This window comes from Entelurus aequoreus, linkage group LG24 (genome assembly GCF_033978785.1).
Source record: "Entelurus aequoreus isolate RoL-2023_Sb linkage group LG24, RoL_Eaeq_v1.1, whole genome shotgun sequence".
In the NCBI taxonomy this organism is placed as follows: domain Eukaryota; kingdom Metazoa; phylum Chordata; class Actinopteri; order Syngnathiformes; family Syngnathidae; genus Entelurus; species Entelurus aequoreus.
Window position 1 is genome coordinate 26,503,928 of NC_084754.1, and position 58,107 is coordinate 26,562,034.

General features: G+C 38.3%; 1 protein-coding gene across 3 annotated transcripts; it reads left to right on the plus strand.

The window, feature by feature from the left end:
• The first annotated feature begins 4,404 nt into the window (after positions 1-4,404).
• On the plus strand, positions 4,405-55,988 carry cbfb (core-binding factor subunit beta). Of its 3 annotated transcripts, none has more exons than XM_062035831.1 (7): positions 4,405-4,783; positions 6,312-6,398; positions 11,948-12,064; positions 36,557-36,673; positions 41,561-41,656; positions 46,038-46,099; positions 53,507-55,988. In XM_062035831.1, exons 1-6 carry the CDS (start codon positions 4,706-4,708, stop codon positions 46,065-46,067), a joined length of 525 nt encoding a protein of 174 aa, XP_061891815.1. In that variant the 5' UTR covers positions 4,405-4,705; the 3' UTR covers positions 46,068-46,099; positions 53,507-55,988. The 3 variants fall into 3 exon arrangements, with proteins under 3 accessions (XP_061891815.1, XP_061891814.1, XP_061891813.1); XM_062035830.1 differs by having other exon boundaries at positions 46,038-46,095; positions 53,507-55,986; XM_062035829.1 differs by lacking the exon at positions 46,038-46,099 and having other exon boundaries at positions 53,507-55,986.
• Positions 55,989-58,107: the final 2,119 nt, after the last annotated feature.

Here is a 58,107-nt window from a genome sequence, read left to right on the forward strand (position 1 = left end):
AACACCCGTGCTCACCTGCGTTCCAGCGATCGACGGCGCGACGAAGGACTTCACCCGATCATCGATGCGGTCGGCGGCTAGCGTCGGATAGCGCGTCTGCTATCCAAGTCAAAGTCCTCCTGGTTGTGTTGCTGCAGCCAGCCGCTAATACACCGATCCCAACTACAGCTTTCTTCTTTGCAGTCTCCATTGTTCATTAAACAAGTTGCAAAAGATTCACCAACACAGATGTCCAGAATACTGTGGAATTTTGCTATGAAAACAGAGCTGTTTGTATTGGGATACAATGTGTCCCAATACTTCCGCTTCAACCATTGACGTCACGCGTAAACATCATCAAACATAGACGTTTTCAACCGGAAGTTTCCCGGGAAATTAAAAATTGCACTTTATAAGTTAACCCGGCCGTATTGGCATGTGTCGCAATGTTAAGATTTCATCATTGATATATAAACTATCAGACTGCGTGGTCGGTAGTAGTGGGTTTCAGTAGGCCTTTAATGCGCAACTCAAACAAGAGCGTGGGTTCAAAAATAATGCTGAGATTTTTTCCAATTGCTTTATTGTTCAATTTTAAAGTGGTATCCTGAAATGGGCCCTATCTAGCAATTAGCACTCTAGTTGGCAGGTAGCGATTAGCACACTTGTTGTCAGCTCGTGATTAACACACAAATTCCACATAGTTATTAGCAGAATGTTGTTATTATTTGAATAGTTTAGTATTGCACAATATACCTTTATGACTAGTTCAATTCAAATCAGAATTTTATACATGATCTTTAGAGGAGCCATATGTAAAAAATCTGGCCAGAAATGGTACTGCAATCACAGTCAAAATTCTGTAATCCCCTCCACTCCCCTCCACTCCCCTCCACTCCCCTCTCCCTGACCGACTGGGCTACTCCGTGGAACTTCAAACTTCCACTGCCTCTTACTAAGGGTTGAGGTGCTGGGACCATAATAGCTGAATAGACAAGCGTTTTGTCAATAACAAATCTCTAACCAACCCATTTTACACAGAAATTAGGCTATTTTTTAGGAAGAAGTACGTCATGCCTGCGTACAATATCACAACAAATGGCAATGGTTATACTGGTGAAAATAAGTAGAGGATGTTTGGCAGCCTAATGTAACCCCAAAACTAAAGAGAAGACATTTTACCAAGGTATGCCTACTGATCCAAACATTTCAGATTGCCATATAACTTGGTACATGTAGCCCACAATATGCAAACAAGAATGAGGAATTATTTTATTATGGGATTTGGCTGTCTCCATACGTTTCACATTGCCATGACAGCCGTGCCAATGTTGGAACCCATTTCCTCAGCGTATCAGCATATTCAGAACGAAATAGGCACTAACACTACCCATACCCACATTGGTTGTATTTGTCGAAAATATATTTTGCCCTGTCAGTTTGAATACACATCGACATTTAGGCTAACGGGCATATATTTCCCCCGTTAACCTATATGTTGATGTGTCGTCGAAGTGGGCTATACGTATGCTCCAATTGACCGGGCTAGCATGCTAAGCATTCGTTGCACGAACATACTAGCTTTGTTAGGGACGGCGTGGCGAAGTTGGTAGAGTGGCCGTGCCAGCATTCGGAGGGTTGCTAGTTACTGGGGTTCAATCCCCACCTTCTACCATCCTAGTCACGTCCGTTGTGTCCTTGGGCAAGACACTTCACCCTTGCTCCTGATGGCTGCTGGTTAGCGCCTTGCATGGCAGCTCCCGCCATCAGTGTGTGAATGTGTGTGTGAATGATGTGTGTGTGAATGGGTGAATGTGGAAATACTGTCAAAGCGCTTTGAGTACCTTGAAGGTAGAAAAGCGCTACACAAGTATAACCCTTTTATCATTTAGACAATATCATAGTATCGGACAATTAAGTTTACATACGAAATGTCCATTCCCATTTATTACAAGTAATAAGACAACGTAAATGCCTTACTTACTTACCTATTAGGAGGAAATGAGCAAGTTTGGCGTCAGATGAAAAAATCTTCTCCGCCTTCCATCGTCTCCATCTTTCAAAGGCATCCCCGATACAAATCCACGTTTTGTTCCTGGCTTTGTCATGAATAAGTTGAGAATCGTAACGAGGCATTTTAGATTTACTAATGTCTGACATGTTTAGTAACTTTACCAGTGGCAGTAGCTAGACGAAGATGGCGGTGCGTAACTGGCAACCTGGATGTGACACACTCACAGACTTTCTAATTGGTTAAAACGGTGGAGGGCAGGACATCGAAATGAAAACAATAACAAGATTTCGGGGCTGTAAATCTAATTTTGAAATGAGCATATCCCGGCTGAACAACTGTTATCAGTTATAGAGGTATTCCAAAAGAACATGATTCATTAATGCCTTTTGACATATCAGGGCCATTTAATGATGACTTAACATGCAATACTAACATATGGCTCCTTTAAGTACGGTTATTTGCTTTATCTCTCCATCAGTTTGGGGGTCTTTGCCCTTAGACCAGGGGTCGGCAACCCGCAGCTCTAGCATGCGGCTCTTTAGCGCCGCCCTAGTGGCTCTCTGGAGCTTTTTCAGAAATGTATGTAAATGGAAAAAGATGAGGGGAAAAAAATATATTTTTTGTTTTAATATGGTTTCTGTAGGAGGACAAACATGACACAAATCTCCCTAATTGTTATAAAGCACATTGTTTATATTAAACATGCTTCACTGATTCAAGCATTTGGCGAGCGCCGTTTTGTCCTACTGATTTTGGCGGTCTTTGAACTCACCGTAGTTTGTTTACATGTAGAACTTTCTCCGACTTTCTAGGACGTGTTTTACGCCACTTCTTTTTCTGTCTCATTTTGTCCACCAAACTTTTAACGTTGTGCATGAATGCAGAAAGGTGAGTTTTGTTGATGTTATTGACTTGTGTGGAGTGCTAATCAAACATATTTGGTCACTGCATGACTGCAAGCTAATCGATGCTAACATGCTATTTAGGCGAGCTATATGTACATATTGCATCATTATGCCTCATTTGTAGGTATATTTGAGGTCATTTAGTTTCCTTTAAGGCATCTTAATTCAATGTATATCTCATGACACACTATCTGTATGTAATATGGCTTTTAATTTTTTGCGGCTCCAGACAGATTTGTTTTTGTATTTTTGGTCCAACATTTTGGGTTGCCGACCCCTGCCTTAGACTCTAGAGCAAGGGTGTCAAACTCATTTTAAATCGGGGGCCACATGGAGAAAAATCTACTCCCAAGTGGGCCGGACTGGTAAAATAACGGCACGATAACTTAAAAATAAAGACAACTTCAAATTTTCTTTGTTTAAAAATACAACAAGCACATTCTGAAAATGTACAAATCCTAATGTTGTTGTTTTTTTTTACACTTACATGTTGTGGTTAATCATTTATTTGTCGTTATTTATATTTTCCGAATAAAATATCTAATAATGTTCACCAGTCAACTCATTGGTGTTAATTTTCATTCTATCAAGATAAAAAAATGATATCAAAATCAAATTACAGGATGTTATTTATGTAGTTTGATCATTTTCCTCGACTGATGTACTAATATCATGTGATTTATGTTTTACATATGTTGCATCATCTACAAATATACAAAGAATTGCTATTGAGACATCCAGTGGACACATTTAGAACAGCTGTTTCTTTAATTAAAAAATTTCAGGTTAATTTTTATACTAAGCAAACTCATCCCGCGGGCCGGATAAAACCTGTTGGCGGGCCGTGCGTTTGACACCCCTGCCCGAGAGATAATTATCAATTGTTCTTGTTGTATGTTTTGGTTTGAAAAATGTAACAGTGAGCAACTTGCAAACAGCCTCTTTAACCAGTTTTAAGTCGTTACTCTTCAATGTGACTCTTTCTTTTCATCAAACGTGCGAGGTAGCTTTTATTTTAAATAGAGGTTTGAAAAACGTTGCCAGTCTTTCTTTTGGGGACGGCTTCGAATGACGTCCCATCCTCGTTCACCTCTCACATAAGGATCCTATAAAGTTTGTGGTTTCGGGCCCTCAGACATGCGCAGTGACAACCTCCCCCGAGTAGCGTGTGTAGTATTAATATTGTTGTGAATGGGGGAGGTGGGGGGGGGTATGGTAGGGTGTGTGGGCGTTCCGTCACAAGAGCGACGCTCCGGAGCCAGGATGTAGACCGTGAGGGTGCCTTCAAGAGCACGCGGAATTTTCAATTGCCACAGTGATAAAACAAGAATTATACCGTCTTATTTTTTTCATTCATATTTTATTTTTATTTGCATTTATTTTGTATCGTTGAAACAAGCTAAATATGTAAAAAAACACGATATTTTGTGGGTGTCAGCAGTCCATGTAGACACAGGGGGCGGAACACTTGAAAGTTGCAGGTAGAGAGAGAGAGAGGGAGGGGGGGAGAGAGAGGGAGGGAGAGAGAGAGAAACTGAGAATTGAGTTTTCCCCCTCTCTCCGTGGGTCATTTATATAAAAACACACTTGGAGGCAAAGGAAGAAGTCGAAGGAGCAACGGCCATTATAAGGTGGACCAGCAGTGTACACATTTCTCCACAGGGGGACGAAAAGAACCCAGGAAGTGGGAGGAAGAGAAACTGAGAGACTCGAAGGAACGCAGCCCAAGTTCGACCGGCGGGACGATTTTGAGTTGAGGGTGGGGAAAAAAGGTCGAATCAAAGTGAAGAATCCACTGTGGGAAAAGATGCCGAGGGTAGTTCCGGACCAGAGGAGCAAGTTTGAGAATGAGGAGTTTTTCCGCAAGTTGAGCAGGGAGTGTGAGGTGAGCGTGCACGGCGGAAATAAACACACACACACACACACAGCTAACAGCATAAAACAATAATTATTCTCAACACGTAATTTACATTAAAGTATTTTAAAGTCGGCCCCAATTTGTAAAAAATTTAAAAAAAGAAATCACTGTGTGTTTAAACTAATCTAATCTGACACCACCTTTGTCATACCAAAAGTATTCTTAATGTGTGAATTCATATAACAAAAGCACCTTAAATAGGAAAATGTCTGTGACGGGCCTTGAAATGAAAGCTTAGTGTTGCGTTGACGATCAAAAAAGCTTCCTGCAGACTTGGGGCGAGCGATACTGCGATTTTTGTAGCGATCCGATACCACTTAAATGCATGTGTAGTATTGTCGATATCAACACCTTTTAGTTGAAACATTTTTAAGATAATTAAATGATTTTATGATGAATATATTGGAATAAAACAAAGATTCTAAGCAAAAAAAATCCAACTTTTTTGTGAACAATTTAACAAAAAGAAAAAATACGTCATTATAAGGTCTGACTATTGCCTTATTTCCTCTTGTTATGTATACGGTAATTGTTTGAGCAAAATAAAGTCAGTAGTGCATAATCGGTTAATAAATGCAAAAACGACTTTTGGTTCTAATTCAAATCCTTTGGCTTTTAGCCCCAAAGCAATCATCTGTCCATTGACTTATTCCCTGAGTTTGTAAAGAATGTAACTCAGTGGTTCTTAACCTCGTTGGAGGTACCGAACCCCACCAGTTTCATATGCACATTCACCGAATCCTTCTTTAGTGAAAAATAAATAAATACAATTTCAAATTCAAGACAAAGTTATATGTTTTTGGTAACACTTTAGTATGGGGAACATATTCTAAGTAACAAAGACTTAATTTAGAGTGTTTTGGTTAGGGTTAGAGGGTTAGGGCCAGGGTTGGAGGGTTAGGGTTATAATAAGGCCATGCCGAATAAGGCATTAATAAGTACTTAATAATGACTTGTTAAGCGCCAATATGTTACTAATTTGCATGTTAATAAGCAACTAATTAATGGTGAATATGTTCCCCATACTAAAGTGTTACCATGTTTTTTTACTGGTGCAAAAAATGAACTGTGCATGAACATCACCTTGTTCAAAGAACAAAACCAACACAGTGCATAAACTCACAACAAACTACACACATGCAAACCAGTCAGCTGTTGCCGTATCCGTAATACGCCGATAGGGAGAGGTTTTTATTTACACGATGAGTCGGGTGTGTCTTGACCTCCGCCGAACTCCTGAGGCCGACTCACCGAATCCCTAGGGTTCGATCGAACCCAGGTTAAGAACCACTGATGTAACTATACAGACAACCCAACGGAAAACGCAGATAGTTATGGAAATAAACCTAAATCTAAATGTTGTCAGGCCTCGATTGATCGCTTATTGATGCTACCCTTAGTATCAGTACAATCACCATTTGGCTCGATCCAACTGCATACAGTATATCAGTGTTGTTGTAGCTGAGCTTCTCAAGGCTCCTGTGTTTTGTTGTAGATTAAATACACTGGCTTCAGGGACCGACCGCACGAAGAAAGGCAAGCCCGCTTCCAGAACGCCTGTAGGGATGGACGGTCAGAAATAGTAAGTACTAAAGTAAATATACAGTATAATATTCTTTAGATTCATGGAATGCACTGGTCTATGTGGTTTGAAAAAAGATCATATTTGTGATGTACAGTTGATGGATAGACACTGTCTGTTCTAAGTGTTTTGTCACCAGGAAGTAGACGTGCTGTCAGTCATGCAAAGTCATCAGGTTTGAACACATGACCGTTCTTCCTGCTGGCCAGTACGGTTACAAGATCGTTACAACACACTTGAATGTTGGCCATGATTGATAAAGTCATTATTGTCACATCCATGTTGGATATATAGCAAATGTGGGAAAGAAAAAAAAAAGTGTTCAAGTTTTTGCAAAGCTTAAAAGATATTTGACTCATTTTCCAAACCACGGTCATCTCAAATGTAATCGTGTGTTTTATTTTTTTAAATAGCTGATAAACTGCAGCGTTCCAGTATTTTCTTTGGGAGTTCACCATATACTCTTGCTGTGTCTGTCAACAAAGCATACTCTCAAAGCTCAGCCTCTTTTTCCTGGCTGCTTTTGTTATGTTTAGAACTTTATGACACATTATGTCACACTCATACTCTATCATTATTATGTTGTGTCTGCAGACTTATGGTGCTGAGTCAGTTCAAACCATCCCAGGCTAAAAAAGAAAAAACGTAACAGATCGTCGTCTTATATTCACAAAAAATGGTGAACTTTGCATTGGGATACAAGGTGTTAATACTATTATACAGTGCTTGGTCAATGAGCAGATGGTATGACAGTTTTTGCGGTGAATACACATGAATACTGCCTTATAGAAATGTATTTTGACACAACTACTTTAAGATACATTTTGATGTGTTGTTTTCAAACAACAAAAGATACCTCTTTAAACATTTTTAAAAATAGAATTCAAACCACTGGTTTAAAGGGGTAATATTGTGACTTCCTTGTGGTCTACAAAACATGTAATGGTGGTTCTTTGGTCAAACTTTTGCACAGTTTATGTTTTACGGACCATGCGTTTTCAAGCCACTTTCTGACCGTCTCTTCAGGATGCACCGTTTTGTGGGCTGTCTTGTTTATGTGCCTCCACATCGACAACATATTCTCTCCGTCAGCCATGTTGTAGTTTTTAGCACTTCCATATGGAGTCTAATGATAGATTTCGCTTAAACTATATGCTACTTTGCATTGGAAATGGCAAGAGCGGAGGATGCATGTGCCTGTACGAGCGATTCAGCCCCACATCAAAAATAAGGAACTTATTGACTAAAGCGCCGGACTATAATGCAGTCTCGCGCAAAGCTGTTTGAGGAAATCTGTACCGTATATGAAGATATCCACTGACATCACACTTAGGAAAACGTCACAAATGGGGCTAATTCAGAATGGCTAGTTTGGAGGAAGTACGAAGGAAGGCAAGATTGTTTTATAAATATATTTATTTATTTATTATATTTGCCATGCCTCTATGGTTTGATTTAAAATGTTCTGGATTCATTCAAATTTTCTGGGCTACGTTTTGCATAATTGGTCCCCTTCAAAACGTGTACAGAAACTGTCAATACTACAGAATATTGAGGTTGGGACCTCACTGGATTTTTCAAGGCCTGACTTGTGTGTCATGATTAAAAGTCCATCCATCCATCCATTTTCTACCGCTTATTCCCTTCGGGGTCGCGGGGGGCGCTGGAGCCTATCTCAGTGTCAACAATAATCTTTACCGCTGCCAGGAATTTGATTACATTTTTAGGAAATGTCAGAAATGGGATAAGGAACTATTGATTCGAATTTGGGGGTGATCCAAATTACCGTCTGGATTCAAGATTCTTTACTCAACAGAACCTGGCATAAGTCTGCGCTCTCCAAATGCTTTTCTAGTGGATTTTGTTTCATTTGCCCCAAGACATTATTTTATGAATATGTCTGTAATATCATTGCAGTTTCAGTTAAAATGTATTGTAATAGGCCTGTCAAATTTAACAAGTTAATATATGAGATGAATCACAAAAAATGATCGCATTAATCATGTATCAACGCAGATTAGTCACGCAATTTATTTTGGCCGCACTTGTGCCTCTTAACTGCGGATAGTTACCTGAAACGCGCAGTGGGTTATTATACGGACAGTGATCAGGTCAATGCATCAGGGCAAAGATGAGTGGGGAGACTCTGCAAGTGTGCTCACTGGCAAATTTCACTTCAAATTACCCCTCCACCCCCCATCTGAGTTTGGAGTCAATAAATGAGAAGCATTTAAGTAAATGGTAAAAAATAAAAAAATATTTAAATTAAAAAATGTGAATAATCTGATTAAAAATAACCATTGGAAGATTTTTTTATTGATATTTAATTATTATTGTCTTTATATTTGCATTTTTTAAAAAGTTTTAGGTCAATACAATATGTTGTTGCATGTTTTTTCAATACATACAATATAATGAATTTACGTTGTATTGTACTGCCTATGGTAGATGTCGAAACCACAATATTCAAAAGAAAAAAAGTTGTCATCAATATTAGATGTCCATGTGAACAATCAGATTAGTAGTATTACATGTCCTAATGTATTTCGAAATACGGTAATAGAACAGCTGTATTGTATATAAAATGTATATTTCATGTGTGGATGAGGGTCGGGTTTATGAATCTGACCATAAGTCTGAAATTTTTAGGTTTAATGTGATAAATGGGTCAATAATTCAAACTAAATTACCCTAGGCTAAGCTCATTAGTGATGAGTCGCCGTTTAAACAACTATTGATTTTCTTGCAGTGCTGCTCTTTGGTCTTTCTATTTCTTTTCCATTTTTTTCTCCCTTTTTGTTGAACTTCTATTTATTCCCTCTTCCTGCTGTTGCCCTTCTTCTTTCAATTTCTACTTCTCATCTTTCCATGTGTGTTCCTTCTTCCAACCGCTCTTTCTCTCCTTCTCTCCTCCTCCTTTGTCTCGATCTGTTTCCCTCCCTTTCTTTGATCGCACATAGCTTTGCCTCCTTTTCTCTCTGACCGTTTAGACACCAAATTACTGTCAGATGGTCGTAATCCAATACTTCAAGTAGGGCAGAAATTATGACTTGGGTGTTCTTAGACTCTGTGTGTGTGTGTGTGTGTGTCTGTGTCTGTGTGTGTGCGTGTGCGTGTGTGTGTGTGTTCAAGGCACTTATATTTTCTCTCAGTTTACATGAGTTGCAGTCACTTTGTCTCTTCTCTTTCCTGCAGACTTTCTCTTCCCTCCTGCTCTCAAATACGACAGTACATAATTCATACACATCCAGCTAAGATGAAGCCTCAATGCCCTTAGTATTGATCTGTCCCAGACACTGACTGAGACGACAGACATGCGCACGCACCAACTTGCATAAAAATGGACATTTTGTACTTTATGTTCTGCCAGTGTACAATTAATTTCTCATCGAGAGTGATTTTCTGTTTCATTTATGTTCAGTATGTTTACAATAAAGCATGATAAGTGTGTTCTCCATCCATACTGTGACGCCTTTTTGATGGAGATTAGGCTCTTGGAAAAACAGTTTATTTCATTGTATTATCAGAAAAGTAAAAGGAAAGTAGAAAAGTAAAAGTAAAGTAGATGCCTAAGTGAAAGAAAACTTTAGACAGAACAATAACTCTTTGTAGAAATCTGAAACATATACTTTACAGCAGGGGTCACCAACGCGGTGCCCGCGGGCACCAGGTAGCCCGTAAAGACCAGATGAGTAGCCCGCTGGCCTGTTCGAAAAATAGGTCAAATATCAGCTCTTACTAGTGAGCTGCCTCTATTTTTCAAATTTTATTTATTTACTATCAAGCTGGTCTCGATTTGTTCGACATTTTTAATTATGAGAGAGAAAAAACTCAAATAGAATTTGAAAATCCAAGAAAATATTTTAAAAACTTGGTCTTCACTAACTGACAAAGAAACAGATAACAGATTTGGTGTCCAGTTCAAAGTGTGATGATGATTTATTTAAAAATTTGAGTTTGACTTTTGTATTCTACATGAGTTATTATTTGTACAAACATGGTGCAAAGTAATTCATGATTTGTTAAAAAATGTTAGTGGCTAGCTAGTTAAAATGGGATATTGTGATTTCACAAGATCCCAGGTCCCATTAGAAGTGATCATTTGAAAATGTTCAATTTGAAAAATGTGCACTTAGAGAAAATATAAAAATAAAGTGTTGCACATTGATATTTATCTGTTTCTATATATATTTATTGTGAGAAATCATTAAGATGATCAGTGTTTCCACAAAGATACATATCATTAATTATTAATAATAACATAGAGTTAAAAGTAAATTGAGCAAATTGGCTATTTCTAGCAATTTATTTAAGTGTGTATCAAACTGGTAGCCCTTCGCATTAATCAGTACCCAAGAAGTAGCTCTTGGTTTCAAAAAGGTTGGTCCATCCATCCATCCATTTTCTACCGCTTATTCCCTTCGGGGTCACGGGGGGGGCGCTGGAGCCTATCTCAGCTACAATCGGGCGGAAGGCGGGGTACACCCTGGACAAGTCGCCACCTCATCACAGGGCCAAAAAGGTTGGTGACCCCTGCTTTACAGTAAGGCTAGTCAACATGGGACCCAGGAGCCAAATCCAGCCCGGAAATGTTGCCAGAAAGGCCGTCAGGTTCAGTTCAAAACCTGTGGGACAAACATTTTTGCAGGAATTTGCTATAAACTCAAGAGTGTTCCTGTTGTACAGAGTAACTTGGACCACAGTAAACACATTGGCAGATCCTTGCATTTGCATTTTAACCTTGCCTGCAAACATAGATCACTGGGGTCCAAACTTGTGATTTTCCATAACCGGGGCACCCCTTTAAGTCCTCTCTTTTTTGGCAGTTACAAGTTTATTTTGTAATGTTATGTTACTAAGGTGTTGCTGGGGCTAGTTTACTTGAAATGCAGTCAGTATTTTTTTGTTCAACTTCTTCAGTTATCGTAGTAGTGTTCTTCAGTGTCCTGTTTTAGGTCCTCTTTTTTTTTCCGCATTTGGGCTATTCAACAGTTCAAAAACTTGTGAGACTCACATTTTTGCAGGAAGTCCTTAAAACAGCAAAGTGCTTCTGCAACTCTAACAAAATAAATATACCAAAATCAAATGTCTTCTGTAGAGAATGCTGGTTCTTCGGAATATACATAATAAAAATAATAGTGAAGGGGGAAGTCCGGACCCCCCGTTCTTAGCTTTCTGGAAATGCGGCCTCCTAAACAATTCAGTTGAATTTCTCTGCTTTACAGCATTCATGCAGTTTAAAATGATTTGTTCCATTCCATGCATATTTTAAATTGAACCATTTCCAATATTTGATAGTGTTTATATTGCTTCCAAGAGATTTTAATTTGCCTTTAGCTCCGCTCTCCCTAAATAGCTAAACTTGTGCACAGTCAAACACACTGTCATTATAATTAACTGCCGCTATAGTGCTTATATTGCATTATTAAAGTTATCGTTCACATGGAAGCAGTTTCTTTAGCACCTGTTTATACCGTGTATTTAGATAATAATAATAATTAAATAAAATTTCTCTGTACTAAATAAAATGGCTTGTTTGCCCTCCACAGGCTTTTGTAGCCACAGGCACCAACCTCTCCCTCCAGTTCTTTCCAGCCAACCTGCATGGAGATCAGAGGCAGGTTCCTACCAGGGAGTATGTTGACTTTGAGAGAGAGACAGGAAAGGTAGGGTTTACACACACACACACGCACACACACACGCACACACGCACTCACGAGTTTGTCACATGCATGGAAGGTCAAAGCTGACTGCCAGCAGAGAAGGCAAAAACTATTTTTTGCATACAAACAATTATTTTGTTTAAGATTTAATGTACATTAGATTTGACATAACTTAAGTAAACACAATTGATTACAGTGGAGCGGTGGACTAACTTCTTTCCAGAGCAGCAAGGGACTTTGGCAACTTTCCCAATTACTCCTTAGTTATACAGCATAGTTGGAGACTTATGAAGCAAACACACAGACCGAGCTGTGCAGGATGACCACTGTTATATTTGTGTCCTGACCTAGATGAGAGTGAGGTATAGAGGGGTTAATGTAACTGATGCCAGATAGTGTACATATGTACACTTTGCTTCCAGAAGCCGCGCTGCACACCGCTATCGCCAGTTGAATATACCTTGCTCAGCGCTGCTGCACTTAACACTCAATCAGTTGAGATTAGGGATGGTTACAGAAAAAAAATAGTATTAATGCAGTCTCAACCACCTGTAACAAGTGCTTAAAGGTGTGCAAGTAACATCTGGAAAGCACACCAACAGCAGTCCTCAGGTACAACAACACACACAGATACTCCCTTTTCGGACATGCTCTAATGAGAAACTGGAAGCATGTGATAGATCGCATTGTTATTGTGTGCATGTTCGAAATAAAGTAACATCATAACCATAACCACATTTCTATGCAAACAAACACCTCCTCATTCGGCACCAAACACAGTCACAGCGAGCGAAGTATTCACGACTGTCACAATTCTGTATTACAGCTGGTTTTGCTGCGATAATTTGTTGAGGATATTATTTCGTATTGTTCAATTGGTTAACATTTTATTTATGTTATTCGATTATCTAATGACCATTATATTCAACGTGCATGTCACCAAATTATGTAAAAATGAGTGTTGTCAAATGATTATAATTTTGTAATCACATTAATCACACTATTAAATTTGTTCAGTTCAGTGTATTTCGAACATGCATACAATACAATTACAATGTAATGCATCAGATATTTCCAGTTGTTTCATTACAGCATGTACGAAAAGGAGTAGGAAGAAACAGAGCTTATTTAATCCTACCCCCTTTCATATTAAAAAAAAAGTTAAAGTTAAAGTATACCACTGATAGTCACACACACACTAGGTGTGGTGAAATTACTCTCTGCATTTGACCCATCCCCTTGTTCCACCCCCTGGGAGGTGAGGGGAGCAGTGAGCAACAGCGGTGGCCGTGCTTGGGAATCATTTTGGTGATTTAACCTTCAATTCCAACCCTTGATGCTGAGTGCCAAGCAGGGAGGTAATGGGTCCCATTTTTATAGTCTTTGGTATGACTCGGCCGGGGTTTGAACTCACAATCTACCGATTTCAGGGCGGACACTCTTAACCACAAGGCCACTGAGCAGTTTTATCCCCTTTCTTTGTTCTCTGTTTGGAACAGAACAGTGAATAAATAAATAATAAATAAATAAATATACCATAAGTAAGTAAAAAAATGTTAAATACATAAATAATTACTGTCTCTTTTTTTAAAATGGTTCAAGATATTCATGATAATTCTTCTTCTTTGTACTTTTTTTGAACACTTGCAGTTTGAACAGTCTCTTAAACTGAATCACATTGGTGCGTTGTTTGATTTATTTGCTTAATCCATTCCATAATTTAATTCCACATACAGATATATTGAAGGTCTTAATTGTTGTACGTGCATACAAATGTTTTAATTAGATTAGAAGGTTATATTTATCCTCTTTTGTTGAGAAGAATTGTTGTACATTCTTGGGTAGCAGGTTATAGTTTGATTTGTACTTAATTCTTAATTCAAGTCGTTGAATTTCAATATTTCTGATTCAATAAATAAAGGGTTTGTATATTCTCTATATCCAACATTATGTAATATTCTAATTGATCTTTTTTGTGACACCGTTAATGAATGAAGTGCACATTTGTAGTTGTTTCCCCATATTTCTGCACAAACCCTCAGATATGGTAACACTAGCGAGCAGTAGAGAATATAGAGTGATTTTTGATCCAGAACATATTTTGCTTTATTTATTATTTACGTGTGGATTAATCATGATTAATCACATGTATGAATTAACTTAACTTAAAAAAACACCCTAATATTTGTATACAAATGCAAATTTTATAAAGGCATTGTTTGCAAACAAAATTTGTATGTTTTCTATGTTTTAAGTACCTGTTTGGGCACTGTTTCAAAAGTACTAATTTAACAAATATCATTATATATGTGATTATATTTATAAATAACTTATGCTCCATCCTGCAAAAGCAAGTCCACACACACACATCCATCCATCCATCACTGAGTACAGATTGATTTGTGTGTCAGGATGAAAGTTGGACCGCGTAGAAAAAAAAATGTTACTTTGTTTGACTCAGTCTCAGTGTGTGCTGGTTACTAATCACCTGCTGTGGCTTTGAAAGGAAAATCCACTGTGAAATGTTGTGACTTCAATTATTGTGAGTCAAAGTTGTGGAATCACTGCTGAGTGCCTGTACATGAGGGAGATAGTATTCAGTAGAGACCAGAGTCAAATTTAAATAACTTTAAGAGCCCAGATGATGTTGCAGAACTTCCACACTGTACTACCGCTGTGATTGTTAATTGTCTCCCTTGGCACCTCGCCTAAACTCACAGTGTATGTGTGTGTGTGTGTGTGTGTGTCAGGGGGTCCTCCACGGACACTAGCCAGCTGAAATGCATGCTGGCTGGCAGCTCATTAAAAATGCATTCTGTGGAATCGATGGACCTGCATGCCCCAGAGCTGACGGACTAATCTCAATTATTTAACACTAGTGCACTGATGGTTTGGAACTAAGTGTTGTGTTGATGCGGGCTGCGGTGTGTAATGGTGTGTGTGTGTGTGTGTGCGTGTGTGAGAGAGCAAACGAGAGAGGGAAGGTGACTGCAAGCATTGTATTTTAGGAATAGGTATGTATTTATGTGTGAGTGTGTGTGTTTTTGTGAGTAACATGATACCCTCTTCTTTGTTACCTCAACGGTGCTCACAGATGTATGAAGTTTTAATGAGGTCAGGATTCACCACCGGGAAGCAGTTTCACAGCTGTTCAGCATAAGCAAAGTAGTGAAGTGAAGTGAATTATATGTATATGGCGCTTTTCTCTAGAGACTCAAAGTGCTTTACATAGGGAAACCCAATATCTACATCTTTAAGCTACATTTAAACCAGTGTGGGTGGCACTGGGAGCAGGTGGGTAAAGTGTTTTGCCCAAGGACACAACGGCAGTGACTAGGATGGAGGAAGCAGTGACCGCTCTACCAACCGAGCCCTACCGCCCATCACCCAAATGATGAAAAAGATAGAACCTAAAATGGAACCTTGAGGAACAACACTAATATATAACTAAAACAGTTGAACAAAAGCCTACTGACTGTATCTGAAGTAAACAAGCTACAGCAACACCTTAGTTATATAAATCACATTATGAAAAAAAAAATGTAACTACCAAAAAAGAAAGGACTTAAAGGGGTGCTTTGAGGAACGCCTCAGTTATGTAAATCACAAGTTTGGACCACAGTGTTTTATGCTTGCTAGCAAAGTTAAATGTCAAATCAAGGATCTGCCAATGTGTTTACAGTGGTCTAAGTTCCTCTGTACAACAGGAGCACTCGAGTGTTTTTAGGAATATGCTGCAAAAATGTGTGTCCCTCAACTTTTGAACTGAACTCCGGAGCCGTTATAGTGTCATTCCCGACACGGATTTGTTCCCCGAGCCACCAGTTGAATACCACCGCCATAGATTATGCCAACAGCAAACCAGAGCTCTTGAATAAAAGCAAAGGAAGAGGGATTGATACAAATATCGACAGTAACGATCCCAAGTAGTATAGTGTTATTGACTGATATCACATTGGTTAGACGATATTTTTTATTATCAAAAAATATTTTGTAAATTTTTTCATTGTTTACAAACTGAAGAAGTAAGTGCCTGGATAGCAGAGAGCGTTAAGGGTAAAACCAAATGATTTGATTCAGAGCCAATACTAGGAAATTATTTAAATATTGATTAATATTTGTACACGAGCCATCCAGTGATTTTGTCTGATTTATAGTTGTGATCAAAATGTGGTCATTCAATGATGTTGAAAATTGTATTCGTATGACTGAAAAACCTCTGCTCCTATAACTACTTCGTATCGGATCGATTCCCAAATTTGTAGTAACGCACAAAAAATAAGGTTAAGTATCCAAACAACAGAATTATAAATGCTTATACAATTTTAACTGAGGTACTAGTTTTAGGTTACAGTGTTCCCTCGCCACTTTGCAGTTCCCTCACTGCGGTCTTCGTGCATCGCGGATTTTAAAGTACCTTTGAGTATATTGAGATTTTAGTTTTTATGTTAAAATTACATAGGTTTTAGAGTGTATCACATGTTTTAAGAGCATAAGAAGTGTTAATTATTGTGTGTAAAGCTGTGTGGAGGGCTTAAAGATTTTTTAAATACATTTGATATTCATAAAAATCATAAGATAAAGATAAACCCTATTTAGCAAGAATTCACTTACAATGGTCTGGAACATAATCCCCACCATCATTTAGGAAACACTACACGTTCAAACCACATGGACACATTGACAATAAGCAGAGAGCCTGCAAACAAACTTGTTGCAGGTTCAATATTGAAGTGGAGCAAAATGTGTGTGTTGTCCATCCATCTATTTTCTAACGCGGGGGGTTGCTAGAGCATATGTATACATATATATACACTACCGTTCAAAAGTTTGGGGTCACATTAAAATGTCCTTATTTTTTAAGGAAAAGCACTGTACTTTTCAATGAAGATAACTTTAAACTAGTCTTAACTTTCAAGAAATACACTCTATACATTGCTAATGTGGTAAATGACTATTCTAGCTGCAAATGTGTGGTTTTTGGTGCAATATCTACATAGGTGTATAGAGGCCCATTTCCAGCAACTATCACTCCAGTGTTCTAATGGTACAATGTGTTTGCTCATTAGCTCAGAAGGCTAATTGATGATTAGAAAACCCTTGTGCAATCATGTTCACACATCTGAAAACAGTTTAGCTTGTTACAGAAGCTACAAAACTGACCTTCCTTTGAGCAGATTGAGTTTCTGGAGCATCACATTTGTGGGGTCAATTAAATGCTCACAATGGCCAGAAAAAGAGAACTTTCATCTGTAACTCGACAGTCTATTCTTGTTCTTAGAAATGAAGGCTATTCCACAAAATTGTTTGGGTGACCCCAAACTTTTGAACGGTAGTGTACATATATAGATATAGATAGATAGATCTATATATATATATATATATATATATAGATATATACATTTTTCCATTTCCGTGTTATTTTGTTACTTCATAGTTTATATAAAAATCTCACCCTACTACACCCTCTCTCCTCACTCAATACCCAAAAGCTGACCAGATCAAAGGGCCAACACATCCAGGTTATACTGGATAGCATGGCATGTGTGTGTGCGTGTGTATGTGTAACAAGCTAATGGGAGCCAGCTGGGGACAAAGTTAATTTTAGTGTTAGTAGCTGACATACTGACAACTGTCGACTTTGTTGTAGACATGAATTAAAAAAACAGAATTAGTATTTGAATCTTTATTAGACATTTTATTACATGTATTCAGTTTTTCATTGTAATCTGTTCCAAAAGGTCCAACGAAGAGCAAATTGTATAAAAACCCAAGCAATTTTTCCCACAAGAATCAATGCAAATGTATTAATCCAGTTTGTGTGCCCAAAAATATTAACAGAAAGCATATTTCATAGAAGATAATTGTAATTTGACATGCAGAAAACAATGCGAAATACATTTAAATCATACAAAATATAATGAACATTTAATATCACTTTTACCTTTATTGTAGACTCATGGGCCCCCGTTTATGCTGCACACCCAATTTGATTTTTTTGCCCTCAAGTGACACAGATTGGATATATTTTACCATCTGTTGTGGTGAAGAAGGAGCTGAGCTGGAAGGCAAAGCTCTCAATTTACCGGTCGATCTACATTCCTATCCTCACCTATGGTCATGAGTTTTGGGTTATGACCGAAAGGACAAGATTACAGGTACAAGCGGACGAAATGAGTTTACTCCGTCGGGGAGCTGAGGAGACGAAAGGCTTGGCTTCTCTGCTTAGGCTGCTGCCACCGCAATCCAACCTCAGATAAGTGGAAGAAGATGAATGGATAGTCTTGATAATCTTTTGTTGTTTAAAAAAAAAAAAAAAAAGATTTCAATGTGAAATCAAAAATTTAATTTCCAAAAGTACATTGAACAAATGAACAACATTGCTTTTGTTTTGCTGTATATACTTAGGATGAGACGATATTAATATTTCATACCACAGTTATTGTCACCAAAATGATCACCGTTATCATTATGATCACGGTATTAGCACTCATACACACTCAAAACCATTTTTTATAAAAAAAAAAAAAAAGTTAAATACAATAAATAAATACCCACACAATATACTTTCTTAACAGAGTAAATATGTTGTATAACAATATTGTTCTGGCTACTTAAGAACTATTATTACTTGTATTTGAATGTTTTAAATGTGTTCATCTTTTTCTTTTTTAATTTGTAAAAGTTTTAGTGTTTTTAATGATAAAGAAAGAAACGTGTGTTGGGTGCGTCACGTCCAGTTATTGTGCCGTCATGCAAATTTCTAAGAAAGCACAGCCTGTAGTTTTTTTGTGCACAAAAAAAATTAATATTATCCTAGTTGCTCAGACAGTAATGTGTTCATACACATTTAGAGTGGGGAATGTCGTTTTTTTAATGGAGAAATACGTTAATGTCTCTTGTTTTCATGTTAGCATTTAAGTTAGCTAGCGCTAGCTTGCTTCTCCGGTAAATGAGCAGTGTCATGGGTCGTAGAAGACGTTTCACCTCTCATCCGAGTAGGCTTCATCAGTTCTTGCTCATAGACTCAGATTGGCCAGATCTAGTCCAGCGGCTGGTGCCAAAATCCCAAATATTTATACTCCAACACCAGGAGGGTGTGCCAGGGCAAGGAGGGTTCCGCCCTATCGTAGTGAGAAAAACAACTTTTGAGATGCAAAGGAGCAATCCTGCTGTCAACGCCAATGAGAGTCGTTGAATTTCACCTTGTTAGCATTGAGGTACTGTGTGGCAGAATGATCGATGTGGATCTTTTAATTAGGTACAGACGTTAATTAAAATGTTTAATGTTGTATATATTTTGCATTATTGATCACTAAATGATGCATACATATATACATATACTGTATATATCCGTTCTCATAATGGCCTATAGTGTCATATAAGAAATGTGTGTTTTTTTAGTCAATCAGTGATATCATCAAAGTCTCCCCACTAATTGCTTCCCTATGCTACTGCTGCTGTCAGTGCCTCTCTTTGAGCAAACACAAGGGTACCGCTAAACACATCCGCTTCAGATCAATGACCATACCCATTCCCACAATGCACTGCAGCACACAAACAGCCCACATCCTCCTCGCTTGACTGTGTTGGACTGTATTGCGCTACAAGCAGAGGCAGTGATGTGGTGTGTTATTTTGACAGTGATATTCACAAACAACTGACAGTGACACAATGTGCAGTGAGAGGTCCATCTGGTGTGAGATCTAGCATGAGTGTGTCAGCTGCATTCCTTTAGACGAGTCTTTCTCTTCTCGTAAGTGACGGAGGCGTGCTGACACACACATACACACAACTGTCTATGGTCCTTTTTGACCTCAAAATTGAAGCAGAATAAATGAATTCAGACATGAGACAATATACACAGTGTCTCACAAATGTGAATACCCCTCAAATCAACCGTGTTTTTATATCTCCTCAATGGAAAATATTATACAAATGAAACTTGAATATAACTTATAGTAGTCATTGTATAGTTTCTACAACAGTATATATTTATTATCCTGTAGAGCAGTGTTAATATTCGATACATCATATTGTTATCTGGACCCTTTATCGATACACCAACATTAAGTATTAATACAGCTTTGGAGGGTGGGAAACAGTTAGGGCATTTTTGACAAACATAGACATGTGCACACCTGCATGGTCGCAGTGTAGCCAAGTCATGAAATGATTGTCATGTGATTGCTCTTCAACAACTATATAGCGACAAGGGTTGTCAAAATTAACACGATAATAACAATTTATAAGTTTCCTTTAGCAACACAATTATTTTTGATCATTTCTGAAGTTTTAAAGTTTGTCACTGGCGGGTCGTGATTCTTGGGCTTGCTTTTGAACATATGGTTGCTTATTTGGGTTTGATTTCCTGATATTTCCTGTTTATTGCGCCTCCAAACACAAGCACGCAAATGACGCATGTGCGGCTACATCCCAGCCCAGACTGGCAAACAAGTGATGAGACAGTGTGAGGTATAGGGGAGGCAATTTAATAAAATATGAGGTGGCGACTTGTCCAGGGTGTACCCCGCCTTCCGCCCGAAGCAGCTGAGATAGGCTCCAGCACCCCCCGCGACCCCGAACGGGACAAGCGGTAGAAAATGGAAGGATGGACTAGATTAGACTCAAGGTGGAAAAGTTATTGCGTCTGAGTGTTCATGTGTTTGTGTGCACTTTGTGTTCATATGTTAAAGGCCTACTGAAATGAATTTTTTTTATTTAAACGGGGATAGCAGATCCATTCTATGTGTCGTACTTGATCATTTCGCGATATTGCCATATTTTTGCTGAAAGGATTTAGTATAGAACAACGACGATAAAGTTCGCAACTTTTGGTCTCTGATAAAAAAAAGCCTTGCCCCTACCGGAAGTAGCGTGACGTAGTCAGTTGTTCGCCTCCTCATATTTTCCTATTGTTTTCAACGCAGCTAGAGCGATTCGGACAGAGAAAGCGACGATTACCCATTAATTTGAGCGAGGATGAAAGATTCGTGGATGAGGAACGTTAGAGTGACGGACTAGAATGCAGTGCAAAAGATATATTTTTTCGCTCTGACCGTAACTTAGGTACAAGCTGGCTCATTGGATTCCACACTCTCTCCTTTTTCTATTGTGGATCACGGATTTGTATTTTAAACCACCTCGGATACTATATCCTCTTGAAAATGACAGTCGAGAACGCGAAATGGACATTCACAGTGACTTTTATCTCCACGACAATACATCGGCGAAGCTCTTTAGCTACTGAGCTAACGTGATAGCATCTGGCTCAAATGCAAATAGAAACATAATAAATAAATCCCTGACTAGAAGGATGGACAGAAGATCAACAATACTATTAAACCATGTACATGTAACTACACGGTTAATAATTGTCAGCCTGGCAAAGCTTAACAATGCTGTTGCTAACGACGCTGAAGCTAGCTTAGCAACTTAGCAACCGGACCTCACAGAGCTATGATAAAAACATTAGCGCTCCACCTACGCCAGCCAGCCCTCATCTGCTCATCAACACCCGTGCTCACCTGCGTTCCAGCGATCGACGGCGCGACGAAGGACTTCACCCGATCACAGATGCGGTTGGCGGCTAGCGTCGGCTAGCGCGTCTGCTATCCAAGTAAGTCCTCCTTGTTGTGTTGCTACAGCCAGCCGCTAATACACCGATCCCACCTACAACTTTCTTCTTTGCAGTCTCCATTGTTCATTAAACAAATTGCAAAAGATTCACCAACGCAGATGTCCAGAATACTGTGGAATTATGAGATGTAAACAGAGCTATTTTGTATTGTTTTCAATGGGGTACCGATACTTCTGTTTCACTGGCTACGTCACGCGCATACGTCATCATCCAAAGCCGTTTTCAACCGGAAGTTTAGCGGGAAATTTAAAATTGCACTTTATAAGTTAACCCGGCCGTATTAGCATGTGTTGCAATGTTAAGATTTCATCATTGATATATAAACTATCAGACTGCGTGGTCGGTAGTAGTGGGTTTCAGTAGGCCTTTAAAAAACAATCATATAAATAAATAAATATACATAAATACAACCAATTGTCCTGTCCCATCTTGGGTGTACATGTTTTATTAAAGATGAAACATTCTGTTTGATATTAATCACAATTAATTCTAAGTTAATTATGGACAAAATGTGATTAGGTGCGATTAAATGTTTCTATAGCTTGACATTTGTAATACGTACACAATACATTGGAGTACATTATCCAAAATTATACTCAAAGTCAAAACTCAGACACACGCTTTTAAAATATGTGATATATAATCACTGTGGTTACTACGCCACGCCTTAAAAGCAGAAAAAGTATACTGCATGTACTTATTTCAATATATTAAGTATTGAATTACTCTGTGATTCTCTCCCCAAATATCTACGATATGGTCAGGCTTAAGCGCCCTGTAGATATAAAAACAGATAAAGCAATGTCATAGCCTAAGAACCAGTGTCCTCTGCAGTGGACACTTGTGTTTTGTATAACAGGGCAATTTATTTGTAACTCTGAAAAAAGAAATAGACCAAAAAAAATGTCCACTGCAGAGGACACTGGTTCTAAGGAGGATATACTGCATTTACACACCAGCTTTTACTTCACGTCCTAACTTTAATGAGTTCTCCTGTACATTTGCATGACATTTGCATGTCTGTGAAAGCCGAACAATAGTGCACACAAAGAGTGTGTACAGACTCACAGTGGTAATAAAAACTACCAGTGAAACCATTGTACAATTATTTTTCAATGGAAAACATATGAAAATTGCTTTTAGAAAGACAATATAGGGGGGAAAATGTTATGCAAAACAAAAACATCCACTGCACAGGGCACTAGCTGTTAGGAGGAAAGAATATAATAGACCAGAATTAAAAGTATGCTTCCTTAGTCTTTGGCTATTATTGCTCTTTGACTTTGGTAAAAAAGAGAATGCGGATCTCTGAAACTAAATGGGTGATTTTGTTTTGTCTTAAAGTAAAATACAGTACTTTCCATGCACAGTATTTTATAATGGTTGCCAATTGACCAGTCTGTTTTATCATGCAAACATTTGAAATGACATGGTGCCATCAGTACTATGTCGGTATCATGTTCATGTCGCTGGCTGTGAGAGCGTTGCAGTGCGTGTTTGAATAGGGGATGATTAATGTTACAAATACTTGAATCCGTCATTGGAAAGAAAGAAAGAAAGACCATGTGTTGTGTGTCATTCTGACTGCTGATCAGTTGCCGCAAGACTTCCTCATAACATTGTTGCAGCACAACGTTAGCTATAAGTCAGACTCTCACAACACAAAGTAGAAAACCTACGCAAAACATGAAATTTTGTAAGAAAAACAAAGATGCTCATTGAGTTTTCAGAGCTCATGGGCGTTGCTGACTGAATGGTGGGCATGAGATTGAATCAGAAAAACTGTGCCAACACTTCCCTCCACTTATGTGTTACACATTAATGCTCCCAAAACCATTGTTCACACTGCAGGCCAATTCTGATTTGTTTGCCCATATGCAACCTGTATTGGAATTGTTCATGTCCGTGTGAGCAGTGCCATTCATTTTCATATACCCGTCCCAGGCCTCTTTCGTATGTTTATATAAATCGGATATATATGCAATGTGTCCTCAATGTGCTCTTAAAGCAGACATCGAAGCAAAATATCCCGTAAAACTGCAAAGGCCAAAATAATTGTCCTCTTCCTTCTTAATCTTCTACGCGCTATAATTCGGTTCAGAAAATGTTAAGTTTGATTGCACAAAATCCTTGAAATTGCTACAATTTCGCCAATAACGAGGCCGACTCAAGTGAAAGCCATGTTTACTTTTATAAACACTGCAGTGCGTGCAAAGTCATGACATCATGTCCGCATGCGGGTCAGATTGCATTCATGTAGAAATCGCTTTTTTTTTTTTGTAATGTGAACGGCCACTGAAAAAATCGGATTTGACAAAAAAAAAATTAATTGGACATCTGACACTGCAGTGTGAACGTCGCCGAAAAGACTGCTGCTGTGACTGGACAGTAGCTAGTAAAGTATTTAATGTTGTCTAATATTTTAATAAATTAAGAGCAATAACTTTAATCACTGATCTCCTATCAGTTAGACAGATTTTTTGTTTCTTTTTTTTCCCATTTATTTATTTATTTATTTCAGGCAATTACATAAAAAAGTACAAAGTTGACAACACATAATAATATAAATTAATATAGTGCAAAAGGTAATAAATAGTATGTAATGCATAATTGTCCAGTTTTGCCTGAAAGAGAGTGGGAAGAAGATAATTTATTTAATCCCACCCCCAGTTCTCCATTCAGTGATTATTCACATGAGTTTCACTGTTACTTTGTTCAAGGATTATAATACAGATGTTGTATCATAGTGGCATTACCACAGGTAACAATAATTATTACACTGTAACAATAATTTGTACCAACAATGTAGGAATAAGGAATATACCAACAAAGGTAATAGACAAGATAGCAATAATGGTAAGGAAACATTGAGCACATGTTAACACTTTGAGACAGAGTATAGCTGCAGGTCAAATTAAAGACCCTCATCTCTATATTTGAACCAGACCCCATGTTTGTATTCAAATATAGACATGGGGTCTGGTTCACAATTTTATAGGAACATTTTCAAAAATGTTCACCATTTATGAAGAATAGCATTTTTTAAAACATTCGTTTATTGAGTTTTTGATATATGCACTCTTTTACTGCGAAGCCACGCTGTTGTAACACGTGCAGAATGTGGCTTGGCATTGTCTTGCTGAAATAAGCAGGGGCGTCCATGAAAAAGACGTTGCTTGGATGGCAACATATGTTGCTCCAAAACCTGTATGTACCTTTCGGCATTAATTGAGCCTTCACAGATGTGTAAGTTAAGTTACCCATGCCTTGGGCACTGATATACCCCCATACCATCACAGATGCTGGCTTTTGAACTTTGCACCTATAACAGTCCGGATGGTTCTTTTCCTCTTTGGTCCAGAGGACACGACGTCCACAGTTTCTAAAAACAATTTGAAATGTGGACTCATCAGGCCACAGAACACTTTTCCACTTTGCATCAGTCCATCTTAGATGAGCTCGGGTCCAGCAAACCCGGCGGAGTTTCTGGGTGTTGTTGATAAATGGCTTTCGCTTTGCATAGTAGAGTTTTAACTTGGACTTACAGATGTAACGATGACCTGTAGTTACTGACAGTGGTTTTCTGAAGTGTTCCTGAGCCCATGTGGTGATATCCTTTACACACTGATGTCGCTTTTTGATGCAGTGAGGGATCGAAGGTCACGGACATTGACGCTTATGTGCAGGGATTTCTGCAGATTCTCTGAACCTTTTGATGATATTACGGACCGTAGATGGTGAAATCCCTAAATTCCTTGCAATAGCTCGTTGAAAAATGTTGTTCTTAAACTGTTTGACAATTTGCTTACGCATTTGTTCACAAAGTGGTGACCCTCACCCCATCCTGCTTTGTGAATGACTGAGCATTTCATGGAAGCTGCTTTTATACCCAATCATAGCACCCACCTGTTCCCAATTAGCTTGTTCACCTGTGGGATGTTCCAAATAAGTGTTTGATGAGCATTCCTCAACTTTCTCAGTCTTTTTTGCCACTTGTGCCAGCTTTTTTGAAACATGTTGCAGGCATCAAATTCTAAATGAGCTAATATTTGCAAAAAAAATAATTTCTCAGTTCGAACGTTAAGTATCTTGTCTTTGCAGTCTATTCAATTGAATATAGTTTAAAAAGGATTTGCAAATTATTGTATTTTGTTTTTATTTACGATTTACACAATGTGCCAACTTCACTGGTTTTGGGTTTTGTAAGTGCTACCAAGTTATTTTTGGATTTGCTAAAAGAAGATGACAGAGGGGCTACCCCAAATAGTCCGCTTAGAGGATTTGTTTTAATCTTCAATTACCAAAGAAAAAGTATTAAAAATTTCACCGATCACATAATACCAATATTCCGTCATACATCTTAGCCAGCCGGACCTTGGTATTGAAGAAGACAATTTTTAAGGTCAGATGTGACTTGTTTAGTGTTGGACAAGAAGTCCTGTTTCACAATCTGTGTTCTGGTTCACACCAAAGATGTTTGATAGGGTTGAGTACTTGAGTTCAGGACTCTCAGATTCACTGATAATAAACCCATCCAAGCATGAGTTATCCCTTCATGGATCTTGCTTTGTACACTTGAGGCACAGTCATGCTGGAACAGGAAAGAGACTGTTCCTTCAAACTTGCATTAAATCGGATGCACAGAATCGTCCAAAAAGTCTTAGTAAGATGAATAATTCTAGTTTATTTGGAGTTTTTTTTTTGTGGTAGGCCTGGAAAACAACATTTGTAACTTTGGGCCTGTTCTCCTAACACTTACCAGGAATAGAAGATTATATGTACAGTTAATATTATTTTCATTATTCTCTATGTGAAAAGAAAGTGCAAACTTGATAGCGCACACAAAGCTGATGTAAGGTTGTGCGCAGAGGATTGGGTCTCTCAAATGAGCTAATTAGAATCCATTTAGCGTTTTTTTGCCATAGGGCCCATATTGGGCCGCAAAAATATCTGTTTCTCAGCTGTAGTACTCAGTTGTAATACACTTTACCACCAGTAATAACATCTATCCATCCATCCATTTTCTACCACTTCTCCCTTTCGGGGTTGCTGGGGGCTGCTCTTGGGCGGAAGGCAGTGTACACCCTGGACAAGTTGCCACCTCATCGCAGGGCCAACACAGATAGACAGACCACATTCACATACTAGGGACAATTTAGTGTTGCCAATCACCGGTGCATGTGCATGTTTTTGGAGATGGGAGGAAGCCGGAGTACTTGCAGAGAACCCACAAAGTCACGGGGAGAACATGCAAACTCCACACAGAAAGATCCCGATCCCGGGAATCGAACACAGGACCATGACAATCTCAAACAAACAGAAGACGTCTTGAGCTAAAGTCATAGAGAAGGTTCTTTGGCGCAAAAATTATGACTAAAGTGGTGAAGTTGTATTTTCATTTGCACTTTAATTTTATTGACAGTTTAGTTAAGAAATATATTCCATTTGAATTTATTTTAGCACAACATAATTGTATGTAAATGTCTTTTCCGCCAGTTATTTATGAGCCTCTATTTATGCAGTTTATTTGGTTGGTATTTATTTTTCTAATTAGCCTTAAGCCTAAGGTTTATGGGTTAAATGAATAATAATCTTTGTGATTAACATATGGTTTCATATATATTTATTGAATAAGATTAAAATTAAGTGTAGGATTACTAATTCAGTGCTACTATTTGATTGCGCCCCGGGGCCCTCAGTATTGGAAAAGTTGGGCCCCGAGGACAAAGAGGTGAAGAACACCTGTTTTAGCGTGTCTGTCTTCATGTAAATGCAGAATGTATGCTGATTATTAGCATGCTCACAATACTGAGAGGAGGAGATGAAAATATAATCATTTAGAACACAGTGTGTTTTTTGCAAAAAAAATGTATTATAGGAGATATAATACATCTGATACGGTTTACTTGGATGTTGTTGGTCTGGACGGCAGAAAGCAGAGACAGCAGGCGAAGTGAATGTAAAAAACTTTTTACGAGGGAAAACGCAACAAAAAATCTTAAGTAGGGAAGTGCACGAAAAGCAGGCCGTCACAGGAAGCATGGGGAAAGCTATGCAGCACGTTGAAATACGAAACAAAAAAGATTTAACCCTCAATGGCAATCAGCCAAGCTCAAACTTGGTCAAATGTATTTCGAGATTATAATTCATGCATCTCTCACCTGGTAGTAGACACATGTGGTCATGGACTGGGAGGCTGGTGGACTTTGATATCCCCTGAGATGGTGAAAAAGACGCTAGTTGCGGCAACTATTTTTTAACCCTTCGTGAGGATGGCGATTGATTCTCTAAATGTGATTATGTGAGCGTCCCTTCAGTCGGCGTCCCAGCAAGAGTTTAACCCTTGTATTATGTTGAAAAAAAATGACATTGATTATGTTGCGGGTCATTTTGACCCGTACTGTGTAAATGCACTCAAAACAGTCAAGAAAACAGGTTAAACCAATAACAACTTTATTTTAGGTTATATAAACATTTAGAAAAGTGACATACAATACATTTTTAATTCCAACACTATATTTAAGAAATACTTTAACTTCAACTTTAACTTCATCCCAGCGAACTTCAACATTTTCAATGTTCTCCAAATTTTCTTCAACATTTTCAATGCTCCACATGATGGTGTGGTGCACCACACACATCTCCTGATTCTTCTCAGATGTTCCTCCAGGTAGCTTTCCAGTGTATACTTGCATATTCCATGCTTAGCTGGATTTTGCATCACAGGCTGCCCATATTTTGATGCCATACTTGGCGGGCTTGTTGGGCATGTACTGTCGGAAAGGACAGCGCCCCCTGAATGGAACAAGGCGCTCATCTACAGTAACATGTGGACCAGGATTGTACAACAAAGGTACATTTTTAACCCATTTATCCCACACATCTCTGATCGCAGCTAGTTTGTCTCTTTCACGTCGACCAGCTCTGGTGTCGCGGTTGTCAAAGCGGATCACACGAGATATCATGTGGAATGTCTCCAGAGACATTGTTGCACGAAAGATTGGCCTTCCATTCTCTTCATTCTATAGACTTGCAGTGGCTTCTCCCTTTGACCTGTACACTCCAACTAATAACAGAACTCCAATGTAAGCATGCAAGTCAGTCTGATCCAGTGGCTTCCATTTCTCTTGAAACACACGTCTCCCCTCCAAGTTGGTAATTTCCAGTATAATCCTCTATTGGTGGGGATATGAAGAGCTGAAATGCTGATTGAATCTCATCAACTCGTGTGACAGCAAATCTTGTAGGACCGGGAGTCATTTTGATCACATTGGAGGATGATAGTCTGCCTCGGCTTGGGTGTGGTGTTGTTGACCATTTTATATTACCGTCCTTAGATGCCCATGTCCCCTCTGTGGATGATGATTGCTGCATTCCTTGGTTTTCATCTGTTGGAGGAACAACGGCAGACTCGTCCTCTGAATCCTCCTCATCGTAGGAAAATTGACAATCTGGATCAACAATAACATTGTCCTCTGTCTCTGAAAAATCCTCTGTTTCTGGAATCTCTTCCTCTACATCACTATCCCGTTAAAAATCAGTGATAAAGCCTCCTCAGATGTCATCATTCTGGAGCTCATTTTTGGTGAGTTTGTCAAAGAGATGACATGAGAACAGTGACAAGGACAAGTGTGAGAAAGTTCCCTCTCTTCACACACCTGGCTCTGGGACTCAGAGGCAATCAAACTACAAACAATTGTACATCAAAGTAAAAAGTACATAATAGAAACATGTTTATTTTGGATCTGAACAGCTGTTTACCCACATCAAAGCGTCTGGGTCAAAATGACCCGCAACATCATCTTTGTATACAACTCTCGAGACAGACATTCCACTACACATCAAAGTGTCCAGATTTTACACACCTGTTCATGACCCTAGATGAGGAAAAGTCACCAAATGTCAGCAAGAAAAAGAAAGGATAACCAGTACTTTGATCAACACAAAAACTGAAATGGGTCAAATTGACCCTTAACATAATACAAGGGTTAAGTATTACAGTAAGGTTTTTTTTTATTATGGTTAGTTTGTATGTTTAGCACCTAGCAATGCTGCTGATGCTATAGTGTTTCAATAAAGCTACATCCGTTTAGCACTCGGCTTCTAAAACTTATTGCTCATGCCCCTTGCGTTTGGGCTCAAAGATATAAGGTTTTTGAACATGATTTTCCCCAAAGTTATCGATGTTGGCTAACAAAGAGTGCTTGATTAGCATTGTTGTTGATGGGGAAGGGAGCTGTAGTTCCCATCTCTACGTCACGGATCACGTGACTGGCTTGCGCAGTAACTCAAAATGGCTCGGGAATCTCTGTGAGATTGATTCTATTTTGATCGTATCTATTTACTAGCAAATTTTGTAAATCCTTTGGTGTCATAAATCAGACACATGATAACAGCTTCAATGGAGGGGCAAATTGTGTTTCCATTATACTGGTATTTCAACTTTGATTTAATACTTGTTGGCGAAGATGACAATGAGTGGAAAAGGAGAAGGGGAGAGCCAAACTCGTACTTGGTTACTAGTTATTTTTTAAATTGTTACATTTTTTACCTTCTTTATCCAAGTTCTGAAACTTGCATCTTTCTTTGGCCCTATGGTTCCTTTTTTGCAGTCATACTCAATAAAAGTGTGTCAACGCTACTTCCTTCCGGTTTTTCCACTTCCTGTGTACTTCCCACAGCCAGTGTGGGGCGCTATTTGACATACCTGCCTCCGTTTGGTGATTAGGGCACACGCTTGTTGTCTGTCACCATTGGGGTGCTTTATATGCCAGCGCCACGTCTCAGACGGGGCGAGTTCATTGTTTAGTGTGTTGCTGTGTTGTATTTGCTGTTGCTATTGTTTGCATTTTTCATGTTGCTGTTGCTGCCAAGATAATTAAAGTACCATTTTCAACTGCACATTATGTCCTGTCTCTGCATCCTGGGGTCATGCCTACTGCCAACATGCTAGTCCGTGACACAAACGGACTAGTTTGTTACGTGCAAAGTTTGGCTGTATGACAATTGAGACAGTGTTTGAAAACCGGAGTGACATTTTGTCAAAAACCAAATCATACGAAAACTGGAGCACACGAAAACCAAGGTACCAATGTATTTTGGACCTTTAAATACCAAATTTAGTACAATCTGGCCTGTATCCTCTACCTTAGTGTTTTTTAACGCTGATGGACAAGCTAAGATGAACAAGATAAGCTACAAACCCCGTTTCCATATGAGTTGGGAAATTGTGTTAGATGTAAATATAAACGGAATACAATGATTTGCAAATCCTTTTCAACCCATATTCAATTGAATGCACTACAAAGACAAGATATTTTATGTTCAAACTCATAAACTTTGGTTTTTTTTTCGCAAATAATAATTAACTTAGAATTTCATGGCTGCAACACGTGCCAAAGTAGTTGGGAAAGGGCATGTTCACCACTGTGTTACATGGCCTTTCCTTTTGACAACACTCAGTAAACATTTGGGAACTGAGGAGACACATTTTTTTAAGCTTCTCAGGTGGAATTATTTCCCATTCTTGCTTGATGTACAGCTTAAGTTGTTCTCCGTTGTGGTATTTTAGGCTTCATAATGCGCCACACATTTTCATTTGGGGACAGGTCTGGACTACAGGCAGGCCAGTCTAGTACCCACACTCTTCTACTATGAAGCCACGTTGATGTAACACGTGGCTTGGCATTGTCTTGCTGAAATAAGCCAAAACGTGTATGTACCTTTCAGCATTAATGGTGCCTTCACAGATGTGTAAGTTACCCATGTCTTGGGCACTAATACACCCCCATACCATCACAGATGCTGGCTTTTCAACTTTGCGCCTATAACAATCCGGATGGTTCTTTTCCTCTTTGGTCCGGAGGACACAACGTCCACAGTTTCCAAAAACAATTTGAAATGTGGACTCGTCAGACCACAGAAAACTTTTCCACTTTGTATCAGTCCATCTTAGATGAGCTCAGGCCCAGCGAAGCCGACGGTGTTTCTGGGTGTTGTTGATAAACGGTTTTTGCCTTGCATAGGAGAGTTTTAACTTGCACTTACAGATGTAGCGACCAACTGTAGTTACTGACAATGGGTTTCTGAAGTGTTCCTGAGCCCATGTGGTGATATCCTTTACACACTGATGTCGCTTGTTGATTCAGTACAGCCTGAGGGATCGAAGATCACAGGCTTGGCTGCTTACGTGCAGTGATTTCTCCAGATTCTCTGAACCCTTTGATGATATTACGGACCGTAGATGGTGAAATCCCTAAATTCCTTGCAGTAGCTGGTTGAGAAAGGTTTTTCTTAAACTGTTCAACAATTTGCTCACGCATTTGTTGACAAAGTGGTGACCCTCGCCCCATCCTTGTTTGTGAATGACTGAGCATTTCATAGAATCTACTTTTATACCCAATCATGGCACCCACCTGTTCCCAATTTGCCTGTTCACTTGTGGGATGTTCCAAATAAGTGTTTGATGAGCATTCCTCAACTTTATCAGTATTTATTGCCACCTTTCCCAACTTCTTTGTCACGTGTTGCTGGCATCCAATTCTAAAGTTCATGATTATTTGCAACAACAAAAAAAGTTTATCAGTTTGAACATCAAATATGTTGTCTTTGTAGCATATTCAACTGAATATGGGTTGAAAATTATTTGCAAATCATTGTATTCCGTTTATATTTACATCTAACACAATTTCCCAACTCATATGGAAACGGGGTTTGTAGCTTATCTTGTTCATCTTAGCTTGTCCATCAGCGTTAAAAAACACTAAGGTAGAGGATACAGGCCAGATTGTACTAAATTTGGTATTTATTTATATGTATGTACATTTCAGGGATAAGCTTCTTCCTTCGACAATTTAAAGGAGTCAAAATATTATTTTTTTCCTACATTTAAAATACTTCCTTGTGGTCTACACATAACATGTAATGGTGGTGCTTTGGTCTAAATTATGCATAGATTTTGTTTTACAGACAATCTTCAAGTTGCTTTCTAACTGTCTCTTCAGAATGTGTGGGCAGTCTTATTTACTTGCTGAAGCCCTCCTACAGGCCAAGCCTCGTTCGACTGCATCTTCTTCTCATCAGCCATGTCGTAGTTTTTAGCGCTTTCATTTTGAGTCTACTGACAGATATAAGTTCGAACTATCCGCTACTTTGTATGAGAAATGGTAACAGCGGAGGATACATGTGCATGTACGAGCCAGTCTGTCCCACAACAAGAGGGTAGAAAAAATAAGGAACTTATTGACTACAACTGAATTGAAATGGCGGACTCGCGCAAAGCTCTTTGTGTAGACCTCAACCATATATGAAGATATCCGCTGATGTAACTATGGCAAAATACGTCAGTAAAGTCTTGAATTCCAATCGGCTCGTTTGGAGCAAGTTTGAAAAAAGGCAGGATTGTTTTATAAATATCTCCGCCATGCCTCAAATTTTCAGGAATTATGGGGATCCCAAATACAGATACCAACAGGTCAGAAAAGTTGGTTAAAGGTAAAGTACCACTGATAGTCACACACCCAGTTGGTGTGGTGAAATTACTCTCTGTGTTTGACCCATCCCCTTGTTCTACCCTCTGGGAGGTGAGGGGAGCAGTGGGCAGCAGCGGTGGCCGCGCCCGGGAATCATTTTGGTGATTTAACCCCCAATTCCAACCCTTGATTATTCCAACTCTTTGGTATGACTCAGCCGGGGTTTGAACTCACGACCTACCGATCGCAGGGCGGACACCCTAACCACAAGGCCACTGAGCAGGTTTTACATAGGACCCATTTAACAATGTGTTGTGGTGCTGTAAATGTTAATTCATTTATATTCCTATTTTTTTGTTTAACAAATGGAGGATAGCTACTTTTTGAGTCAACAAAGAAGTAGTGGGAAGGAGATAGTCACATTTTCAGTTAAAATATGTTTTATTTCAAAGGTTTTGGTAACAAAAGATTTGCTTGTGTTCCATCAATGTACAAAAAGTGAGGACTATGTTCACAGCCTCATGTAGGATCAGCTTTCTGTCTTGACGTTGTACGCACTCTGGCTGTGGTTTGTTCTGTGCAGCCAACTTTATTGTCACGTTGGACAGAACTTTACCCATAGTTCGCCCTCTAAGCACTCCCGCACTCCCTCGTTCCCTTCTATCTCCCTCCAAACATGCATTATTTCCAGGCTTGATGGGTTAGATCTGCACTGAAGGTCTTAAAGTTGACACGCCTGAGATACACTAACATTCTAGCAACGCAACCTGGCCTCAGCATGTAGAACAATTCAGTTTTTGAGAACGAAGCTGTGTGTGTGTGTGTGTGTGTGTGTGTGTGTGTGTGTGTGTGTGTGTGTGTGTGTGTGTGTGTGTGTGTGTGTGTGTGTGTGTGTGTGTGTGTGTGTGTGTGTGTGTGTGTGTGTGTTTTGGCAAATGGATGTGGGGGTTGACATGGTTCTCAGAGGAAGTCTGTGGTTGGACCGTTTCTGCATATTTTCCCCTCATACATACACACACTCTACACACACATGCATGTATTTTCCCTGTCAAGCAAAATGAAGTTTTCTATTTAAAGTTTCATGCTGCCCCAAAGATGTGGACGCCATGTCTCTCTCTCTCTCACACTAATTGCCTTCCTCCCTCCCTTTTTTATGCGCACACACACACACACATATGCACTGGAATAAACACAAAAACCCACAGCCTCTCGGGGTGCGGTCCCTCTACATCTTCTGTGCAGTGTGAGTAGCTGTGGTAAAAAGAGGTCCCTGTATGGGTTCCTTTAAAAATAACCTGGAGCTGCCTAATGTTTTCAAGAAAAACAGCATATACAGTATGTGTTTGGTTTTGTTTATTCATTCCTAAACTCTGGTTTACCTTGATAAAGACAAAAAAAAAACAGGTTTGTGTTTATGTTGGCCTGTTTGGAGATGTAAGAAAGAACAATGAATCGCCTATGATTGAAAACATGCATATACACACAATTCGTGTCTCCTGTCTACTTCAGTTCATAGATAATATTATGTGTATTTAGCTACTGAACATTCCAGTCATTATTTTGTGTCAAGATATTGAGAAAAAAGTCAGACAAATATCTCTCTGTCAATGTGTTTGAAATATAAGGGCATTTGAGTGTTATGTTTTGAATTTTTGGCACTTTCCTCAACTGTATAACAATGGAAGTAAATGTACTGTCATACATCAAAAATACATGCCCAATTTCAAGGTGTTTGATTGAAAACTAACAACTTCTACACAGTTCTTCTTTTGCATTGAAACTTTGCCAGGAATCTGAAGAGTCTTTTTGTCCTGCTTAAAGCAAGAATTGTGGCAGCGCATGCTGCCGGGGCTGGCGGTCTTGCCGGCTTCGTTCTCGTTTGTTGTCGTGTTGGTTGTTTTATCGGCTGTTGGCCAGGGCCTGCCCTGGCGCTCTGCCGCGCCGTCCTTCACGCCCAATGTAGTGCCGCCGTCTGGAAGCGGGCTTGTCCCTGGGTTTCTGGTGGAAAAAAGGTTGGGGAACCCTGCATTAAACTATATCCAATTGTGTTTACAATCCACAAAGTGTGGGGGGTCCGGGGGTGGGTTGGGCTCGTGGAGCGGGGGTGGTCTTCCCGTCCGGTTGCTGGGAGTCTCTGGGCCCCTCAGGGCGGCGTGTCCCGTCTTTTTGCTCGTGTGCGTTGTGGTCTCTCGCTGGCTTGGGGGCTGGCTGTCCCCTGCTTCTCCCGTGCTTTGTCCTCTGCTGTGCGCGTATGTCTATATTTGCTTTCGTTATCATTACATATATGTATCACTGCATTCGAAACAATTGTATTGTTGATTATAGAGGTAATTATTGTTAATATTCCTTATCAATAGTGCTAGTTCTGGTATTTTGAATGCTCCATTTGTAGTGTAATACTGTTCATTGTCATTTCTATGTTATTAATATTTACTTCACTAACTGCTTCTTTGCTATTACTTTTCATATCTTATTTTTACATATCGTATTTGCTGATGGGGCAGCACGGTGGAAGAGGGGTTAGTGCGTTTGCCTCACAATACAAAGGTCCTGAGTAGTCTTGGGTTCAATCCCGGGCTCTGGATCTTTCTGTGTGGAGTTTGCATGTTCTCCCCGTGACTGCGTGGGTTGCCTCCAGGTACTCAGGCTTCCTCCCACCTCCAAAGACATGCACCTGGGGATAGGTTGATTGGCAACACTAAATTGGCCCTAGTGTGTGAATGTGAGTGTGAATGTTGTCTGTCTATCTGTGTTGGCCCTGCGATGAGGTGGCGACTTGTCCAGGGTGTACCCCGCCTTCCGCCCGATTGTAGCTAAGATAGGCTCCAGCGCCCCCGCGACCCCAAAGGGAATAAGCGGTAGAAAATAGATGGATGGGTATTTGCTGATGTTGTTCTGTTGTTGTTGTTGTCTCTTTGTCTTATCCCCCCTTGTCCCCGCAATTCCCCCCCCCCCCCCCCGTCTTCCTTTTTTTCTCTCTCTATCCCCTCCTGCTCTGGTCAAGCTGCACTAATCATTAATGTAAATCCATTTATTAAAGTCAAATAAAAAAAGGCACCAAGAGAGGTATCCCACACTTTTCTTTTGTAAAGTAAATCTGTACAGCAAATATGGGCATCTACATCAACTATATGATTTGCCTGAGTGGCTGGACAGGACACAAAAAAAGCAAGAATTAGAACACAGTGAATTAATTTTGCTTGTTCAGTATAGTACTAATTCATGACAAAATGACAGCAGGCACTCAGTTGCATTGAAAACACTTTTTAAAACTTTTTCTCCGCAGTCAACTTTAACATTTTGATTTGTAGGAACTAATCAAACCCCTTTGCTATGCTTGATGCTGAATGAAAAACACACTTTTTTCTTTCTGTGTTTTCGCAGGTCCATTTAAAGGCCCCAATGATCTTGAATGGGGTGTGTGTGATTTGGAGAGGATGGATCGATCTACAGAGGCTGGATGGGATGGGATTACTGGAATATGACGATGAGAGGGCACAGGTAGCACAACACATGAAAATGTATATATGAACATACAGTATCTTGCAGGAATGTAACAGTGCATGTGCTGTATTTATAATCTGATTTTTTTACTATGGAACATTTATCTGAGGAACAGGAAGCGTAACTGCCCGTAGTCACTCATCTGTCGTTAAAAGTCCCCTGTTTGGCAACGCTTGGCCCTCGGTAAATTATGTAAACGAACGAAAGCAATTGGATTAGATAAAAGCAGATCTACAATGGGTGATTTTAAGAAGTATTAATGCTGCATGTCAGGCAATAAGGAATTTAATTGACAAAAAATGTAATTCCAGTTCACGCTCTTGAACTGTTATTGTTACACTATCAACAAACGTTTATAATACAAAGTTTTAAACTAATACTGTATATATTATTTAATTGATTAAAAAAAAGTTGTATTATTTTTACATCGTTTTATGTTTAAATAAAAAAAACCATCATAGCTGTTTTCCTCAATCAATCAATCAATCAAAGTTTACTTATGTAGTCCTTCGTCACAAAGGAACGTCTCAAAGGGCTGCACAAGCGACAACAAAGAAAAAACTCAACCCAATGGGAACAACGAAAAACCTTGGAAGGGACCGCAGATGTGCCCGCCGAGTTGGGTCGAAGATATTACCGAGATTTCTTACTGAGTCGCTTTGTGTAATTGTATTACTAACTAGGTGCCGGTGTCTGGCAGGACCAATACTAAGCATTTCTGTTTTCTTAGCGTTAAGATGCAAAAAGTTGCTGGACATCCATTGTTTGATTTCTTTAAGACACGCCTCCAGATGACTACAATATGACATGTTGGTCAGCTTTAGGGGCATGTAGAGTTGGGTGTCATCTAAGGCTGCAGCTAACGATTATTTTTCTGTCGATTAATCTATAGATTATTTTTTCGATTAATCGGTTAATCTATAGATTATTTTTTTCGATTAATCTATAGATTATTTTTCCTTTTACCGATTATTTTTTTATTCAAAATGAAGATGAAAAAATAAATGTAGGCCAGTTTTTTCAAAAGGCATGGCATTTATTTACAAAAAAAAAGAAGTATGGCCACTCAGTCAACATTGACAACAACATGACTAAATATTCTGTAACAATGTAAACATTTAAAACTTTTAACATTTAACAAAATTAAAAGTAGCTTATTTGCTTTTTAATGTGCAAATATAAAAGTCAACATCCAGTGCAAATCTTAATATTCTGCAATAGTATAAGCATTTCAAAAGTAAAAGTATTGCTTATTTTGCTTTAAAATGTGCAAAAATAAAGATAAACATCCAATACAAAAAAGTGCAAAACGAAATATTCTGTAACAGTGTAAACATTTCAACAAAAGTGAAAGTATTGCTTATTTGCTAAAATGTGCAAAAATAAAGATAAACATCCAATACAAAAAAGTGCCAATCTAAATATTCTGGAGCACTGTAAACATTAAGTATTGCTTTTAAAATGTGCAAAATAAACATCCAGTCCAACACAGTACACAATAACCAATTCTACTCATTCCAGTGAGTGTCTAACAGTTGTAATGAAGAAAGGTTAGCATGTAAACATGCTTTGGTTCTTTTCTTGTTTACAATATTCCCAGCAGCTGAAAATAGGCGCTCAGAAGGGGTCGATGTGGCTGGAACTGAGAGGTAATTAGCCTTCACCTCAAGCCAGGATTGCGAGTGAGCTGAGCTGCAGTTTAAGTTTCTAGAAGGTCAACGGGCTCATAGTGATGTTACTAGTAGTTGACTGGGTGGTGTTTATTATCATTTGGGGAGAGTCCGCTGCCTGATGCTCACCTGCTAAACACCTATCTGCTCCACGCTGAAGCGCTGACTACATGCGCTCTGAATACGCACTGCTGATTGGCTGATAATGCTTCGTGTGTACCAATCAGATGGTTGTGTGGGTGGGACAATGCTGCGTGTGTACCAATCAGATGGTTGTGTGGGTGGGACAATGCTGCGTGCTGAGACAGAGGCAGACGGAGCAAAGCAGCTTGTTAAGACTTTAGCTTTAGCTTAGAAAACTCGTTCGGTACACCCCCGTACCGAACCGAAAGCCCCGTACCGAAACGGTTCAATACAAAACACGTACCGTTACACCCCTAGCAGATACAAATGACACATTCATGTTTTTGTGTAATGATGACAACGTATGCTCGCACGGACGATTGACTAGTTGATGGTTTTCTTTTCAAATGTTCGTTCATAGCCGTTGTGCTGCTATGATAGGCCATTTCCGCTCGACACAGTGTGCATACAACAACATTATTAGGCCATTTATTGAAATACTCCCACACTTTTGACCACTTTTGGCATGCTTTTCCCCCCTCGCTCGCACCGCTCGCATCGTCTTCTTTGATCGTCTGCTTTGCGCTTCGCCATGACGGTAGTGTGACGTCATTATGCGACGCGTCGACGCACAAAAACGGCGTCGACGTATTTACGTAACCGATGACGTCGACTACGTCGACGCGTCGTTTCAGCCTTAGTGTCATCAGCATAACAGTGAAAACTAACATCGTATTTGCGTATGATGTCACCTAGCGGAAGCATATAGATGCTGAAGAGTGCAGGGCCAAGAACCGAACCCTGTGGAACTCCGCACATTACCTTAACATACTCTGAGGTCACATTGTTATGGGAGACGCACTGCACCCTGTCAGTAAGATAGGAGTTAAACCAAGAAGAGGCAAAGTCTAACATACCAATACCAATAATTTGATACGTTCTAATAGAATGTCATGATCGGTGGTATCGAAAGCATCATTAAGATCAAGTAGCAGCAACATGAATCACGCATCAGCATCCATAGTTAGCAATAGTGAGGGTTGTTTCCGTAAAGTGATTTGCCCTGAAACCAGACTGAAAGGCTTCATAGAGATTGTTAGACGCTAAGTGTTAATTTAGCTGCTGTGCAACATTTTTTTTTAAGATTTTTGAGATAAAGGGAAAGTGATAGTTTACCATGAGGTCAGGATGGAGGTTAGGTCTTTTGAGCAGAGGATGAATAACCACTATTTTGAATGCTAGGGGAACAGTGCCAGAGGAAAGTGATAAGTTAATAATATGTAGCACTGATGGTCCTCATATTACAAACAGTTCGGATAAGTTTCCCGGGAAGTGGTTCAAGTAAACATGTCCCATTTACAAGTCGCAAGACTTTCTCTAATGTTATATCTTCAAAAAAAGAGAGAGATCATTTTGGAGGGCAATATTAAGTTAAAGTACCAATGATTGTCACACACACACTAGGTGTGGTGAAATGGAGCTACTGGGGGAAGTCCTTTGTTGGGTTAGCGATGCTACTGTACTGAACAAATATTTAGGATCGTTTTTATTGAGGCGGATGAGATTGGAGTGGTAATTAGTTTTAGCTAAAGTAAGCGCCTGATTATAAGTTATTAAGTTATTATTGTTTATAAGTTATTAAGTTATTATCCACGCTTGATGGAAAACCTCAAGTTTTAGTCACACGCCATTTGCGTTCCAGCTTTCTACATGAGCTCTGGTTTCTTCGGCAAACCAGGGGATACGCCTTTTAGGGGCCTTTTTTAGCTTTAGCGGTGCTATACTATCAATGGTGTTGCGCAGGGTGTCGTTAAAGTTGTTAGTGAGGTTATCAATAGAGGCCACATCATTTGGGAATGGTGCTATTACCGAAGGCAGTAGGCTAGCAAGAGTCGTAGTTGTAACAGCATTATTGTTGCGACTGCTAAAGCATTGGTTATTAGTAGCTTGTTAACAATGAGTCAGAACTTCAAATTTTATTAGGTAATGATCGGACATTACTTTAGTGTACGGGAGTACCATAACTTTGGACAAGGACTAGGTCTATTGTATTACCGTTGCGATGTGTGTGTTCATTTATTATTATAAGACCACAGCTATCAATTATAGTATGGAGCGCCACACACGGATGGTCTCACGGGTTATTCATATATTTAAATCCCCCATTATAATTCTATTATCTGCGTGCGTCACTGGATCAGCGACAAACTGAAAATTTACTGATAAAGTCCGAATAGGGCCCATGTGGGCGAAAAATAACAGGTAGATGGAGAGGTAGCGGTGTGACAGACCTCATCGTAACCACCTCAAATTATTGATATTTACTAGGTTAGGGCTAAGGTTAAGGTTTTCATTGGATTTCAAGGTTTTGCATTGTGTTCCCTTACTATACAGAGGAGCCGAAGCGGTATTATGCCATTCCTTACACCAGTTCATCTGTGGGGTGCCCAAACCCCATACTCCCTCCCCCCATTACCTCTCCATGGCTGGCGTGTGCGACCAGGGGAACATGTTTCATCAGTGTCATGCTTTTAAAAGCTTTGCGCTACAAAATTTGCTCATTATAGCCTTTAAACTTGACATGCGAACTTTAATTAAAAAATGTTTATAAAATTGCACAAATTGTTTTATTTATTTTTGTTTTGGAGATTAAAGTTTTTTATATACTCTTCAGATAATGTTGCTCATCAATTTGAATTTGATTATTGTTATTTAAGTTTTGTTTTTTTTCAGTATCAAAAGGTTTATAGTTTAAATTAAGGATTTATTTTTATTTCAGGAAAGTTGATGCATTTTAAATAGTATTCTTTATTGTAGGTTGTGTGTATTTGGTATATTTATTTATTTTTTCTTCTTAGTTTTCTTTAATGTTAATAAGGACACAATGTTAGGCACAGGTGCACTTATAACAATTTTATAGTCAAATAATACTATTTATTAGGGCTGTGAATCTTTGGGCACCAAATGTTTTCTTTTTCCTGGGGGGCGTAACAGCAAATAATTAAGGAGCACTGCTGTACACCCATTATATATTTTCCCCACTATCCTAATCAAGTTTTAATAACCTCATTGTCTTCATATGTGTGGGCAGCATGAAGATGCTCTGGCCCAGGCAGCTTTTGAAGAGGCTCGACGCAGAACCAGAGATTTTGAGGAGCGCGAGCGATCACACAGAGAGGACCTAGAGGTAAGGAGATATTAAAGTATCACTTAAAATAGTACTTGTAGTAGTAGTAGTTTATTAGTAATAAGGATGAGGAATTATAAATCAAACCCAATAGTTTTACACAAGTCAATAACCAAAGGAATATTGAAAACTTTGCTGCATTTTACTGTGCATAAACATGCTACTGTGTATAGGAATGGAAATACAGTACACTGTGGAGTTACCCATGCTTTTATTGGTATGGCAATTTACAGAGTATTTTTAGAATCTGACTGTTTGTATGACTAAACCTGTGTTACAGAATGAAGGCTATTGTTTTAGTGATGCACCACACAATTGGTTGCAGGAAAAGGAAAGCACCCTTATGCTGGAACAGCCACACCAGCAACCATTGCCGTGTTTAGGCCACACCCTGTATAAACACACCCAGAGATTGGCTAGGAAAAAACTAAAATAGTTTGTAAACATAATTAAAAGACTGCACCTTTCAATGCACTTTTCTGTTAATCCAGAGCTTCTGAAACAGGTGGCAAGATGAGGTGTCAGGAGGGGCCTGAGAGGCAAGGGACTTCCAATATTAATGTATTTTTTAATTATTGGACGATAAACACGCCTCCTGCTCAATTTAATTAACAGGCTCAACCAGGAACTATGACCAAGTATACACAAGTATACAATAGGAATTCGGTGTGACGTAAGAAATTAATACAACTTCTGCTAAGTGGCATGTAGGTGGTGGTGCGAGCAACTCAAAGAGTGGTTTGTACAAATAAATAAATATGATCAAGTTCTCAATTGTATTTCAATTTAAGGAAGCGTGAAAAAAAAAAATGTCTCCAATGGAGGTGGCATGACAAAAAAAAATTGAGAAGCACTGTGTTAATCTATGTACAAAATAAAAGTGATTTCTGGGTCTGTGGTCCCACCCAACTTGAAATATATATGCCGTGTATTGTACAGGTCTAATTTACATAATTGGTCATGACGCATGTGCATGTAATTTTTACAAAAGTTTAAAATCAGAATCAGAAACACTTTAATAATCTGTACATCTGTACATGTATCTAAAGATAAATCTCAGTTTTTCCTCAATTTTTCCATTTTTGCTTGGTTTGTCTTTTCTTTATGTCATTCTACAATGTACAAGCCTTTAAAAAAAAAAAAAGGAGTCCTTGCCCTCAAATTTCCCCCAGGCCTCACTCTGAACATTCTTGGTTTACGTATTTTAGGAGAAGTCTTACCAAACAATAGAAGCTTGTCTCCACTCTCTCTCTCTTCTAAGCACAAACGCTAGTCAAAGGCTAGACTGCACGCTTGTGTAGTTGCTCTGCATGCTTCCACATCGCGCTTTTCACAGCGACGGTAATGCACGCTCCTTGTGGAGGTGCCCTGCATGTCTGGATCTCTACACCCACGGCAAATACTTTACCTTTCACATGCGCTTTTATTATATTATAGAGAAAATTATTGATGCAAGAAACACTTCCTGTCTTTCACTTTTACTGCGCACTGCGTGACAATTCGAAGCGGCGTTACAATGCATTGTGCCACAAAACAGGTAGCGCCAAATCTATTTGTTGCAGTCCAAATTTGTTGACAGGCCACAAATAAATGATTATATGGGAAACTATATATAGAACAATATATATATAGATGTTAAATGTATACACATGCAAATCATTATCTATATCAGGGGTGTCCAAACTTTTTCCACTGAGGGCCACACACTGAAAAATTAAAGCATGTGGGGCCCATTTTGATATTTTTCATTTTCAAACCATAACAAAATATATGCATTTTTTATTTATTTTACCCTTAGAGGTCCCGGGGACCATAAAGGGTCTCAGTCATTAAAATGTTAAAAATAAGTCAGATTATTATTTTTTTTTAATTATTTAACGCTTACAGTAAATCTCTATATCAACTTCAAGTTGATATAAAGTAATACAAATTAAAAAAAATGTTTTATGGCTTTTCTATCAAAAACAACTTAGTTTTTTTTATAGTAAAACTGAAATATGCTGTATTTAGTAATTAGAGCCCTAAAAGACCAATAATGCAGGACACCATTGATTTTAATTATTTCATATTTTTGAGTAATCACAGTGAAAAGATAAATAAAAAATCACTAAATATATTTGGGATCCAAAAGGTGCCCCACTCATAAAGTGATACATTTTTATTAGGTTTTTCTTTTAATTTCAACACTTAAGTTACGAGATCAACTTCAGATATATCTGTCGATTTTATGCTGGAACTATTATTTTGTTTGTTTTATGTGCTTTTGTCAAAGAAAACGTTGATGTTTTTATATGGCTACTACACAATATATGCAATATTTACCACATAAAACATTTTAAAGTGAAATATTTGAAGTAATTGGAGCCCTGAAAATAATTCATTATAACATGGATTTTTTGTCATTATATATTTTTTTTGAGCAATGGCAAAAAAAGAAAAATGAAGAAAGACAAAAAAAAAACAGCCTGCATGGCAGCTTTTGTGTCAACATTGCCACTTTTTCTTGTTAGATTTCACCTCATTCCACTTTTTTAATGTTCTTTTTTATTTTTACAGTAGTATTTCCAGAATGTGTGGCGGGCCGGTAAACAATTAGCTGCGGGCCGCAAATGGCCCCCGGGCCGCACTTTGGATACCCCTGATCTATATGGTAACTGATTGAGAAAGTGGTTTATAATGACAAATATTATATTTTGTGTGAATCACGCATTTACTTGGCTTACTACTTGGAGCATCTTAAGGATGTGTGGGCTGTGTTTCTTTGTTTTAGTTTGTTTTATATGTCTCATAGTATTTTTGTTACAGACTGAATTGAGGCATTAGGTTTAGTGCATGATCAGTATGACCACAAACTGGATCAGGTAATGAATTGCCTATGATTGACAGTGTTTTTGTCAGGTGTCCAAAAGGTTTGCCTCTCTTAACATTCATCAGAACTAATTAATTTCCTATCATTGATAACATACTGAATATTTGTAATTTGCCCTAATTAGCCTCTAAAAACCTTAGTGGCCACATGCGTGGACAGCACCTTTTAGCTCTTATTTCCAAAATTGTGTACACTACTGAATTGGGGTCTTATGCTGACATATGGACACTTATACTGCTATCTGGTGGTGTCAGAAGATTATAACATACAATGGAATTTGGAAAAAAAAGTGTGAAAATAAAAATGTGCATGTCACTACACATGAAGTACACATTTGTGTACTTATGGACTAAGTACATCATATTAAAAGATGATTTTTAGTTTTTATTCTAATTAGGGTCCAATAAGCCCAAATAGCAAAGAGATATAAAAAAAAGCATGTAAACAAACAGCTTGGGCCCTAAGAGGTTCTAAAGGGGATCTGTACTTTTTTTGCCTATATCCATAATCTTTATGTGAAACAAGAACACACGTCTTTCCCTTTTCTTGGCATTCTGAATAGTGAAAAACTGGTGACTAACATTGCAGGTATTGGGGATACGTTCTCTGAAAACATCGAAAAACCTCTAACATTGTTTTATATGCTGTAAGTATGTATGTAATATGTATGTAACAGGCACAATAATGATAACATGTAATATTTACACTATTTTGCTCATTTTATCACAGGATTTTTTTCCTAGGCGTATTGATTTTCCAAAAGCATGTAACATTGCGTTTGTTGCTATTTGCTCTGTGAAATCAATCATAACAACATAGAAGGCACATTCTGGTGTGCTACCACTAACGGCAGACTTTGTGAGAGCCTTTATCATGTAACACTATTGCTAGACATTTTAAATAAGAACATACAACAGTGACTTTCAATGTCTTCTCTCACTGGGATGCTGACTGATGAGATGGTTGGATTCTTCTTTCTTTCTTCCTTGAGCTGCTAGATTAAGAATACTCCTCACTTCTCAGATAAAAAATGCCTCCTGGATTTTACGATGGTCTTATGCTGCGTTCCATTTGTTGAGAGCCAAGATGAAAAACATATGGTAGTAAGTTGGTTGCGTTTGGATTTTCAAAGATGACCAACTTCCCGACTTGGTGCCACAACCTTATCCTAAACATGTGAGATGCATGAATTATAATCTAACATTAACCTTTCCTAACACTCCTTCTTTATTTAATGGCGTGTAGAATAGATTAGATTAATTATTAGATCGTACTAGCAGTTTTTCACTATTTGGAATACACATAAAGAGGAAAGACGTGTGTTTTGTCTCACGTAAGGATTGTGCAAAAAAGTGCAGTTCCCCTTTCAGTTCTATAATTATGTTCATGCAGTAGTTTTAACCATACCAAACATATTTAATTATTCAGTGCAAACTTACTTTCCCATCAAGGCTTTGGTGAAATCAATGGTGAGTTGACCTACAATTGAACCCCAAATTGTTTATTTTTTAGGACCCTGTGGTTTCCAAAATCTGGGACTGATGACAGACAGCCAGCAGAAAACAACAGGGTCTGTGTGTTTCATTTCTCAAATCTATCACACTGTCATGCACTAAACCACCGTGTTTTTGTAGGAAACACATTTGTGTGCATGTGCGTCTTTTCCCAATATTGATGCTGTGAGTTTATGAATTCATGGCGTGTTATTTAACCTGTCCAGTGTGCATGCATTCTAATGCATGTCAGTACGTTGGCACTATTGAGAAGTTTACTATTACTATTCCAGTATGACTCTTATCTACTTAGTGAGCTATATGGTTGTTAAAAATTCAACTAACTTTATGCTCATTTTCCCACAGTAAATATAGAGAATAAAAAGGCAGGAACTATAAGCAGAAATAGAGATCAGATAAGCAAACAACAAAGAAAGAGACATTTTTTGAAGGTCACGGTTCATCCAACTGATCTCAAATTTCTTCCCTGAGGCACTAAGAAGAAGAAAACTTGTGTCTCCCTCTAAATCAATAGAATTGCCATTGCCTACCCCTGATAGACTCTGACGAGGACATATAAAGGCCCTATATTAGGCAAAGAAGATCGCTTTAAGTGGAAGCCGTGCCTTGTGTAAGGCTGCATGTTCCCATGACTTGCTGTAATATTTTGTTTGTTACCTCTAGTCATGTTTTATTTGAAAACTTATCAATTTCCAGAAATAGTTTGTTGTTTTGTATAACAGACACACAAAGGCCTTTTTCAAGAGTTTGCAAATGTGTAGTTGCGCAAGGATGCAATTATTTTTTGCTGGAGAACAATATGGCAGTTTTGAGAACTGCATGTTAAATATAAAGTGAGGTGATAATCCTACTTTAGAATAAAAGTGCATAGACAGCATATAACTGTTTAAAAGGCACAAAGCTTGCTGTCAAAATGTCCTGTAAATAATATTTCGTAAAACATTTAAAAATGTATTATTTATACTACCAAAGATTTTGCAATAATTCAAGCTAAATGTCAAAATGTACTGTTGGTGCATCTGTTTAATTTAATTGCATATTTTAATTACATTAATCACTGGGTTGCTGTGGAATTGATTTAAATCAATTACGATTGATATACATGTATTTATTCATGTATTTATTTATTTTAAAACATATATATATTAGGGGTTCTCAAAAAAATCTATTCACTTCTGAATATCAATTCTTATTTTTCTGATTCTAAATCCATCCATCCATCCATCCATTTTCTACCGCTTGTCCCGTTCGGGGTCCCGGGGGTGCTGGAGCCTATCTCAGCTGCATTCGGGCGGAAGGCGGGGTACACCCTGGACAAGTCGCCCAATCGATTCATAATTTTCCAAATTAGATTTTTTTGTTATTTAAAAAAATATATATATATATATTCTGTAGAATACTTTTTTTTTTTAATATGTTTTTTAGCCATCTCCATGCTTACTTGCTGCACGCATAGCCAGCAACCAAAAGGAGGTTTTTTATAGTGGGTATATAGTGTATATAGTGTTTTTATCATATAACTAAAATTGAGGTTCAATAGGCTATACTTAAAGTGTTTATTTAACACGTTAACATTATGTTCATGTTAACCAAAATCTGTTTTTCTAAACAAACATTTATCTACATTCATATGGACATGTTCCTCCTTTTGTGTTATTATTGTGCCTTTAGATGAAAGTGCTGCCGTGAACAAGAAAGTCTTTCCTGCAGAGGTTTTTTTTGTATGTAAATTTAACATAGAGAGGGCCAATGTGCTGTTTAGCGTCTTCCATATTGATTTGTTTGCTTTCCGTAGCCTGTCACTACCAGATCAACCGCACATTTGCACATGCACGATAGTAACACTACTTGGACAAATGTTGCAAAAAACGTTTACAGTGATTTTTAGTCATTCTACACTGCAAATGGGTTAATGTCGTTACACTTTTAAATCAGATTAATGATGATGCTAGATTACGCCGCATTAACGCTTTAATTTTGGCAGCCCTTCTTTAGAGTAAAAAGTATACTTTAACATTTGTAACAAACTTACATTCATGAAGGTATCTGCATTTTTAAAGAAATATTCTTGAATTATTTACTTTCTCTATACAGTGTATGCTACAAAACATAAAAGCTAAAATACAGCTCTTTTTCAACTCATTCAAGGTCAAAAAGTACCTGTGTAAATGATGGATGGATGCAATAGATTGAAAAATACACACACGCACCACACCTACTTCTTTCCAGAAAGCTAAGCATAAAGAGAATCTGCTGGTGAATAATAATCTAGGCCAGAAAGCATTAATATATGATTAGTATTGATCGACATTAGCCCCCACTGCTTGGGCTCACATTCATATCGTTCAAGCGTATGCATGCACAACCTTGCAGACGCAGCAAAGCTGCGACACAACTCCACCTTCACTTCCCCAGTATTGAGTTGTGGTTAAGCAGCCTACTCTGACCCATCAGGCTTCAATTTGTGTGTGGATCAATATAAAAAAGGTCTATTTCCCCTATGATAAAACATATGTCCATCTTGCAAATACCTGCAAACGGTATTTGGGCTCAAAGAATCACTCCTAATTTCTAACTGTACCAAGTTTTTGTTCACTTTTAGAGCAGATGCAAAAAGATAAGACAGGCAGAACTGTATTCTCACTGTGACTTCACTTCTGACATTGTAGGAAGCTACTTTACTGTCAATACCATATGAGATTGGAGTCAGTCAGACCAGAGGTAAAATTGTACCATGACATTTTGTAATGTACATGCATATAAATACTTTGCTATTACTGGAGTTAATGGATGGATGAACAAACAGCAGTTCATTTCATTTATTTTCTCCGCCTCTGGTTATTTACGTGTAAACATAATAACACATACCTGAATATAAGACAAACTCTCTTTTTAAAGCTTTGTTTTTGGAATATAAAATCATGTTTTTAATGTCAGTGAAATAATAACTGGTCAACTGAAATAGAATATAAAAAATAGTACAGTAATCCCTCGTTAATTGCTGTAACTTGGTTCCGAACATGACCGCGATAAATTAATTCCTGCGAAGTCGGAATTATTAGTGAAAAATCAATTATTTCCATAGCGACAACATTATAAAAAACTGTCTACAACCTTCTGAAAACGTTTTTCAACATTATAAGAGACCTCTAGATGTGAACCAACACCCTAAAGTGGGGGTCAGCAACCCGCGGCTGTAGAGCCGCATGAGCGCCGCCCTAGTGGCTCCCTAAACCTATACATTAGACCAGAGGTGAGCAACCCACGGCTCTAGAGCCGCATGCGGCTCTTTAGCGCCGCCCTAGTGGCTCCCTGGACCTCTTTGAGAGATGTGTAAAATTGGAAAAAGATGAAGAAAAAGATTTGTTTTTGTTTTAATATATTTTCTGTAGGAGAACAAACATGACACAAACTAATTGTTAGAAATCCCACTGTTTATGTTATACTTCACTGATGAGTGTCATGACTGGGTTCTTGGGTTTTGCTTCTCCGGAAGGCAAAGGAAAATTGGCCCGTGCGAGGCGTGAATTTAAATACATGTTTATTTAACAATAAAAAAAGGAATAAACAAAAGGCGCTCACAGTGGAGGTAGAAAACTTGACTATACAAAACAAAAGACTTCCACGAGGGCGGAAATACAAAACTTGGGTAGAAACACAAAACTTGCACAAAGGCAGAAACTATGAGCAATAAAACAAAAACACTAACTGCTGCATAAATGAACAAAACTTACTTGGCAAAGAACTGTGACATGACATGAAGTGGAGGGATCAAAAAGTGCGAGGACGCCAGGACGAACAACAGAAACAGACAGATTTAAATAGTGACGTGATCAGTGAAAACAGGTGCGTGACAAGACAGGTGAACAGGTGCGTGACATGACAGGTGAAAACTAATGGGTGACCATGGAAACCAAACCAAACAAGGAAGTGCAACCAGGAACTAAAAAGAGCCCAAAACCCAAGCAAAACAAAAACATGATTAACAAAGACATGACAATGAGAGTATTTGGCATGCACCGTTTTGTCCTACTAATTTCAGCAATCCTTGAACTCATCGTAGTTTGTTTACATGTACGACTTTCTCCGATGCTGCCACAGAAAGACGTGTTTTATGCCACTCCTTTGTCTCATTTTGTCCACCAAAACGTTTCATGTGCGTGAATGCACAAAGGGGAGCTTTGTTGATTTTATTGATTTGCTGGAGGGCTTATCAGGCATTTTTGGTCAATCCATGACTGCAAGCTAATCAATGCTTACATGCTATTTAGGCTAGCTGTATGTACATATTTGTAGGTATATTTGAGCTCATTTCATTTCTTTTACCTTTGATAGTAGGCTAATATTGCTAATATAGACACTTATATCATGTGTTGCCAGAGGTGGGTAGAGTAGCCAGAAATTGTACTCAAGTAAGAGTACTGTTACTTTAGAGATGTATTACTCAAGTAAAAGTAAGGAGTAGTCACCCAAATATTTACTTGAGTAAAAGTAAAAAGTATGTTGTAAAAAACTACTCAAGTACTGAGTAACTGATGAGTAACCTGTTCGTTTAATGATGACGGCAACAAATAATGCACAAAAACATAAAAATAGCAATGAGCAAATTCAGAGCCAGGAATATCTCTTAAGCTACTAAAACAATAATATATATTAAATAATAATACATTAAAATTTAAAAAATTAAGGCAAATTGAGCCACAATAACTTAACAGCACCATAGGCTCAGTAGGCATTCATTCATTGATTGATTGAAACTTGTATTAGTAGATTGCACAGTACAGTACATATTCTGTACAATTGACCACTAAATGGTAACACCCCAATAACTTTTTCAACGTTAATCAATTCATGGTAAACACACTGTGCACTTCTGATTGGTGTTTCTCTGTGTGTGAGTTAGTGTGTGTGTGTGTGTGTGTGTGTGTGTGTGTGTGTGTGTGTGTGTGTGTGTGTGTGTGTGTGTGTGTGTGTGTGTGTGTGTGTGTGTGTGTGTGTGTGTGTGTGTGTGTGTGTGTGTGTGTGTGTGTGTGTGTGTGTGTGTGTGTGTGTGTGTGTGTGTGTGTGTGTGTGAGAGTCTGCAGTGCGTTAATAAATGTCCCCACACGATGTACATTTGACAGTGATTCATAGCAGGGAAGCTAACATCAGCCTACGGTGACAGCCAAAATATCTACTAACGTTACTTACCGCGATGTGCTTCCTCAAATTTGACGTTGAGTTCATGTAAGCCAGGGGTGCCCACACTTTTTCAGCAGGCGAGCTACTTTTTAAATGACCAAGTCAAGGTGATCTACCTCATTTATTCATATACTTATACATATACATACACACACATATCATATATATATATATATATATATATACATTTATGTATACAGTATATAATTTATATTTATTTATTTTGACGTTTTTGTTCACATGTTAAAGGTGTTTTAATGAATGTACATGCATGTTTAACATATAGATTCCTTTCTTTCATGAAGACAAGAATATAAGTTGGTGTATTACCTGATTTTGATGACTTGCATTGATTGGAATCAGACAGCACTGCTGATAACGTCCACGTTTTCAAATGGAGGAGAAAAAAAGTTCCTCCTTTCTGTCTAATACCACATGAAAGTGGTTGGTTTTTGGCATATTATTTGTCCAGTTTCCATATTCGTTTTTATACACTTTACAAGAAATACATTGGTGGCAAACTCCGTAGCTTGCTAGCTTGTTTGCGCTGGCTTTCGGAGACTCTAATTTTGTTAGCGCAGGCGCGGTGGAGCGGCACTTTTATTGTGAAGACAGGAACAGTCTTTAGGCTTTTGACGGGAGGTACGGTTGGAATAAAAAAGTGTCTTTTTTCCTTCACACTTTTGATTGATTGATTGAAACTTTTATTGGTAGATTGCACAGTACAGTACATATTCCATACAATTGACCACAAAATGGTAACACCCGAATAAGTTTTTCAACTTGTTTAAGTCGGGGTCCACGTGTGACGGTCATGTGACCGTTTGGCTCTGTTTGATTGGTGAAACTGAGTCAAACGTCACCAGTGACTGCATGTGATTGGTGAAACGCAGACATGTGATGGATCCTACTTTGAAGGTCTGTCTGACAAACCAAAACAAACAAAGCGTGCATTAACAGATCGATAAAAATCAGTAGCGAGTAGCGAGCTGAATGTAGATAAATGGAGCGGAGTAAAAGTAGCGTTTCTTCTCTATAAATATACTCAAGTAAAAGTATGTTGCATTAAAACTACTCTTAGAAGTACAATTTATCCCAAAAGTTACTCAAGTAGATGTAACGTAGTAAATGTAGCGCGTTACTACCCACCTCTGTGTGTTGCCTTCATTGTAACACTTACAGTATATATATAAGCTTTTAATTTTTTGCGGCTTCAGACAATTTTTATTTTTGGTCCAATATGGCTCTTTCAACATTTTGGGTTGCCGACCCCTGCCCTAAAGTAACTTGTACACTCTTTTAATCCAATACAGGAATACTTCCTGAGCCTGAAGCCAATCAGTGGCCATGATACTGAACAGCCCGTTCTGATTGGTTTGGTCTCCTCTAGTGGCCAATACTAGTGTAATATTGATATTTTTAGTTTATTTAACCATGTTTATGATTGAAAATGCTTAATTTAGCACCAACAAATTGTAGAATATGCTTACATTTTTTGGTTTGTTTGTTTTTCATGTGGAATCTGAGCCGAGGATGTCCTTTGCAGCTTGTGCAGCCCTTTGAGACATTTTTGATTAAGGGCTATATAAGTAAACGTTGACTGATTGATTGATGATTAATTACACTTTAAAAACATCACAAAAAGATCTGAGATATTTGAGGCTCAATTTGGCGAGGGGAAGCGGTATCGTATTTCTTAGCTGCTTGACAGTTCTTTGATGATTGCTTTATCGATCACCTTTATTTTACGACGGACTCAAGTCCACACAGGTGGTCCTGATCAAAAGTAAATGAAAGATTTCTGTAGCTTTCCGGTCATGATAGTATTTTTGTCATCAGACCAAACACATGATTATGTACGCATATATTTTGACTTTATTGGGTTGTTTTTCTGACTAGTTGTCACATAACCTAATATCGCTGCTCAAATTTCACAAAAAGCTTCAAAACTATACTGTACTTTTAAAGAGAACAGTTGGAAAGAGAGGGAGCGGTGACACATATTTTACCTAAATATCCCAAAAATACAAGACAACCCCATCAACTTGATATTTTTACAGCCGGAATAGGCCATGCTCCATGCTGGTTGACATAAAAATGCTCTGACTTTGTGTGTCTGCATGTGTGAGTGAGCCATTATAGAGCTCTCTTGCACCCACTGCTGGTGTTTTGTGGAACTGCTCCCTTGTCAGCCTATTAATGTTGTGTCCTGATATTTGAAAACCTGTACTTAATGTATTTTCTTTCTCTCCTTCTTCTTTCATCCCTCCATCACTCTCTCTCCAGTTCAGACGACAGTACGACTCCCGCCCTGGCTCCAACATGGCCTGCACTGATGTGGCCCACAAGATGCGCTGTGGAAGATGAAGAGTAAAGGAAAGAGAGGAGGAGGGCGAGGGATGTTATCCTTTCACTTTCAATACAATCAGCTGAAAAGTCACCATTATTTACAAATACAGTGGTACCTCGGTTTTCAGGTCTTCGAGGACTGAATTGGATTTTTCCCATAAGAAATTTAAAAAATCTTTTATCAACACAAGTACATTTTATACAGCATAATCATGGTTTTATATGCACAAAACAATGCAAAATACACACAATGAGTGAAACAGATAAATTAACATTTAACATCACTTTTACCTTTTACACTTTTGCTATGAGTTCTGTTTTCATACCTTGCTATGTGTTCTTTCTTATATTCACCGTGTTTCTCACCTTCTTTATCAAAGCCCTGGCACTTGAGTCATACCCAAGAACCCATGGATAAACTGACAGTGCTTTACAGCACAACACGTCACACTGTCGTGACTCTGCAACTACACAGCAGTATGCTACAACTCCCAACTTTCTTTGGCCCCATGGTGGGTTATTTCACCAAAAAAAAGCCAGATTTACTAGTTTTTTATGTGCATTGTTTGGCCAATACCTGAGACAGTATATAAGAATAGGGACACGGTTTCGGCAATATCTTTTGTTGAAGTGAGGCTTATAAAAAACGAGGTACCACTGTAGATCATCAAAATAATATACTTTATCAAGTTATTGGAATATGGGTCATTGATTTAATTGAAAGAGAACTGTATCAGATTTCCTTTTTAATTATTGACTGGTTTGACAAAACCCTTTTAAACATGACAAATTGATTGAATTTTATTTAACATACATTTTGTATTGAGTCATTTAAAATGTTGCCGCTGGTTTAGTATGTGTGGATTAATAAGTATTTTGATAACTGTTTTTTTAGAAAATGGAAAAGGCTGTTTTTATCGCTAAATATGCGATGATAACAAACATAATGAATAGTCGGGGCTTCCTAAAACTGCTATGTTGTCTGTTCACTCAAAACCTGCTGTTTTCTGAGACCGATGTTGACTTTGCTGGAAAGAAAAGGAGGTAAAAGTTAGTCATGCCAAATAAGAGATAGTGTTCGCTAATTTTATTGGTGAGACAACCTTATGTTAAAACGTATACTCAGTCATGGATAATGTATTGCGACCATCAATCAACACAAAGAAACCAGAAGGAGGGGATTTAAAACATGTCCTTCAAGATTTTTTTTCAAAGTTGTGTGTGATACAATCAGTCACGTTCACGTGGTTTATTATATGAATATTTACATTAAACAAAATAGAGGGCTATCTATTTAAGTATTAGTGATACCTGTAAACCCTCCCATTTTCTCCAGGAAACTACCTTGATTTGCCCTTATTTCTTTGCAAAATTTCCCATGCTGTTTTCCCCTTCGAAACATAGGGGGACCAGAACAGTAGGATTGCTCGTTTGCATCAAAACAGTGTTTTTTCTCACTACGATAGGGCAAAACCATCCTTGCCCAGGCACAACATCCTGGTTTTGGAGTATAAATATTTGGCGTTTTGGCACCAGCCGTTAGACTAGATCTGACCAATCTAACTGATGAAGCCTACTCGGATGAGAGGCGAAATGTCTTCTAAGACAAACCAAACAGTCCAGTTGCGATTGATTGAATGCCCTGAGATGATGACCTGGATGAATGAGAACATTCATAGACATTGACCAGAACTGCCCTAATTTTCTGGAAAATGTCCCTTATTTTCAGATGCAAATGTTGAAGTTATGGTCTATTTATCCTTGGAATACTGTATCCTTTCAGAACTCAGATTATTAGGTGTGCCAAAGTCACATTACATAATTGCATTTATATTCCCCTATTTTTGGTCAGTCATGCAGGTATTCATCATCATTTAAAGATTGTAAGAGCGTGAAAAACTATTTTGTTTTACGGCACTAGTGTTATGACATTTGTTAAATAATTATCTTGTGTGTATCTTGTGTGTGTGTGTGTGTGTGTGTGTGTGTGTGTGTGTGTGTGTGTGTGTGTGTGTGTGTGTGTGTGTGTGTGTGTGTGTGTGTGTGTGTGTGTGTGTGTGTGTGTGTGTGTGTGTGTGTATGTGTGTGTGTGTGTGCGTGCGTGAAAGTCATGATGTTTACTTTTTATATTCTCACTGCTTTATATTTTCATTTGTGCTCATGTTCCTGCTTTGTCCACAGATAGTTGTAGTGTTTCATGTTAAATCAGGTCAAGTTGAAATGTATAAAACACCAAAAAAGTTTTAGATTTCTTTGTTTCTTGTGTTTTATTGTAAGTGTGTTTTGCATGTGGGTTATCCAAAGCTCTGTCATGAGGTGTCATAAATGTTTTGTACATTTTAAACGTGTTCTTTTCTGTTTGTTTCTATTTAACTAAGTCGGGGGAAACAATCAGTGCACCTCATTCATCAAACTGTATTTGTTTCAGTCAGCCTGAGGTCAGTGTTCTTGGGTTAACTGTAACAGTGCATCTCAAATGCCCCTGGGGGGAGGTTTCCTGGGGGTCTGTGAGAGGCAGGGGTACACAGCGAAATACTGTATTAGCGTATATGTCAGGGGTGTCCGCGAACAGGTTTTATCCGGCGCGCGGGATGAGTTTGCCAAGTATAAAAATGAGCCCAAATTTTTGAATGAAAGAAACTGCTGTTCTAAATGTGTCCACTAGATGTCGCAAAAGCAATTATTTGTATCAATGGAGATGATGCTACATATGTAAAAAAATAAATAAACCACATGATTTTAGTACATCAGTCAAGGAAAATGAGCAAACTACATAAATAACATCCTGTAATTTGATTTTGATATTACTTTTTATCATGATAGATTAAAATATTAACACCAATAAGTTGACTGATGAACATTATCACATAATTTATTCAGAAAGTATAAATAACGACAAATAAAGGTAGAATACTATTAACCGCAAGATGTAAGTTTTAAAAAACCCTCAACATCATGATTTGTACATTTTCAGAATGTGCTTGTTCTAGGATGTCGTTGTGGCTTGTACAGCCCTTTGAGACACTTGTGATTTAGGGCTATAAAAATAAACATTGATTGATTGATTGATTTATATTTTCAAACAAAGAAAACAATCTGAAGTTGTCTTTATTTTTAAGTTATCGTGCCAAGATTTTACCAGTCCGCCCCACTTGGTAGTGAATTTTCTCCATGTGGCCCCCGATCTAAAATGAGTTTGACACCCCTGGTCTATGTTAATGCTTGAACGCCAGGTGGCAGCAGAGCTCAACAGAAATGGTGGCAAAGCAATGTAGTTATAAATGAGTAAATGTTCTATTCTATGTGTATGCTATAGGAACACATGTGTTCACAATATCGGTGAATTTACTTACTTCCAGGACATTTGCAATGTTGTCTTCATTATTCCCCACAAATTAAGCGCGACTTTACAACTTTGTCCAATGCCTGCAATTTCCCCGCCCATTTTGGACCAATCAGCGTAACTTTCACCAATCAAATTTGTCTCTGAGCGGCGCTCAAACGCACACGTCAACTGTCTGATCAAAACCTATGTTTGTTTCTTTTGTAGACGAGGCAGAAAAAAGCAAGATGTACCAATACATGAACTATTTATTGCTCAAACAGCTTCCTCACGCATGGCTCGGAGCTACTTTCTGTTCCTGTCTACAGCGCTAAGCCTTCTGGGTAATGTAGTATAAAACCGTTTACTTCCTATTCATACATTCATTTCCTAGTTTACGTATATTTATTTATCCTTTATTAATACAAGCTGAGACGATTAAGAACAGAATTTCATTTGCAATGCTGTCCTAGCAAAAAGGCAAAATTCACATGTTAAAGATGTTGGGGTGTATTAGTCTTATAAAGTATTAATCAATCCAACAAAACAATACACAGCAATACCATATCAATGCAATCCAATTCCAAAACCAAACCCGACCCAGCAACACTCAGAACTGCAACAAACAGAGCAATTGAGAGGAGACACAAACACGACACAGAACAAACCAAAAGTAGTGAAACAAAAATGAATATTATCAACAACAGTATCAATATTAGTTACAATTTCAACACAGCAGTGATTAAAAATCCCTCATTGACATTATCATTAGACATTTATAAAAAAAAAAAAAAGAGAGAACAATAGTGTCACAGTGGCTTACACTTGCATCACATATAAGCTTGACAACACACTGTGTCCAATATTTTCACAAAGATAAAATAAGTCATAGTTTTGGTTCATTTAATAGTTAAAACAATTTTACATTATTGCAATCAGTTGATAAAACATTGTCCTTTACAATTATAAACACTTTTTACAAAAATCTACTACTCTGCTTGCATGTCAGCAGACTGGGGTAGATCCTGCTGAAATCCTATGTATTAAATGAATAGAGAATCGTTTTGAATCGGGAAAAAATCGTTTTTGAATCGAGAATCGTGTTGAATTGAAAAAAAAATTAGATTTTGAATCGAATCGTGACCCCAAGAATCGATATTGAATCGAATCATGGGACACCCAAAGATTCACAACCCTAGTGTGTATTGATAATCTC

Excerpts from the sequence above, each read along its gene's own strand:
- cbfb (XM_062035829.1), top strand. The coding sequence starts at position 4,706 with ATGCCGAGGGTAGTTCCGGACCAGAGGAGCAAGTTTGAGAATGAGGAG. Across the intron at positions 4,784-6,311 it reads AGTTGAGCAGGGAGTGTGAG|ATTAAATACACTGGCTTCAG; the intron begins GTGAGCGTGCAC and ends GTTTTGTTGTAG. Across the intron at positions 41,657-53,506 it reads CACACAGAGAGGACCTAGAG|TTCAGACGACAGTACGACTC; the intron begins GTAAGGAGATAT and ends CTCTCTCTCCAG.